The sequence below is a fragment of the Bidens hawaiensis genome, unplaced genomic scaffold, assembly GCF_021521415.1.
Source record: "Bidens hawaiensis isolate Kalapana, Puna unplaced genomic scaffold, B.hawaiensis_p1.1 tig00002759_1, whole genome shotgun sequence".
In the NCBI taxonomy this organism is placed as follows: domain Eukaryota; kingdom Viridiplantae; phylum Streptophyta; class Magnoliopsida; order Asterales; family Asteraceae; genus Bidens; species Bidens hawaiensis.
The window spans coordinates 2252797-2324885 of NW_027491149.1; the positions used below are offsets into that span (position 1 = coordinate 2252797).

Sequence of the window (72089 nt, forward strand, 5' to 3'; positions counted from 1 at the left end):
TAATTAATGTATAGTGTCTACTTGTGTACATATAATAAACACTATAAATAACACGTGCATATACGTTCATCAACCATTACTAATCTTTACACTAAAATCTTGATCACACAGAAAATAAACATGCGTCCAACACCCGAAAGTAACCTTTCAATCTCTTCAGACGGGCCAACTCCCGGGAGTAACCTTTCGAGCTCTTTAGACGTGATCACCTTTTACTGTCATCCACATCATGTTACAAAAACGCGGAATATTGAGAAACTTCCACTAAAGCTGAATGAGCAAAAAATGTTAGCTTTCTTCAAGAAACACGATGTGAATAAAGACGGGAAGCTTTCTTGGGACGAACTGAAACAAGTTTTTAAGGATCTTGGTGTGAGCTTGGTCGGATGGACTACAGATCGTACAATGCTTAAAGCAGATAGTAATGAAGACGGGTATATTAGTGAGACAGAGATGGGCAAACTTATTGAGTTTGTTCGCAAACGTAAACTTACAGAATCAGTTTAGCTTAGCTTAGGTTACTAAAAGGGGACGTTTTAGTTTACATCTGATGCTACTTCCTTCCTTTTGTACGTGATTTGTGAAGTGTAGGGACTCAGGTTCCTTATAAGTTATTCCTCTCATGTTTAAATAGGAGAGTTTATATTTTGTAATAACTTATGCTAGTGAAAGGTATTTTCCTTTTCCTGTAAGGATCGACAAGAGCTAGTATCTTTTATTAAAAGAATTATGAACTTACGGAACAAAAGATTTGTTAGTGTGACGTTTGGAAAACCGTTATCACAATTGTTGTAAAATACTTAGGGTAAGTTAAGTTCACGATTATATATATATATATATATGATTGATTTCTTTTGAGAACCGTTTTGAGTTTTAAGAACTCGAAAGAACTCAACGTAACAAATTTTTTTTTTCGAATTTTTTTACACATGTGTAATCAATGGCGGATCCAGGAATTTTTTTTGGGTGGTGCACTACTTTTATACGTTTCAATTTCACCGAGTCGGGTATATAAAATTCCGGGTCGGTTTGAGGTTCGGGTCGGTTTGATGGTTCGGGAAAAGTTCATTACATAATAAAAATACGATAAAATAATAAAAGAGACACCGTCATTAGAAATTAAAACCAATAATCTAACAAACTAAAACTAAATTTAACAAACAGCTTAACAATTAAGTAGTTAACACTTAACAATTATGAACAATTAACATTTAACAATGAATTATTACCTTCAAAGTGGGAGGATTCGAGACTCCGAGTAAGAGTAGGCAGTGGCAGGAGGACGGGGATCAAAGACGGGCTGAGTGGCTGATAGAGTGATAGACTGATAGGGACGGCGTTGCGGTTGGTCAGGAGTTGTAAGGGGCAGGCGGGCAGCGGGAGTGGCTGAGGGAGGCTGCTGGCGCCAGCGGACGGCGGTGGACGGTGGTCAGTGGCTGAACTCTGAAGTGTAAACTGGTCTGCTGACACTGCTGTTGCCTGTTTGCGAAGAGAGGCGCTGCTTTGCTTATGTTTGTTATAAAAAACCCTAACATCAGTTAGGGTAACTTAGTAAGAAAAAAAAAACTATAAAAACGGGAATAGAACCTGCGACCTCCGGGTTACAAAACCCACAAACTACCAGCCGGGCAAGCACTTTATATGTTTTTAAGATGGTTCCTGTATAATTTATAGGGTGGTTCCTTTATTATTTTCTATATATAAATACACTATAATTTCGAAACTCGGGTGGTTCCGCGGAACTCCCCGTTACTACCGTAGATCCGCCAACATCAGTTAGGTAACTTAGTAAGAAAAAAAAAACTATAAAAACGGGAATAGAACCTGCGACCTCCGGGTTACAAAACCCACAAACTACCAAGCACTTTATATGTTTTTAAGATGGTTCCTGTATAATTTATAGGGTGGTTCCTTTATTATTTTCTATATATAAATACACTATAATTTCGAAACTCGGGTGGTTCCGCGGAACTCCCCGTTACTACCGTAGATCCGCCCCTGTGTGTAATACGTAAATGTAAGTGATGTACAAAAATTACAGTATTTTTTTACACACTGAATCGACTTTTTACACATGTGTAACTAACGTTTAAACTTGTGTAATTAGGAGGGATATTTTGAGAACTTGATTAGTTTTAAGAACTTTGAGAACTCAATTTTGGACCACAAGTTTAATTAAATGATATGAAATATGTGACTGAGATTAAATCTAATTAAAAAATGAAGCAGGAGAGAGAATGAGTATTTTTTGATAATTACACAAGTTTAAACGTTAGTTACACATGTGTAAAAAGTCGATTCAGTGTGTAAAAAAATACTGTAATTTTTTGTACATCACTTACACTTACGTATTACACATGTGTAAAAAAAATTCGAAAAAAGAAATTGTTACGTTGAGTTCTTTCGAGTTCTTAAAACTCAAAGTGGTTCTCAAAAGAAATCAATCCTATATATATATATATATATATATATATATGAGATTGGAACGGACCGGAAAATTCATCATAAATTACCGTCAGGTATTTTCATACACTTTGTTTAACTATCTATCTTTATTCTTACAAAGTAAAATAATGTGGACACATGTTATTATATGGTTTACTCTTACTATTACAATCCTATCTAAACCATCGGAGTAAATTACCGCCTATATTTGGGTACTTCTAAACCTAGGGTTTAATTCCTTCCTCCATATCCCTTTTGGCAGCACCTAGGGAGTGTTTGGGTGAGCTTTTAAGACTTGCGTATTTGCTATTAATTTTTTTGTTGAAAAGCAAAAGGTGTGACATTCGTTAATAATTAGTGTTTTAAGTTTATTTTAATTTCGGGACGAAATTTCCAAGAAGTTGAGGATACTTGACATTCGTCAATTTTGGGTCCATTTTGTTTTCGTTAATTTATTGGTTTTCTTATAAACCAACCCGTTTTGTAAACCGAAACCCCCGACATAATCAAAATGATGGTTTTTATGTTACAATATTGTTTTACGCTAGTTGGGTCTTGAAAACATCCTTTTCGGGCCTTAAAACACGTTAAAAACACTTAAAACCAACTCCAGGGGCCAAACTGTCATTTTTGAAAGTTTAAAAATTATCCCAGCCTCCACCCCGTCACGCTGCGCGAAGGGGGAGCCTCCTACGGTCGCGTTGCGCGAGCAGCATCAGCTGCAGCTACGGGTTTTTGTTGTTTTGTGTTTGTCTTTGATCCTTTTTGCATGAAACTTCTTATGTTTAACACCCATATTTGACCACCAACATTACCCTATATATACACCCCCTTTCCCCTTAATTTTTCCCTGCTACAACTCCAAAAACTCTCTCAAATATCAAAGATCTAATGTTATTTTCTTAGTGTTCTTGAAGGTTTGACTTCCAAAAGTCAAACTGAGTTTAATATTTCATTATAATTAGCTTATGTAGTCTTATTAATACTTGTTTATGGTGGCACAACATATATATAATATAATACCCCTTGTTACCTTTGGTAGTTACTTCTCCGATTTCGGTTGGTGAGGTTTCGGACCTTGTAAGACAAGGCTTCATGGAGAACTTCGTGTTCTTTATATATATATATATATATATATATATATAGATATATAACTTGTTGATACATACAAACCATGCTTAAATTCTGCTCATTTTAGTTTATTTACAAGTTTCATGGTTATGTGTTTGAGGGTTTATGCTTCAGTTTAACCGTAAATAGCTCTAAACTGTAAGCAGAACTTTTTCTTACTAGTTTTGTTAAAGTAGTTGTACGATTAAACATGTTTAATGTTAGATTTGAGTTTCTAAAATCATTTTTACAAGTTCTTTGATATTGGCATGTGGAAACCATCTATGAACTTATTGGGAGATGGAAACAGAACCAAAATCGAACTCTTGTTTAAAGACTTTATTGTTAACTTTTTGGTTGTAAAACTTAAGTTTCTTCAATTATAAATTATTATACAAGTTCTTGGATATTTGGGCATGTGGAAACCATCAATGAACTATTTATGAGATGGAAACCGAACTAAACCGATTTTCACTTACTTAAGACACACAAGTGTGTTTTTAGCTATCAAGACTTGTATATTTATTTAAAAATGGTTTACAAACTGATATTAATTATTTTCTTAAGTACTTGGAAATATTGGATCCAACTTTCTCTCATAACAAAGTTTGGACCGACAAAACTGCACTCGCTTAACGTACGTTGATAGTTCTAAAACAATAGATCTACATACCTGGTTAAGCCTTATTAAGTTTTATTGAGTTATCTCATAACATTCATTATCTTGGAAAGTTGACTTTGGGTTTTGACCAATTATCAAGACCAGAACCAACAACCCGAAACACTCGTTAAAACCCGTTTTAGTGTCTTTATTCCAAAGGGACTTGCATTCTTGCATTTTTCCCACCTTATTACTCAACCAATCATCCAGGATCCTCACCACGACAGTTTGATTGTAACTTTGTTTATTGCTAACCATTGTGTGTGCAGGATCCTAGTCGATGGAGGAAGCTCGATCAACATCATCCAACCGGGTTTGGTGAGACCCATGACCCGCGAAAATTATTGTTTGATTATGAAAGAGTTTCACAAATAAATGAGATGTTATAACCCATTTAAAGACTATCTGGGTTTGGTAAGACCCATACCCGCGATTTAGGGTCAAATGGATGAGAAGTCTTCATTTAGAAATTAAGCAATCTGGTGGCACTTGAGAATGAGGGAGACAACCTGAGAGCGACACGTAAGATTTCATGGTAGGCAATTATATAGATAGTTAGATAAACTAAAACAATATAATATTAGTAAGTTTCGAACAACATTTCATTATCAAGTAATAATAATAATAATAATAATAATAATAATAATAATAATAATAATAATAATAATAATAATAATAATAATAATAATAATAAAGGTTATAACAAGAAATAGCCCATCCTCCTAAAGCTCATTAACCTTAATTCTACGTCTCTGGGAACTCCTATCCTCTACATGTCCTCAGAGAGGTGCAAGTCTGGCAAATCACGCCTAATCATCTCATCCCAAGTCAATTTGGGTCTACATCTACTCCTCCTCCCCTCTATAATAAGAGTTTCTATTGATCTAACGGGAGCCGTAGCCTGTCTTCTTTTTACATGTCCAAATCATCTCAATCTGAATTCCCTTATCTTATCTGCTATACTAGCCACCCTAGTCTTTCCTGAAAAATCTCATTTTTTATTCGGTCGAACCTTGCGTGCCCATACATCCACCTTAGCATCCTCATCTCTGCTACCTCCAACTTATGTATATGTGTTTTCTTGATGGCCGAACAATCTATTCTGTATAGCATCGCATGTCTAACCGCAACCCTATAAAACTTCCCCTTTATTTAGTTGGGAACCTCTTCTCACACAGTACCCCTGTGGAAGCTCTTCATTTACACCATCCTACTTGGACACGATGGGCTACATCACTATTGATGCCTCCGTCACTTTGTACAAACGATTCTAAGTATTTGAACTTGGTTGTCTGCGAAACCTCCTGGCTTTCAATGGTGATTTGATCCTCTTCATCATCGTTTACCCCACCAAAGTCACAGTAAAGATACTCCGTCTTTGACCGACTAATCTTTAAACCTTTACTCTCTAAAGCAGATCGCCACTCCTCTAACCTCATGTTCAGAGCTTGTTTACTCTCGGCGATTAACACGATATTGTCTGCGAAAAGCATGTACCAAGGAACAATATTTAACTTTGACAACTCATCAAGGACTACTGCAAAAAGGAAAGGGCTCAATGTTGATCCCTGATGAAGGCCTACCTCCACGTGAAAGAAGTCAGTATCCCCCACAGGTGCACGTACGCTTGTTTCAGACTTCGCATGCATATCCATAATTATCTTTATATATTTTCCACGAACACCTCTACTCTCAAGGAAATCTCAAAGGAGTTGACGTGGCACTTTGTCGTACGTTTTAGGTCAATAAACACAATATGCAGGTCACGCTTTTTATCTCTGTACTTTTCCATTAATCTTCTTAGGATGTGTATCACCTCTGTAGTTGACCGTCCCGGCATAAAACCAAATTGGTTCATTAAGTCTAGCCTCGGTAACTCTTTCCCATAGCTTCATTGTGTGGCTTAGTAGCTTGATTCCTCTGTAGTTACCGCAACATTTGACATCTCTTTTGCTCTTATAAATAGGGATATGATAGTGTTCCTGGGTAATATGATCCATATAGTCGGGTATGAACACTAACAGAAACAAGTTTCTAATTTTACCTGATTCACTCTTTGAAAATGGATAGATGGATAAATGTTGTTGGATTTATATACCGTAGAATCGTAGATGCAGGGTATAACAATGTTACAGTTGATATATATGATCCTAAAGGGTGGCACGCTAAACAAACTTATCAAACGTTTTATACGTCTTGAATGTCTTGACTGTAAAATTTGTCAAAACTATAGGTAGTATCAACATTTTCGAAATTAGAATGCGAATGATATAATTGTAGATTTATATTTTATTGCAAGTATCTTTCATGTTATTTTTTTTTACATTAAGCTAACTGCATAGTAACTAATTAAGCTTAAATAATTGTAAGATTTGATCTTATGGTCTAACTAATATTTAGTTAACTATAATAGCACTTCCAACATTGTGGAGCTCCAAGTCTGTGAGCTTAAATGGTTCGGGGAATATGAAGGTTTGGTGTTGTAGAAATGAGTGTTTTTTAATAAAGTTTGGAATATGATGTGACATTTGTAGAGGTTTGACGTTGAAGATATTCTTAAAAATAGTTGGTCAAACATAAGACTATACGGTCACAAATAGTTTTTTAATTATTACTCCAAGTAAGGCTACCCTTTCACAGGAGATATATAAGTTACATGCTTTCATAAGATAAATACCATGAGTCACTACACTATACATACCAGATGAAGAGGTATCAAGTGTAAACTGGCTTAATTGTAAGTTTAAGTTTGAGGGAAAAAACAGTAAGTTTGTCCATCTCTCTCTCTCTCACCAATATACCCATGTCTGTCATCGCATACGCAAGTGCATGATCTGTAGTCCACGTGACAAAACTCACAATGAGGTCACTAAAAGCATGTTTTTCAGCTCGTCCCAAGAAAGCTTTGTCTTTGTTCACGCCGTTGCTTCAAGAAATCCAACATTTCTTATTTGCTAAGTTCCCGTGGAAGTTCCTCAATATTACTTGTTTTTGTAACTGGTTGGTGACAACGAAGGTAATCGCCTCTTCAAAGTCTAGTGTTCCTTTTGGGCGTTAATTTGGCGCATATCTATTTTCTTGGAAACGTTAGAGATGGTTGATGAGCGTATCCATCTTAATATTTATAGTGTTTAATCTCTTATCAAGTGCACATTATGCATTATTCTTGCGCATCTTTTTAAAGAACTCATAATCTTGGAAAAAAATGATATTTGGAAGAAAATAACAAGTTACGTACGATATATATACAACTAGAAAACTAGTCCAGATTTGGAGTATGTATCATAGACGAAAGTTAGAATTCCTAATCCTCATATATCAATTTTCATAAATAAATTATGTTGAAGTATACATTTATGGCGCATCTAAAACATAGAGGTCGGTAATCAAGCATGATGTGAGTTGTTTTGACCCGATTAAGAACTTAATTACTTGATTGAAATTGTTAGTTTGCATAGTATGTTGTTCATCATACAAACTTAATAAATAATTGTGTGTAGAACAAAATTAATATTCATCCACTATTACTTTGTACTTATACCTTACTTATTTTGAACCACGTGCTTGGAAAGGGTATCGTTTACATGTGTTCGATAGTTAAAGATAGGTTTTCAAAGGAATGAAGGATACTTTATTGAATCATAAGATTAGAAGGCATCCGACTTTTAGTAGTTGTATCATAATCATTCAAGTTGATGCCCCTCAAAATATAAGTATGATGGTGTTGCCGAATGGGTGAGGTTACTAGTTACTGTACAATAATTGTTTAACGTACGATAAGTACGCGAGACGCTTAAATGCAAAAAACAAAAACGCTCAAAGGCAAAAAAAAATCTAAAACGCTCAGCCAAAACTAAAACGCTCAGCCAAAAACTAAAACGCTCAGCAAAAACCTAAAACAGTCAAAAACGGTTTTCGTGAAAATAGAAAGTAAAAAAATTGATCAATTAACGATTCAAAACTGTTTTTTCGTTGAACCAATGATTAATTGGATATGTATTGACGATTCCGAGATGTTGGGATGTGGTTTCAAGGATCGATTTCATGAATAAGGGTATTCGTGTACCTATTGTACGTTAAGGTGTTATTGTATTCTATCTTTTCTCGTTGCCGAATAATACAATCCAAGTATCGATTGTTTTATTCAAGTTGGTTAATCAAATTCATTAACCACCTTTAGCCTTGGCAAACAGAACTCTTAACAAATCCGTATTATGAACCGTTAAACTTAATCATACCATGTTCCCTTGAAAATCCATTTACATAATCTTAATTATATAATACAAATTCGTTTACACAAGTTCCTATACATAAACCCGTTATAAATCTTATCCAAAGCTACTGTAACCAAAATCACATGAATCCAACTCAACCCCTATTCTCTTCAAATATAAGCTACTATATTCATATATTTGCTTCGGTTAATGTCTTGGTCTTGTTATATTTTCTGCAAATAACAAAGTTGTTTGCATGAACATATACGGATTTCAAACCAATTTGAGATTTCATATAAAAATTGGTTTATATAAACAAACTTAGTAACAAATTTGAAGTCTATAGAGGTAGAGTACTAAAAAGACCCAAATACCCTTAAGTAACATCCGCGGGTCAACCAAAAGCATATGTTTTTCTCTAATATAAACATTGTTTCTTTCAATCAAAAAATGAGTGAAGAAAAAGAATGCATATTAACAACCAATGAGGGTCCATTCCAATAGATCCCATTTAGATGATCATGCATGTGTCAAACGTATGGCGATGCTTATCTTTCATATAATCTTCTATAAAGCAAAACCTACAAGGTCAAGGTTAACAAGCAACTTGCCCAATCACCAAAGCAACTTGCTAAAATATCATTGCACCTCGTAAACGCTCCAAGAATAAATAGTTGACTGAAATATGCAAAGAAGCTTTAAACTATGTTTAGAGTAACACAAAAACCGATTAACTAAAGAAGTGTTCCTACTCACATATACAAGCAAAATCCTAAAGCACTGATGTGAACACCAAGGATCATAATGAATAGATTCTGGTAACCAATTAAAATACAACCCACTGCAATTTTGGAACTCTACAAAAAGAGTAGAGCGGATTCTTGCTCAAATCTTCTCTACAACTGCCACCGAATAAAGTAGGTTTGCAGAAGCTTAAGACAGTCTACAAAATCAGCTTGTGGAAACATAGAGGTAGTCCACAAGAAGCTTGGAAGCAGCTGAAAGGAATAAAAATATATTTTGTCGTAACATCAAAATGCGTGTATTAAGAGATCCTCCACAACATCGAAGCACTCTGCTAAAGAATGATTTATAGTCTTCAAACATCAACGTTCGAGGTCCTAAAACTCCAGCATCTAGGAGGTAAGTGGCTTCAACATTTGAACTCTTACTCATTGACTCTCCTTAAATAAAATCCAACACTGATGAACCAAGGTATTGGACAAGTTATAACTCCGGCCCACCAAGTTTACAATAAACACCAAGAGCTTCATTGATCTTATGAAAGCTTCTCTTTATCACTTTCTTTACTAAATCAACCTTGAGTAAGATTAAGTTAAGATCACCACATACTATATTATAGTTGAAACGAGGATAAAGACAACCTCGTATAAGTGTCAAATCTTAATACCAAGCATCAATAAACAAACTCTCACACTTAACATTGTTTAGAAAAATTATGAAGTGTTTTCACCATCTACAAGGGTGGGTAACACATTTGTTAATCAAGCTTACTAAACTTGAATATGTTGAAGCTTCTACTCTTAATATAGAAGTTAAGCATCACTTGCAAGAAGGCAACTATAATAGAAGCTCATTGTTACCAATGAAAAAGCCGACCTTCTAACATATGAAGTTCGCCTTCTACCAAATAAAATGACATTCTATCATAAGAAGTTCATATTCTATTAAAGAAGCCGACCTTCTAACATAGGAAGCTGGCATTCCTATATGAAAACATCTACTCTTTAGAAAGTAAGCTTCCTATTTTCTCGTTTCATCTTGTCCATGCCAGACACGAAAAGGAGGAACTTTATACACAAAGCTTAAAACATAAGTAAATCCATGTTATACAATCAATGTAGTTTTTATTTTTGGTCATAATCAAATTAATGAATGGAAATGTCATTTTGAGTAAAAAAAAACCTGTTTATTATCCTATCTAAAGGTGATCCCCTCCAAACCAGGCTCCATGAGGTCTGACGTAGTACCTACTCATGTACATGGTTGAGCTCTTAGGCCATATCGCTCAAAATGTAACAAGACGCTATATTTTCATGTATACAGAGTGAGTCCCTAAAACAATACGACTTCATGGAGTACATAGAAATAAACTATCTCCATGTAACAAGATTGAGCATCTCTCACTAACTTGCTCCATAAGTACAAGAAGCTAGAAGCTTACAAAACTGATAAGCACGGAAAGCTAAGGACTTAAGAAAATATCATGGATTGACAGCGGATGGGATATGCCTTGCATCAGTTCTTAGTTACTAAGCTAAGGAAGGGTGTCTGCATCACCACTCCTTAGAAAAGTTTCAAAGACATCACAAAACAACAAACAAGCAAAAATATATAAAACAACTACAAACTTGATAAAGCATTGAAAGTATCCTAAGGGATTCTATTTCATTCAAACAAAACATAAATTTCTTATGCCTACAAACAATACTAAACAAACTAGGAGCCACAACAATGGATTCATCCCCACCAGAAGCTCCAACAACCTTCCCATGCAAATATTCATAGAGCATGTCGATATCATAATTAAGGTCTTGAGAAACACTCTCTGCATCTGTAGGAGCAGTAACATCAACTTCTCCAGAAAAGGAAGGAGTAACCTTAACCTCCTTTGTAAGGGAGGAGGTAACCCTGACTTATCCACCACTAACATTAGAAGGTTGTATAAACGGAGCAACCACAACTGGAGCACCACAAAAAGGCTCCCCGGTAATTTCAAATATTTTGAAATAGCCTCCAAGCCACCTTCTTCGTTCCCACCAGCTTCATCAAACATAGCTTCCCACACTTGCTACTGACAATATATGCTAACCCTTGTTGCAGGATCTTTTTCTTAAAGATCCACCAGCTCGATGCTCTAAAGAGTAGTCAAAGGTAGATCATAACATCAAGAGATAACATCAATATAAAGGAAGGACATTAACTCCATCTCCTTTACAACATTCACAAAAGTCTTCAACAACATTATGATTGTAGGATGAAAGCCTATGTAGAGTCTGGCCAGCTTCACTAAAGCATAGTGATCGCTATAAGCAATACCTTTGGTATAAATATCACCAAGGGTAGCGTTAAACTCACTACTGTGCAAGAGGTAAGTCACAAAGTTAGGGAACCCATGCTTAAACATCCAACACCATCAACAAGAAACTCATAAATACGATCTTGCGGATTAGAAACATCAACCTCAGAAGCCACCTTCTCATCCTCGAGCTTCTCCTTCTCAACTAATACTGCCCTATCTTGAGAAATTTTATGCCTCTATTCATGTATATACTTGGAAATAACTTTCGACTTATGCTTTTCAACGTCAATCACCACACGTGCAAAGGCAAGATGTTAGGTCAATCTCTTTACATGAGTAGATAACATAACATTCTTTTTGTCTGCTTCATCCAAAGTAGCTTCAAGCTTCTCATTATCAGCCCGCAAGCTCTTAAATTCCCTCTATGAACAAGAACATTAGGGCGGACAAAACTAAACAATATCTTCCTCATCACCTCATCATCATTCGAATCTTCACAAACCTCCTTCTCGATCGGAGGCATACAATGCAACAAAAAATCTCGACAAATGGATGCTTCCTTGAATGTGTCATCATTTTAAATATTTCACTTGGGTACACAAGTAACACTACTTACACTTGAGGTATCACCAATAATGTCACTTTCACTAATAACTTCCTTCAAGTTTCCTTTATTCATTGGCTTCTTAGAAGTAACAAACTTCACATATTCGACTTCTTAACCTTCTCAGAATTATCTCTATCAACCTCAATAAGAACATGCACCGTACCATCAGGTTTCCCAACAGTTTTTTCAGCCCCGAGCATGACCTTTTATGGCAAACTTGATGCACCCCTTGAAAGTTTCTTTTCATGATTAGAAGCGAGACCAATAATGGATACAATAAGGGTAGCATCTTTATCACTATTTACAAGGCTGAAACAACTAAGGTACGAAGTTGAGAGAAAAATTCAAGAAGGCATTTAAGAAGAACAAAATGAAGCTCCTCGGTGTCAGGATACACAGTGGCGAAGCTTGGACGAGTTCATCAAGGGGCGGACTCAAAATGTATTTTAAAAAACCATAAACAAGGGGTCAGGCTCAAATTTGGGTCATAAACGGGTAAATTACACTACGTATACAAATTTTTGGGAACCAAACAATATCTTCCTCATCACCTCGTCATCATTCAGATCTTCACAAACCTCCTTCTCGGTCGGAGGCATACAATGCAACAAAAAAATCCAAACAAATGGATGCTTTCTTGAATGTGTCATCATTTTGAATATTCCACTTGGGTACACAAGTAACACTACTTACACTTGAGGTAACACTAATAACGTCACTTTCACTAATGACTTCCTTCGACGTTCCCTTATTCATGGCTTCTTAGAAGTAATAAACTTCACATATTCGACTTTTTAACCTTCTCAGAATTACCTCTATCAACCTCAGTAAGAACATGCACCGTACCATCAGGTTTCCCAACAATTTTTTAGCCCAAGAATGACTTTTATGGCGAACTAGATGCACCCCTTGAAAGTTTCTCTTCAAAATTAGAAGCGAAACCAATAATGGATACAACAAGGGCAGCATCTTCATCAATGATTACAAGGCTGAAACAACTAAGGTACGAAGTTGAGTGAAAAATTCAAGAAGCCGTTTAAGAAGAACAAAATGAAGCTCCTCAGCGTCAGGATACACAGTGGTGAAGCTTGGACGAGTTCCTCGGGGGGGGGGGGACTCAAAATGTAATTAAAAAACCATAAACGAGGGGGCCAGGCTCAAAATTTGGGTCATAAACAGGTAAATTTACACTACGTATACAAATTTTCGGGTTAAAAATGGTTAATTTATAATGTTGCGCAAACAAAACAAGGCCTGGGCCCTAAAGAAGCTTTTCCCATGAGGATGCACCTCTTTGAATGCAGCTTCATGCTTCTTGCAAACAAGGGCAAAAGGAAGAATGAATCGGAAATAAAAAGAACATGTGTTTTCCAAGTAAAAGTGAAACTAATGATACTAGAAGTCAGACCATTCTCAATGAGTTTTCTCAATAGTGAACCAATCGCTATGTTTCCGTTAACTGAAAAAACCATCGTTACATAATGAAGGTTCATATCCAAGTGGCTGAAACAAGATTTCGAAATACATAATCCTAGCGACACCAAAAAGGTACCAATTGACCTAGGCTAACGCGATGATGTATGTGAGCATTCAAGAAAGAATTTTAAAATAGATAACAAAGATTTGATGATCAAAGAAACGAATGTAAAAGGAGATCTATTTGAACCCTTTTGTAAAACAAAAGAAACAAAAGGGAAGCTCTTACCTTATACAAGGGAAGGTCTTACCTTATAAAAGGGAAGATATCGCCGGAAAACAAACAAATAATCAATGGGCTTTGTAGAAAAAAGGGTTGAAGGTTCATATCCAAGTGACCGAAACACGATTTCGAAATACATAATCCTAGCGAAACCAAAAGGTACCAACTATATAGTCCATTAGTTAAGGATATTTAACGAATGAACAGTAATTCGTTATGTATGTTTCCCATTCGTCGTGGAATGTTGACGAATGGGGGTATAACGAATCACTGATTCGTTATGCTTTCCTTTAAGTTATGTAATATTAACGAGTGGAGCCAATTCGCTACAGGATGTGTAACGAATTGGATTCCTCCGTTTATATAAGGCTTTCATGCCTTGAGTAATTTAAGGATTGTTTATCTATTACCTTGAACCTCTGCTCAAATATCCCCTCGTTCAATACTTCGTTAACTTTATTATTACTATTATCAATTACTATCTAATATATAACTAAGAACATATCAATTAACTAGATTTGTAGTTTAATCAATCGTAAACGTATATGGATTGATTAGATCTGAATAGGTAATTATAGCCAACAATGTCCATTCCCTACTTGTAGAAGGGCCAAGCGGAAATAATGGGTACCAAGTTGTGCTTCGGGTTTGTTTTGACGAGAGCATGGAGCTGACAAGCTTCACCTTTGTGTATGGGCTCTGCGGAGTTTGATATGGTCTAAAATATACATAATAAATATAAATGTTCCCTACACTTTTAATAGTTTTGAGGTAGTTTTGGTTTAAATGATTCTTGTTTTTGGTTCATAATTATATTTTTAAGGTCTCAAAAGGCAACGAGTTAAAATGTAGTATTTATACTAAGCTTGAGACAAATGAGTAACTATCCAACGAGATTTTAAATATCATTATATTTTATAACTCGAACTGTAGAATCTGATATTAGTGTTCGATTAATTAATCTTATTTTAAACACACGAATACTAATTAATAATTGTGTGTTGGTTTGGGCAGATTTAAATGAAACAAGTTCAATAATTGATGACAGTGAATATCTACATTCACGTGAGATAGAAGAAAATGCACTAGAAAAGAAGAAGAAATATATAAATACTTGGTGGAGCTTGGTTGTATCCGTATAATATTGGCTCGTAGAGAGAAAAAAAAGTGTCAACAGCCCATGAAAGAGTTGATATGCTCTAAGAAGCTATTGGTTTAGTTGGGCTTTTATTATGATATGGAAATTTACTTGGGGAGTCGGCTAACAATATCATATAAGTTTTGTTTTTAACCTAAGGAGAGGGAATTAATGAGAAAGAAAAAAAAGATAGCCGCAAGGTCAAAGGTGTTAGCTACTGTGGGAAGTTGTTGTCTAGCTGCCACAAGAGTGGAAGGAACATTTTGAAAAAAAAAATAATAAAGCAGGCAATCTAGGAGGTGCTACTTAGTTTTGGTGGAGACCACTAGTTCGAAATTATTATTATTAGTTTTATGTATCTTTCTTTATAATTATTGTCAAGAATACAATTGAATTGTTTTCGTTTATTATTGATATGAGTAGCTAAATACTTTATACTGGCTAGGTTTTGGTTGAATACTATGTTAAGTTAATGGTTTGACGAACTATTATTGATGTTTGGTTGATTTAATGTTATGTTAAAGTTTTTAATTGGTTCGTTCATTATATATATGAGTAATTAAATCTGATTTATTGTTTTAATTATTGTTCCACTTGTGTTTGATAGTCATTGGTGATTGTTAGATGCGTGATTAAGTTGTCTACTTTGTGTTTTTAACTTGTTTGCGGTTTATGGTCGAAATAATCGTAGGAATAATTATTGAAAGCTTGTTAGATTTTATTGTTCTATCACTAGAGAGGCCGGGAGGCAATTTAGTGTTGTGTCATCTTTGTCTTTTGCGGGTTTGGGTAATAATTGCACGGGAGTGAGTTATTCTAGGTCCCTTAGATTATTGTGATACAATTGTGTTTAAGTTAATTAATAATACCATCTTTAAATTAATATATATTGCATTCAAAGAAACCTAGAGATGATTTGGATTTTGGGGTACCATAGTATTATTAGGTAAGGTGAGACCGAGGGTGATCCAAACCTTTAACAATTGAGCTTCACAAGTCATTAGAGTTCTAGGGTGTCGTTGGTGAGGCCGGGAGGCGATCTAGCGTACTTTAGTGGTCTTTAGTGTCATATTTTTAAGATATTGTTTTTCAACCAAGTCAAGTTCGTTAAGTATTAATTTAACTAGTAGAATTCTATTACCTAGGTAAGCGTTTTCTCTCATTTAAGTAAAACCCAATTTTTATAAAGTTTTGTTTTAGTTTAATTTATAATTAATTAAGTATTATTAGTTTAATTATTATATATAAAAAGTCTAATAATCAAAAGTAAAGTCTAGGTTAGTAATCATTTAGGTTTAATAATTAGAGTTTATCTATAGTGTCATAGGTTCGATATCCGTTCTTACTTGCTAGCTATATTGTGACCGGTACACTTGCCGATTTTGTGTGGTTTTCTAAGTGAATCGGTAAAACTTGATAATTAATATTATATACACTTTTCACACATCAAGTTTTTGGCACCGTTGCCGGGGACACTGCCAAATTCTTTGTTTAAACCGAGTTGAATGCTGTTCTGTTTATCTGTTTATTTGCTTTCTAGTTTACATTTTTTCTTTTAGGTGCCTTTACTTGCTATTTGTGCCTTTAGGTTTAGTTTTCCTTAAAAAAAATAAAAAAAAATTCTAAATAATTTTTTGTTTTAGTTTATGCATAATATCCGTTGTCAAGGCTCACCTTTATTCACTGCATCAAAAGAGCCTGAGAGAGAGTTTCACGAGCGACTTAAAGAGCCTATAGATAGCGAGAGGGATTCACCTGACATCCAGGTACACGTCTCTATTCCTAGAATAGATATGGACGCCGCTGTTCCACCACCGAGACAAACCGTTCATGCTAGAGCCAACGATGGCATCGTGGGAGCCCGATATGCAATTGTCCGACCTACTGCAACTAATAACTAAAACTTGCAAATTCCCTCTCACGTTATGAATTTTGTCACCAATTCTGCTCAGTATCACGGCTTGGATGACGAAGATGCTCCGAGACACCTTTCTCGATTCGTGCGGCTTTGCGAAACATTTAATATTAATAATATCTCGTCCAAAGTCATTCATGTTGGGTCATAAATTGGTTAGACTGACGCATATCAAAAGGCCACGACATGATCAAGACTAAAGTAAAATAAACAAAGACGATTTGAAGAATTGCATTATGGTTGTGATGGTGGAATACTGAAATCCCTATGAATTTCGATTTGTCTAGTAACACCGAATCCCTGAGGATTTTGGTTAGGCTAGTTTGGGCTTAGTTGGTCTTGGCCTTTGATCCTTTGTATTGTAACCCTATATATAGTTAATGTTTAATCACTAGTTAGGGTAGGGTGTTGTGGAGCACTTTGATAGCCACCATAATTCTAGAGAGCAAAGTAGATCTGTAGAGAACTTATGTACCCGGCGTTTGGTGATCATAAACTTGTGCATTGAAGTTCATCTTGTTCTTATTATTCATTCATATTGTTCTTGAATCACCACGGTGTTTGGATTCCGCACAAACATCGTGTTTACTTGATATCATATTGTGTAGATCCGGATTTTTGACTTACAATTGGTATTAGAGCCATTGAAGTTTTTCAAGGCTGGGTTTCGATATCAACGATTCAAGAATATTTTTTTTGGTTGGTTCGTTTTGATTACTATTTTTTTACGAAGAACAGTTGAAGATTGTCGAGAAAAATGGGGTTTGATTCGGTTTGCCATTATGTTGGGTGTTTCCATGTTTTGTGGAGTTTATTTGGAAAGAGATTAAGTTAATTTTGGTTAAAATCCAAATCCCACAAATTTTGGGATTTAGTTTGTTGCTAAAACTACTCATTCAAAGCTGGAAAAAGGGTTCTCGATTGATTCTTGATCGTTCTCAGGCACAACAAGGTGTTTTCGGGTTATTTTGACTGTTCTCGGCTAAGATATATTGTTCTCAATTATTTTTATTTATCAAGGGTTGTCTGGTTGAGTTCTCGTCCATTGCTTTCTGTCAAGAGTTCTCGGCTATTTTTCTCAATCAAGGGTTCTCGGCTATGTTCTCGGTCAATCATCATGGGGTCTCGGTTAGACAACAGAGTTCTCGGTTGTGTTCTCGGTCAAATTTAAGTGTTATCGGTTGACTACAGGGTTCTCGGTCAAAGTTTAGTGTTCTCGGTGGGCGTTTTGGACTGGTTCCCGGTCTTTGGTTGAATTTGGGCCTGGTCTTTAGTGGGCCTTAGTTATCGGGTTCTCGGTGTTAACTTAGTGTTGAAAGCTTATTCTCAATTTTACATGGGCAACCTACTACATCAGAATTCATGGCTTTTTCCATTCAAACTTCTTCCATGCCAACTAAGGTAACAAATAATATATGTTCTTAATCTTGTGTTAATAAGGTAGATTTATATAAATCTCACAATAGTAATCTGATTAGAGACATGAAAATTTCACTCTTAAGAAATTAGAGAAAGCTTTAAAAGAAAAACTTGAGGCACAGAAAAAGGTTTTCTCTAAACTTCAATATGATTTTAGCATAAGGTGTTGTCACCACTTAGATGCCAAACAGAAAATTACTAATTTAACAACTGAATTAGAAGCATCTAAGTTGGAGATTGCTAAGCTAACTAATGAATTTGAAAATGATGCATTCAATTTTAAAAAAATCGATGTCTCTAGTGTTGTTGTTGAGTCCATGATTGAAAAACAATTAAAATGGAAAGAAACAAGGGTGAGGGCATTGGGTACAGTATGGCTCCACCTCCATATAATGACAACTACACTGGACTTCCTCTTACCAAAGAAGAGGAAGAAATGGAAAAGTTTATGCAATATGGTAAATAGGTTCAATATGAATTTGTTGGATCGGATCCCTAGAGGTAATTAACCCTGTTTTAATATGTGTGAAAAAATTTTGATGCTTCTACTTCATGTGCAGATATAGTAAATGTTGTTGCTTCTGATAGTAATGGGGTTCAGGCTAGTGAAAAGGAAATTTATTCTAACTTGTCATCAAACTCATACGATACCACAACACAAAATTGTACTAATAATAATACATAGAGTTAATGCACATAAGAAATCAATACAATAAGGACAGTCTCGTCCTCATAGGTCCTCTAGATCTTCATGTGTTGATAAATCATTGGGTGCTATTTATATTAAGAGGCAAACATGTTACCACTGTGGCACACCGGGACATATAGCCAAAAATTATGTTCATCGTCTATATGTTCCCTATTACAAGCAAAATCAGGAGACTACACCAAGGGGCAAGAAGAATGGAAAAACCTTTTCTAAGAAGAAACTCGAATCACTTCACGTATTTCACAACATGAGGCAAGTGCTTTCGTTGACGTTAGAAGAAGGATGAAGGCGTGTTCGTTAGCGGGAACAACGAGCATTTGGCAAAGGAGTGTATCTACCATCCTGTTAATAGACAAGTTTCACATGTGAAAGGTAATAAGTTTCAGCCGAATCCAGTGGTTAAACAAAATGCCTATTTTACCAAACCATGAGTATCTGTACAACAGTTCACAGATCTTCAAGGATTCAAATTTAACATGACAAGTTTACACTCAAATGATTTTGAAACTGTTAAAAGAAAAATAAATTTTCAGAAATCAAAGAGTGTTGAAAGTTCTAAGAATTCGAATTCGAATTGTTCCACTCCAAAGTCTGTTCTTTCTAATTTCACTAAACCAAAACAGACTTGGAAACTTAAAACTCAACAAACAGAACCTGTAATAAGAAATGATTTTGTTAAAGATGGGAAAGATAGAGTTGGTAAGAGTTCACATATGTTGATGCTCAAGGGAACCCCTAGACATTTATGACTTGGGTTCCTATGTCCAACTGATCATGCTATGTGTGTAGGAACAACCACAAATTCATTGTTTATTAAATGGGTTGTTCCAGGCACATGGCAGGGCAAATATCCATTATATTAAATCTTTAAACCATTAAATGGATTATTTGTTTCCTGGACGGGATTTTAGGGTGATAGAAAGTTTTTAATATGCTCTCTAAGTGTGTAGGAACAAATCAGAGAATTCATTGCATATTAAAAAGTTTGTTCCAGATATTCAACTCGTAAGGATGCAGAATCTCAAAAAACCAAGCTTATTCTTAGGGGGGGGGGGGGGGGGGATTCACACAAGTGAGAAAATCTTTTCTCGAAGATAAAAGGTAACCGTATCACTTTGGTATGAAAGATTGATCAGTTAAAAAGATTTTAAGTTTATAAACTTTAGGATGAGATATTAAAATTTTAATAATCATAAATTTTAAAAAATACAAAAATATGTTCACCTATAGTTTTTCAAGTATAGTTTGTTTTGTTTTCAAAATGTGAAAATGACTTAAACGTACATGAGAAATGATAGTACATCAGTTGGTTGACTATCACAATTCTTCATATATTATTATTAAATGCTTGTTTCGACGAATGAGTGTTTTTGAGGTTAAATTTGTACATAAAAGGTTTTTTTCTTTCTTGTAAAATGTTTGCACAAATTTAGGGGGAGAAAATTAAAAATTCAAAAAGAGTGTGCGTGTGTTCTTATAAAATCTTATTAAAAATTCAAAAATATTTTTTACATTCTTTCGCTTAAAATCTGTTGGTTATTTAAGTTTGAGGGACATATATTGTATATGTTTGGTTCTGTTATCTACTTGTAGACATACAGGATATTTATTTACCTAAAGACTGAAAGTGACTAGGGCGTCTGAATTTAAAATTTGTTTTCTTGATAACCACAGGGGAAGTGATATGATTATTCAGTTAAAAGCTTTATAGAAGCTCAAAATATTTTCAAATGATAATTTGACCAACCTTTGGAAAATTATAGTTAAAATGTTTATGTGTGCCTAACGTGTGAAGTTACTAGGCTAAAAAGGCTTTTGAACAGTCATTAATTTGTATGGTAGCTTTCCATGATACGTAAAAGTTGAAGTGATATAAACTAAATTTGCTAAACTTATTTTGGAGAGTCATTTTGAAGATGTGTGCATGTCTCTAGATACATCTCTCCGAATAATAGGCAGAAAAACAATTACCCTGTCATACACGAGCCCGTTAGTGTCTTGATCACCAAAACATTATGTTTCTAAGTTAAAAAAAAACCTTGTATATATAATATTTTGTTATTAAAATTCGCTTTTTAAAGGCTTAGAGGGTCAAACTAGAACTATAAGGGTGTGGCATTCAAATAAGTCCTAAACACTCTGAATGTAAGGCATGTAAGTCCGGATGGCTTCTAAGTCCAACGTTCAACCTTAAAGCTTAAGTTTTTGTTTGCATAGAGAAAATCTTTTGATCAAGCTCTAGGGGTTGGAGTCAAATTGGGATGATCTGCGGAAAGCCAAATACGCTTTGAGAAGAGATAAGAGTCATCACGGGTCCATAAGTGATGTCCATCTAAGCTTTATGCCTAATTGAACCTTATTCGTATCACTGATGCAATGAAAATCAGGCTAAGTGTCTTAATACCTATAATCAACTTGTCTCTATGTGTCTTAATAATGCTGAAAATGAATCATTGTGAAACCATCTGAATCAATATGATTCCATGTTCAGATCTTTTCATAAAAGTTTGCTCGCTTATCGAAACTGAAATTTGATACCAAAATATGTAAAAATTTCAAGAAGGACGGGTGGTTAAATTATTTTGTTTTGATTTATTTTTCTCTTTATTTTATTATTTTTTATGTTTATTATATTTTATTTATTCGTTTTAATTTTACATCATGATTACTCTTGTCGAAACAAATGCGTTAAGAAATCGTTTTAAACTTGGATCAGGCTTTTGTTCTCAGTCCATGAAATCTGATATCGGTTATGTGTGTTATAGTTGGTTTAGCTGGTATGATCTCATTTCAAGTCTCTTCAAGAATATGTCTGTCTTATTTTGTGTTATTTAATTGTTTTCCAAATATTTTATTTGATCTTTCTATAGAAGTTTATTGTTCTTTTAAGACTGATTTCATGCAACGAAAGCATATGAAGTATCTGAGATTCAAATTGGATAATGATGTCAATTAGGGGAAGATGGTAGAGTATTGGATGCAGATGCTGAAGTTGCTGATCATGTTCAAGTAAAGATTCTGAAGGTTTTGAAAGCATCAGTCTAAGGGGGAGATTTTTGGGTCATAAATTGGTTAGACTGACGCATTTCAAAAGGCCACGACATTATCAAGACTAAAGTAAAATAAACAAAGACGATTTGAAGAATTGCATTATGGATGTGATGGTGTAATACCGAAATCCCTATGGATTTTGGTTTGTCTAGTAACACCAAAATCCCTACGGATTTTGGTTACGCTAGTTTGGGCTTAGTTGGGCTTGGTCTTTGGCCCCTTTGTATGGTAACGCTATATATAGTTAATGTTTAATCATTAGTTAGGGTAGGGTGTTGTGGAGCACTTTGATAGCCACCATAATTCCAGAGAGCAAAGTAGATCTACAGAGAACTTATGTACCCGATGTTTGGTGATTATAAACGTGTGCATTGAAGGTCATCTTGTTCTTATTATTCATTCATATTGTTCTTGAATCACCACGGTGTTTGGATTCCGCACAAACATCGTGTTTACTTGATATCATATTGTGTAGATCCGGATTTGGGACTTACAATTCATCTTAAGCTATTTCCATTCTCACTTTCTGGTCGTGCAGCTGCATGGTTTGACTCTCTTCCAAATGCCTCAATGGCCACATGGGCCGACTTGCAATCCAAGTTCCTTAGGAAGTATTTTCCTCCATCGAAGGCCGGGCGTCTACGCGAGCAAATCCGTTCTTTTCATAAGGACCCTGATGAGTCCTATTATTCCGCGTGGGAGAGTTTCCAAACTCTTATAAACCGTTGTCCTAAGCATGACCTAAACGATTGGGTTGTGGTTGAAAAATTCTGTAACGGTCTTAAAACCCGAAACCCAACAACGATTTAATACCGCCGCTGGAGGAAACATGCTCGATAAACTCACCATAGAGGAGGTTGAAAGGATGTTTGAAAGCATTCACATTAGGGTATCAACATACACCGAGTAGAAGGTCCGTCTCGGCTACCAAGGACGTAGCCATCTCAGCATCACATGGAGTGCATCATGTTGATCAGAATATAAGTGTGTCGGCATATGTGGAGGCATTGAAGAGGGTGTTCATAGAGCTTAAGTTGCAAGTTCATAGGTGTGAGATATGTCATGGAAATCACGAGACAGCCGATTGTCCCGTTGATTCTCAGAAGGAGGTAAATTTTCTTGGTAATCAAAACCGTTACTTCAATTCAGGGTGGCGAAACAATAATTCTAACTCTAACTGGCGGGCAGGTAACTTCGGTTATCAGCAACGCCAGAATATGTTCCAAGAACCCGCCCCCGAACCTGCTTCCGTACCAAATATTACTTCCAAGATCGAGGAGATGTTGGATAACCAATCTCAATTGTTAAATCAGCTCTTACAATATGATGCCAACACCAAATCCACTCTTTTACAGCATGAGACGTTTATGAAGGGATAACAGGTCGCATTTCAGAATCTTGATGCCAAGTTTGGCGAGTTATCTACAAAGATTGATCAACGATCCCCGGGGTGTCTTTCAAGTAACACTGTACCTAATCACGGTCCTACCTATTCTAAACCATTTCAAAATTCTCATGTCAAGGCAGTGACGGCCCGAAGTGAGAGAGGTATCGTTAGAGGTACACAAAGTGAGGAGGAGGAAGTCGAAGAGGAGCTGGAGTTAGAGACACCGACTGACAAGGTGAACCAGAGGCAACGCCCATCAAGTACCTCACAGTCAGGCGGTGCGTTAGTTGAGAAGGAGAAGCAGGTTGAGCAGGAACCGGTGCGCGTCTATAAGCTAAAACCGCCATATCTCGGTCGTCTGGTGAAGAAGAATGATTCGAAGCAGTACTCTAGATTTCTCGACATGCTTAAGAAGCTCCATGTGAACATTCTGTTTGTCGAAGCTCTTGCGAACATGCTAAAGCACGCCAAGTTTCTTAAAAATTTGTTCACTAATAAAAAGAAACTTGAGGAGCTTCCGACTGTTACTCTTAGTGAGGAGTATTCTGCTGTCGAACAAAAACAAGCTTCTTAAGAAGGACAGATCCGGACAGCTTTACCATTCCTCGCTTGATTGGTAATCTCCATGTTAGCAATGCTTTGGCCGACCTCGGTGCAAGCATTAACCTCCTGCCCTATTTTGTGTTTGCCGAACTTAACGTGGGAGAGCTGCTTCCCACTCGAATGAGTATCCAGCTAGTAGACCGATCTGTGAAGTTTCCAAGGGGTATTATGGATAACATGTTGGTGCAAGTGGACAATTTCATCTTTCCAGTCGACTTTGTCATTCTCGATATGGATGAGGACTCGAACGTTCCGCTCATCCTCGTCCGTCCTTTCTTAGCCACCACACGGGCTCTCATCGATGTTGTCAATGGCAAATTGAATCTTCGAGTTCATGATGACACGGTCACATTCGACGTGCAGAAATCCATGAGGCATAATCAGCAGCAGGATGATACTCTCTACTTCATCGACACTTTCATGATGCATGTAGGTGACTATCTTATGAAGTTCTGCGAGAGAGACATGTCCGACACCCAGATCATCGATGTGTAAAATCAGTCATTTGAGATGACAGAATTTGATTTAGACCTGGAGCAGCAGGAGGAGCAACGGTTACCTGAGGAAGGAGAACACGAGCCGATCATGAGTTCCCATATATTTTCTAATGTCCTTGCAGTTGAAGAGCGAGAGTTTCCGATCAAAAAACCATCTGTTGAGAACCCCCATCTTTAGAGCCGAAAGATTTACCATCTCGCCTCGAGTATGCGTTTTTAGGGGAGGGATCTCAACTTCCCGTCATCATATCTTCGAGTTTGGAGACGGTGGAGAAGGACAAGTTGATGGTTGTTATGAAATCTCATAAGCATGCCATCGCATGGAAGCTTATGAATATCAAAGGCATAAACCCGTCGTTTTGCATATATAAAATCTTTACGGAGGACGAGTTTAAACCTGTGGTGAAGCCGCAGAGGAGGCTAAACCCGAACATGCAGGAGTTTGTCAAGAAGGAGGTTATTAAGTTGTTCGATACTGGTTTGATTTTTCCGATCTCCGACTCCGCGTGGGTTAGCCCAGTCCAGGTGGTCCCTAAAAAGGGCGGTATGACAGTTATCACGAATGAAAAGAATGAGCTCATACCCACACGGTTTGTGAAAGGGTGGCGAGTTTTCATCTACTATCGCAGATTTAACGAGGCCACATGAAAGGACCACTTCCCGCTTCCATTCATCGATTAGATGCTTGAGCGTTTGTCAGGACATCAGTTCTACTATTTCCTTAACGGCTTTTTTGGTTATTTCCAGATCCCCATTGCCCCGGGTGATCAGGAGAAGACCACAATTACATGTCCTTTTGGCACATTCGCGTACCGACACATGCCATTTGGATTGTGTAACGCTCCAGCCACATTTCAGCGGTGCATGGTGGTCATCTTCCACGAGTTAATCGAGGATTCCATGGAAGTCTTAATGGATGATTTTTCTGTCTTTAGGAATTCCTTTGATGATTGTCTGCGTAACTTATATCGAGTGCTCGCTAGATATGAAGAGACGAACCTTATGCTTAATTAAAAGAAATGTCATTTTTAGGTTCGTGACGGTATTGTTTTAGGTCATAATATTTCTTGTGAGGGGATTGAGGTAGATTGAGCTAAGATAGACACCATTTCCAAACTTCCACCTCCCGCTTCCGTGAAGTCTATTCATAGTTTCTTAGGTCATGCGGGATTCTACCGCCGATTTATTAAAGAATTCTCAAAAATCTCCCGCCCGGTGACCCAGCTTCTAGAGAAAGATAGGCCGTTCGATTGTAGTGAGGAGTGTTTGAGGGCCTTTGAGTTGATTATGGAGAGGTTAGTGAGTGCTCCTATTCTAGTTGCTCCCACTTGGAATCTCTCGTTTGAGATCATGTGCGATGCGAGCGATTTTGCTGTTGCAGCCATATTAGGGCAGCATCGAGAGACACATTTTCATCCCATCTATTACGCTAGCAAAACCCTTAACGATGCTCATGAGAATTACACCACGACAGAGAAGGAACTTCTTGTGGTTGTTTTCACATGCGATAAATTCTGTTCCTATCTCGTTCTTTCTAAGACTGTCATTTTATCTGATCATGCGGCTCTACGGTAACTGTTTGCTAAGAAAGATGTGAAGACTTGGCTTATTCGTTGGATCCTTTTGCTTCAGGAGTTCGATATAAAATTAAAGATAAAAGAGGAGCTGAAAATGTCACCGCCGACCACTTGTCACGGCTAGAAAATTATGACATGGACAAGACCCGGGAACAGGGAATTGGTGATGATTTCCCGGGTGAGACTCTACTATATTTAAAGGTGAGTAATGAGGGGTTCCCATGGTTTGCTAATCTTACTAATTATCTATCCTCTGGTGAGTTAGTACCCGGACTGACATATCAGCAAAAGAATAAGAATAAGTTCTTTGCAGATATCAAGTTTTACATTTGGGAGGATCCATACCTATTCTGTGTTGGCGCAAATCAAGTGATTCGGCGATGTGTATTTGGTGATCAAACTCGTAGTATTCTTCGCCATTGTCATGAGGGCCCGACAGGTGGCCATTTTGGTGCGAATTATACCGCCAAACAAGTGTTTGATGCGGGATTCTATTGGCCGACTATCTTTCGTGATGCGCATGAGTTTGTCCGTCCGTGTGATGCGTGTCAGAGAGCCGGTAACATCTTATCCCGAAATGAGATGCCCCAAACCCCATCCAGGTGGTTGAGATCTTCGATATATGGGGCATTGTTTTTATGGGTCTGTTTCTTATGTCTAGAAGATACAGATACATCCTCGTTGCTGTCGATTACGTGTCTAAATGGGTGGAGGCTCAGGCCGTACCTAGAAATGACGCGCGGGTTGTAGTGGCATTCCTTCGGAAACTCTTTGCTCGATTCGTTACTCCTAAGGCCCTGATCAGTGGTCGGGGTACCCACTTTTGTAATGCTCGGATGGATAAGTATCGGAAATGTTATGGGGTCATCCATCGACTTCCTACGGCCTACCATCCTCAGATTAGCGATCAAGTGGAAAACACCAATCGTGGCATTAAGAGGATCTTAGAGAAAACGATTAGAAATAGTCGCGCGGACTGGGCTGAAAAGCTAGATGATGCACTCTGGGCCTTCCGTACTGCTTTCAAAACACCTATCGGCTCTCTGGGCCTCCCTTTCGGCTAGTTTATGGAAAGGAGTGTCATCTTCCTGTTGAGTTAGAACATCATGCGTATTAGGCTTTAAGGGCCGTAAATCTTGATTTATCTACGGAGGGAAGGAGTCGTTTTCTTCATATTCATGAGGTTGAGGAGCTATGAAACAAGGCATATGAAAGAAGATGGGGGTATAAGGAGCGGACAAAGGAACGTCATGATAAACATAATAATGGGTCCAAAGATTTTAAGTGTGGGGATAAGGTTCTTCTATATAATTCCTGTTTGAAGTTGAATCCGGGTAAATTGAAATACCGATGGGCTAGTTCGTTCGTTGTGAAGGAGGCATTTCCTTATGGAGCGGTTGAAATAGAGGCTGACGATGGACATTCTTGGAAAGTGAATGTGCACAGACTGAAGCATTATTTTGGAGGTTCACGTTGTGATCGCGAGGAGGATGCGATCTACCTTGATCCGCCTGGAGAGTAGAGGAGGAGAGCACACTCGGTACTTTGCCCGAGTTGTGGAGTTTGTATAAAACTTAGTTGCATTACTTTCTTTTATTGTTATTCTTCTTTATTTTATTTTCTTTGAGTCTGTTTAGTCCTTAGAGTCTGTTTGATGTCTGCTTTGGATTGTTTTGAGTTTTACTTTAAAGGATTGGATTTTCTTGTTCGTACCCAATCTCCATTCGAACGAGGATTTTCTAAGCCTATCATATTGTAGAGGACACCCAGAAATTGTGGCCGCGAATGAAATGTTATACGGTCGCGTAGGAACAAGACTTGTGAAGATAACTATATTATTACCAAGGGAGTTTGTTCTACTTTATTGTTTTATTTGCTTTAAAAAAAATTATTCTACTTTATTTCTGTCTTTTCAATTCCTACATTGGGGACAATGTAGATTTTAAGAGTGAGGATGGGAACTGACGTTTTCTTTTGGTTAAAAAAGCAAAAAAAAAGTTTCGAAAATTTCAAAAAAAAAAACAAAAAGTAAAAAAAAGGTTAAGAAAAAGAAAATGTCCCTTGTAAATTTTTTTCTACATTAAACAGGAGATGATATTATTACCGATGAATTTTGATAATACTCTTGAAAACTTTTAAAAAAATTATAAGAAAAAGAGTTTTTTTAATCATCACATATAATTGGATGTGACTGAATGGTAGACTCCGTATTTGATGTGTCAGTAGGCTCAACCCATTATGAATGAAAGGATAGTATGATTGTAGACTTAATTGAACTTATATTGCTTGATTTTAGTGGGATATATGTTAAGACTTTAATAAAAAAATTGGGAAGAAAGGAAAGACCATAATCAAGCCTTATGTTTAGTTTGATCATAAAAATTAAAATTTAATAAAAATTTGAATAGACTAATCAAACGATGCTTGGGTAGGTTTAACGTTAGGGTATGCCTATGTAGCTTGTGATATAAACATAAATTTCATACTTCTAGTTTAACTGGTTAGCACTTCATAGCCGTATGGTTTTATAACCTTAAATCATGTATTGATGGGATGCTTCAGGGTTCAGAGACCATGGGTCTTTAGGCGGTATATCATCTAGGTATTCATATCTTCTAAGTGGATTTATGAATATTAAAAGAGCACAAAGAGCAAACCTGCAGTTTTTCTGCCAAACATAAGTCATTAAACATGATCATCTTGTACTTCAAAGTACAAAATACACTACTGACTTGATCATCCACGCTGTTAGTCATATGGGGTCCCCTTGCTTGCGTCCTATTACCATTAAGAAACGGACCACAAGGGACACGTCATATGTAAGCCTACAGTTGAATTCGTGCATATTCACCTATGGAGATGGACTTTAGGGTGTTGCTTGATAACGGGGGTATGTCATGTAGTGGGGAACACGTACTAGTTAGTTACTTAATACATGCCTTAGTCGTATCTAATGGCTGCTAGGTAGACCTTGATGCTTAAGCTTAGGTGGGTAAACAATATCCTTGATCATCTTTAGTTATTCTTATGTTAGCACAACATGTTTTGATCAACTAGATATAAGGTTTAAGTCAAGTTGGGGTGGCTCGTTTCCGGTAAAACCATATATAATTGTTTCTGTTGTGGGTCCCACTAGATCATATAAACTATTAAACTTGTCACATCTTACTTTGTCTCGGTAAATTAATGTGCATGGGTTTAGGTGGACAACAATACTGGCAATCAACCAGATTTATCTTTTTAGGCGAATTCCTATAAGGGGACAACTATTTAGTTTTTAGGATTTAAAGTGGATAATATATCGGGAATCGTGATTAATGTACTTGATAGTTTTTGAATATTGAAAATAAAAGAAAATTTAAGAGTTGTGGGTTTATATTTTATATCTCGATTATGATCCTGTGCAGATTACTTTATCAGGGACGGAAAGGTTTAAGTGTGGGGATATTTGATATGGTCTAAAATATATATAATTTATATAAATGTTCCTAACTTTTAATTGTTTTGAGTTAGTTTTGGTTTAAATGATTCATGTTTTTGGTTCATAATTTTATTTTTAAGGTCTCAAAAGGCAACGAGTTAAAATGTAGCATTTATACTAAGCTTAAGACGAATGAGTAACTATCCAACGAGATTTTAAATATCATTATATTTTATAACTCGAACTGTAGAATCTGATATTAGTGTTCGATTAATGAATCTTGTTTTAAATATATGAATACTAATTAATAATTGTGTATTGGTTTGGGCAGATTCAAATGAAACAAGTTCAATAATTTATGACAATGAATATCTACATTCACGTGAGATATAAGAAAATGCACTAGAAAGGAAGAAGAAAATATTTAAATGCTTGGTGGAGCTTGGTTGTATCCATATAATATTGGCTCGTAGAGAGAAAAAAAAGTGTCAACAACCCATGAAAGAGTTGATATGGTCCAAGAAGCTAGTGGTTTAGTTGGGCTTTTATTTTGATATGGAAATTTACTTGGGGAGTCGGCTAACAATATTATATAAGTTTTGTTTTTAACCTAATGAGGGGGGGGGGGGGGGGATTAAAAAGAAAGAAAAAAAACAGATAGCCGCAAGGTCAAAGGTGTCAGCTACTGTGGGAAGTTGTTGTCTAGATGCCGCAAGAGTGGAAGGAACATTTCGAAAAAAAAATAAAGCAGGCAATCTAGGAGGTGCTACTTAGTTTTGGTGGAGACCACTGGTTCGAAATTATTATTATTATTATTATTATTATTATTATTATTATTAGTTACATATTTCTTTCTTTATAATTATTGTCATGAAAACAATTGAATTTTTTTCATTTATTATTGCTATGAGTAGCTAAATACTTTATACTAGCCTAGGTTTTGGTTGAATACTATGTTAGATTAATGGTTTGACGAACTATTATTGAAGTTTGATTGATTTAATATTATGGTAAAGTTTTTAATTAGTTCGTTCATGATATATATATGAGTAATTTAATCTGATTTATTGTTTTAATTATTATTCCACTTGTGTTTGATAGTTGTTGGTGATTGTTAGATGCATGATTAGGTTGCTACTTTGTGTTTTCAACTTGTTTGCGGTTTATGGTCGAAATAATCGTAGGAATAATTATTGAAAGCTTATTGGATTTTATTGTTCTATCACTAGAGAGGCCGGGAGGCAATTTAGTGTTGTTTCATCTTTGTCTTTTGTTGGTTTGGGTAATAATTGAATGGGAGTGAGTTATCCTTGGTCACTTAGATTATTTTGATACAAGTTGTTTTCAAGTTAATTAATAATACCCTCTTTATATTAATATATAATGTATTCAAAGAAACTAGGAGGTGATTTGGATTTTGGGGTACCTTAGTATTATTAGGTAAGGTGAGACTGGGAGGTGATCCGAACCTTTAACAATTGAGCTTCACATGTCATTGGAGTTCTAGGGTGCCGTTGGTGAGGCCGGGAGGCGATCTAGCGTACTTTAGTGGTCTTTAGTGTCATATTTTTAAGATATTGTTTTTCAACCAAGTCAAGTTCGTTAACTATCAATTTAACTACTACGATTCCATTACCTAGGTAGTCGTTTTCTCTCATTTAAGGAAAACCCAATTTTTATAAAGTTTTGTTTTAGTTTAATTTATAATTAGTTAAGTATTATTAGTTTAATTATTATATATAAAAAATATTAAAATCAAAAGAAAAGTCTAGGTTAGTAACATTTAGGTTTAATAATTAGAGTTTACCTGTACTGTCCTAGGTTCGATATCCGTTCTTACTTGTTAGCTACATTGTGACCGGTTCACTTGCCGATTGTGTGTGGTTTTTTAGGTGAATTCTGTAAAACTTGATTATTAATGTTATATACACTTTTCACACATCAGAGTCCATGTGCATTGTTGGCCAGTAGTACCCTAGTTACTACCGACCTCGGACCGAAGTGTTTCCCGCAAATACCTTCGTGGATTTCCCCACAAGATAATTTCCCTGATATGGCCCCACACATCGCAACAAAGGGCTCTAATATCTCTTATTGTATAAGACATTATCTTCTATCACATATTGTTTAACCTTAAGCTTCAGCATTAGGTCTTCTCCTTCATTGGTGGGGAGCTTCCCTTTTTTGAAAACTCTATAATATGGGTCATCCATGTGGTCCCCTCTTCTTCGATGATGTCTTGCACTTCTAGTTCCTTATTCAATGGGCACTTCAAGACCTCCGCCAGTGTCTTCTTGGTTAGGTGAATGAAGGATAGGGAAGCCAGCTTACTGAGGGCATCAGCTTACTTGTTCCGAGTTCTGGACACCTTCAAGAGATTTTTGACCTTCTGCTTATACTTCAACATTGAAGCTTCCCTTGTATGAAATCGTTATTTACTTGGTTAGCTACCAATATTGAATCGTCAAAGGCGCCTATTTCCTGGATCCTCATCACTCTCACTAGGCGGAGCCCTGCAATCAAATCCACGTATTCAACTTCATTGTTAGTAATTATTAGACCAACTCTAATCGGAGCGCATAAGTATATTCGGTTCCTTGGGGGGTCTGTAATTATTAGACCAACTTCGGAACCTTCTATACTTGAAGCTCCATCAGTGTAGAGTGTCCACATCCCCTCAAGGATAGCAGGTTCACCTTCTTCCAGCTCGTTCACCTATATAGGTTCTTCTGGTGTTTCGACTATAAATTCGGCCAAGATATGAACCTTGATTGCCTTTCCAAATTCGTACACTATGTCGTGTTCACTTAAATCGATAGCCCATTTCTCTTTCCTTCCTACTATTTATGGGTTTTCCAAGATGGTCCTTATATGCTTTTCGCTGACCACTTTCATCTAATGAGCTTGGAAGTATCTTCTTAGCCTTTTGGTTGTGTGAATAAGTGCTAGGATTAGATTCTCGATGGGCATGTACTGAGCTCAGCTTTTCATAGCACCCTGCTGATGAAGTTTAATGGGACTTGGACTTTGTTATGTTCCACAATAAGCATTGAGCTAATAGATTTCCTCCCTGCAGAGAGATAAATTGTTATTACTTCTCTTGTTTGAGAAGCTGCCAGAGCAGGCAAGGAAGCTAGATGTTGCTTCAGGGCTAGGAAGGCAGCTTCTGGCTCATTAGTCCATTGAAAATCCTTCTTGTCACTACAATTCATCAAAGTGTTAAAGAAGGGTAGAGATTTTACTGTTGATTTTGAAAGAAATCGTTTAAGCATAGCAATCTTACCATTGATGCTTTGAACCTCCTTCTTTGTTTTTGGAGAATTCAAATTAAGAACAACGTGTACCTTACTTGGGTTAGCTTTTATGCTATGTTTATCATTTAAGTGACCCTAAGAATTTACCTTCTTCGAATCCAAATGAGCATTTGACTGGATTGAGCTTCATTTTGATGCTTCTAAGATTTCGGAATGTCTCTTCGATGTCATTGAGCATTTCTTTCTCACTTTTGCTCTTTATGACCAAGTCATCAACATAAGCCTCCATGTTCTTTACGATTTGATTTGGGAAGATGTTGTCGATCAAACGCTGGTATGTGGCCCCGACATTCTTCAAGCCAAAGGGCATCTTCTTGTAATAGAGGATTCTCTTATCAGTGTGGAATGTGGTCTTCTATGCATCTTCAGCCTTCGTTAAGATCTAGTGGTAGCCCTTGTAAGCATCCAGGAAGCACTTTTATTGGAAGCATGTATGGGAATTTACCTTCCATTCGATCTCTAATAAAGGGTAGCTATCCTTGGGACAAGCTTTGTTAAAATCCATGAAATCCGCACACATTCGCCAAGATCCATCAGATTTTTTTACCAAAACTGGGTTAGCAATCCAACAATGGTATCTTACCTCTCATATTATGTTGTCTTTGAAAAGCTTGTCCACTTCGTTACCGGAAACTAAGCTTCATTCAGCAGCCAGACTTCTCTTATTTTGGGCAAACAGTTTATGTGTGGGTGAGATGTTCAAGGAATGTTCAGTATATTCCCTTGGAACCCCTTTCATATCGTTTGAACACCATGGAAAAGTATCGATCTTTATTTTATTGTAATAAAGTTACGAGCTTATTTATAGTCTGAGAGGGAAGCTTACTATTGACTTTGATGGTGTATTCAGGGTAAGCTGGATTTATGCTTATCTCCTGCACATGGTAATCTTCCATGTCTTCATTAAGCCCGCATGACTCTTGTGCGGCAGCTACAAGTAAAGCTTTTTTGTGTTGGTACCATCGTAGCTATTCCTCTTGTGGTGGGGAATTTTATCATTCCATGAGCTATGGACACTACTGCATCAAAAGTTGCAATTCCAGTTCTTCCTATGAGTATATTATAGTTAGATGGGTACCTGACCACAGTGAAGGTAAGCTTCTCAACTCGAGAGAGGTCTTAGTCTCTCAACTGAACATCCGAAGTGAGCTTCCCAAGGGGAACTACCTTCTCTCCAGTGAAACTTTTAAAAGAGTTGTTGTTTTGTTGGAGTTGATTCATGATTTCTTGAGGGAGCTTTAGGAAACATCTTTCATACTTAACCTTCGTTGCTGCCCCACAGTCCATGTAGGCTCCATCTACGGGGAAGCCATTAATCTCAGCTTCTACAATGACTGGAGTTGTGACTTGTTGTGGGGGTTGGCGAGGGACGCATATGTTATGTTGGTTCCAGGCGAGTGTTCGCTGCCTCTTTGTTGCATATCTAAACAATGTTTACTCCGAGCACCTTCTTTTCGCCCCCTTTACCTTTTCTTTTTTATCCTTAAGTAGGTGAGCTAACGGACACTTTGAACGGCATCTTCAATACGCTTCTTCAATTGGAAAAAAATCATTGGTATGGTGCCCAATATCCTTGTGAAAGGCACAAAACTTGCCCTCGTCCCACTTGCTTGTAGGTTTGGACAATGGATAAGGAGGGTGAAAGTTGTGCTTGACCTCCTTGGAGGCTAGGATCTTTTGTGGAGTTTTAGTTAACACGGAGAAAATCATCTTGTCTTTTTCTTGTAGTTTTTGATGTCGAGAGGAGATGCTTATATCCTTTGAGCTTCTATGCTCGTGGTGCTTCTAGAAAAAGGACTAGAATCGAGGTTTCTTTCCTTCTAAGGAGTGGCTTCTCCAGTTTCAATGGTTATGTTTCCTTGTTTCTTGATTATCAAGAAGCTTTGATATAAGTCATCAAAGTAAGTTATGTTTCTTGACGGAATGGAGTTAAACCAAAGTCTGGCAGGTTATATCAAGGTTTGCATGAACATGTGATAACACTCTGCGTTGTTCCATATTTCTACGGTAGCTGTTCCCATGAAAGATCTGAAGGTGATCTTCGGGATCTTCTGTTCCATCATATGCCTTAATGTTAGCTGGCATCTTGATCTTTGTTTGGAATACAAAGTTTGCTATCTGTTAGGAGAAATATCACAAGGTTGATGGCTTGTAAGGTTGGTAAGGTTCCAAGTGTGTCAAGTCGCCTGTGTTAGTAGTGATGATACTTGGGGCTTGGGTTACCATGGGATGGCTCATGGCTGGCAAGCCTTGAAAAGCTTGCCATTGTAAGCTTCCTGGCGAAGTTTGGCCATATTGAGACATCATCAAGGCAGCCATCTGAGGGTATGTCATACAAGGCAGCATGAGACCTGGTTGTAGGTAAGCTTGAGGCATGGAGCATGTAGATTCTACCATAGGTGCAGTTATCATGCTTCTGGCTAGAGGTAATGGCATCAAAGCTTCTGCCAGGGAGGTACCACAGTGGGTGATCTTTAGAAAAGATGCACCATGGTGAATTCTCCCGTTCCAATAGAGGTTATGAGTGAAGCTATGAGGCTTACCATTTCCCGAGAAGAGCTTGTGTTCTCATATTCTCCTATCTGCGAGCTGTTGTGTCACACCCAGACCAAAGGTGGCGAAACATGCTGGGGTGCACAGAGGTGGATCCAGAAATTTTCGTTACGGTGGGCACAAAACGGATAGGGTAAAAAATGGGTCGGTCACAGGGCCGGCAAACCTTTTTGGAGGCCCAGAGCGGAATGAAGTTTTAGGGCACATGAGAGCGTAAATGAGTTATTATATACACCACCATTTAAAGTTAAAATGTTAAATCATATATTAACACAAAGCTATCTTGTGACTTTCCGATTAAAAGGTTTTGGTTCCACTACTAATTGTCGGACTTGTCGTTCGTAATAATGATGAAACAAGAAAACAGGCAACTGTTCTTGTAGTGCCATTTCCACTGACTTCGGCTCTATCTGAGAGATGAAACAAGAAAACAGGAAACTGTTGATGTGTCTGGTCTGGCTTCTGGTGGATACGCCTGATTCAAGAGGACCTATGACATTGTCAATTGGATGATCTCGTTGAGTTCTTGATGGAATTGAATAACCCGGAAACATAACTCGTGGAAGGTAAGTTTGATAGATCTTCAAGAATTTCAGTGAGAGGGTTCTTCCATCCAGATGTCGTCGTACTGTGTGAGTACGAGGTACAAACAATGTATTCATTAGGAATGACATCTGGAAATAAGATACTTCCGAAAATTTGACAAATCAGACTCTCCCCCTCAACTGATGGAGTGTTGACAGCATGTGTTGGTGAAGACCCAGTTTCGGTAACCTTCTCTTGTTTAACTTCGGACAACGGCTGAGTGGTATCTAGTGACTCTGAAGGATCAATACACAGCACTGGAGACATGTGAGTGTCAGCAGAAACATCTTCTTTCTCATCAACAGAATTTGAGACTCCAGCACCCGAAATTTCTGTATCAACAACTGGAAATACGTTGAAAGGTCTAAACAATTCATTATAATCGAATAACCAATCAGGACCGACACGAGCATCAGTCTCATTTTCTTCCAGCCAGCGCACATCATACGATTCCACAATCTGCTTCGGTGACTTGTTGTAGACTCTGTAGGCTGTACGACCAGCATATCCAAGAAAGTAACAGTCATCAGCTTTGGCCCCAAACTTTGGAGTCGATTCCAGATTCAGCAGAGTACATGGACTCGATAGACAATCTCATATGGAGTCTTCATTTGAGACTTGTTGATCAGCACTCGATTTTGAACGTGCTAACAGCCTTAGCCCAGAAAAATAATGGCTGCTTTGAATCAAACAACATGGTTCTTGCCGCCTCAATAAGAGTTATGTTCCTACGTTCAGCAACACCATTTTGTTGAGGTTTCTAAGCTGAACTACACTGTCGAAGCACCCCCTTTTCGGCACAAAAATAGTTTAGTGTAGAATTCTTGAAATCCTTGCCATTGTCACATCGAATATCCTTCAGCTTTAAGTTGAGATGATTCTCCATAAGCACTACGAAGCATTTAATCAATTATGCATTTTCACTCTTATTTGACAAGAAAAACACCCAAGAAAACGTGAGTAATCATTAGTAATAACAAGACAATAAGAGCTGCGAGAAAGACTCAAAACATGAACGGAACCAAACAGGTCCATATGCAGCAACTGAAAGACTGATGAAATGGTGTTTACCAGTTTTGGCTTATGAGATTTACGATTGTGTTTACCCAAAGTACAAGCCACGCATTTTTCAATAGTAACAAAATCTTTGACGGGTAAACCACACACCAAGTCGTTTTTAGCAAAACGATTTAGATTTTTAATATTTGCATGACCAAGACGACGATGCCAAAGAATGCCATTATGTTCTGACACTTTTAAAAACAAGCATGTTATTTCATCAGGAAAATTTTTGTTCATGTCGATCACATAAGCATTATCTTTTCTTTATGATCTCACTATAACCCAATTTTCTGGTATGATGATACCATGTTTCAAAATCAAACACTCTTTGTTGGTAAAATGGGTTGATAACCTTTATCACATATTTGAGAGATGCTCAGCAGATTGTGTTTTAACTCAGGAACAAAATTAACATTTTCAGACTTTAGAACACCATTACTTACAGTACCCTTCTACGTAATCTTCCCTTTCTCTCCTCCCACAAAAGAAGCATACCCACCGTTAAAGATTTGAATATCCTGTAGATGAGAAATGTCTCCTATTATGTGCCTGGAACAGCCACTATCAACATACCAAGGTCTGATTGATATTCCTCCATAGTTGTTCCTGCACGATGTGCAAGATTAGTTAGTTTTTGGTACCCGGTCCATTGTAACACTGGGTGAACCTGATTCATCTAAAGTTGTCACGGGTTGCCATGACATGTCTTTCTGATCATCTATTATGGAACTTGATGACTTGATCACCAGATATTTAGGCAGCCATTCACATTTATTTTTAAAATATTTGTTTTTGTTTATTTGAATGGATGGCTTAGTCTCTGGTTTACGAGTGGGAGACACAAGTGACTTTGTCTACCTAAATCGTTTCGATCCAGAAACGGAGTTGGTTCTTGCGACCTAAGCATCGTTTCTATCACCTTTCCGAAACGTGTTCGGCTTGGTCTGATGAGGACTAAACCTACCAACTTTGTTTCTCCTCCGGTCATCGTCAGAGGGATTTGCCTTATAATACCCTGATTTTCTTTTATAAGTATTTCGAGGCATATTCCTCTGATAGTATCCATAATATGGAGCATATGGACTGTGTGGGCAATTTCTAGAAATATGACCAGGAGTACCACAACTAAAACATGTTTGACGTTTTATGTGAAATTCATTTTGGTCAACTCCTTGTCTGGACCTATTGTGTGAGCTAGTTTGCTTTATTTTGCGTTTAGCACCTGACTCATTGTTAGGTTTATCACAACTTTGATCACTCGAACTTCCTTCTTTAACAAAATTAGATGATATATGTTTATGAGGTTTCTTATTTTTATCAATTTGATTCAAAAACACATCACCAGATTTCAAAATTTTAGAGGAATCAGCCACACAATTGTCTTTGCTCTTAAACACAGAGCTCACACAAACATCCGAAGTCACAGAATTCAAAATAGGTAAATTTAAAGAAATCTGAGAATCAAAGTCTTTATTATTCAAAACAGGCAAATCATCATCAACATCAATCCAATCCTAGATAATTACTTCATCTGCAAGTGAAGTAAACGCATTAGTATCATTCACCCCTAAGGTTGACTCAGTAGTTTTTACTGAATCAGGAGCATCTTTGCCATTCTCATTGTTCTTACCATATTTCATGGTTTTTATCCTTTCTTCCTGCTCTTTGGTAAGAGGAAGACTGGTGTAATTCTCTTTGTTTGGAGGGGGTACAAGACTGTATCCGATCCCCTCGCCAGCATTTTCTTTCCACCATAATTGATTTTCAATCATGGAGTTAACAACAGTACTGGATCCTTTGAATTTTTTAAAGTCCAGTTCAGCCCTTTTAAATTTATCAGTTAAATTAATAACTTCTAATTTAGAGGCTTCTAGTTCAGCAGTTAACTCAACAATTTTCTGTTTAGCATCCAGATGATGACAATATTTTATACTAAAATCTGATTGAAGTTTAGAAAAATCCTTTTTCTGTGCCTCAATTTTATCTCTGAAAGTTTTTTCATTTTTCTTAGGAGTAAAATTTTCAGATTTTATTGATTCCATTTCTCTAAGCAAGTTACTATTATGAGATTTGTAAATATCTACTTTATTAATGCAAGCTTGAGAACATAATTGAGAACTTACCTCAGATGAGTTGGAGGGAGTGAAATCCATGAAAGCAAATTGAAGCTCTTTAACTTGTTCCTCAGCAGCATTCTCTTCCTCAGCAATTTCAACATGAGAAAAATTTGCAATCTGATTATCTAAGCTAAGGTCTGCCATCTGATCATTCTAGGAAAACTGTTGAGCTAGCATACCTCTCTCACCTTCAGCCGTACATGCCCCATTTTCTCCCCTAGCATTTCCCACTGGAACCAACTCCCTTTCTATGTTCCCTTCCTTTGCTGGGTTAGTGCATTCACGAGCAAAGTGATCCGGCTCGTGACAATTGTAACACCTTAGAGTGTCCTTGTTAAAACCCACCTTTTGATTTGTTGGCCTGCTCTAGTTGTTTCTGCATGTTCTTTTTGTAAACTTCTTTGCACGAAACACTGCCACGGCAATTTGCCAAGAAATATCCGTTTCTTCCACATCATCAGGATGAATTTGATCTAGCTCATCTACTACAACTGGTTGAACCGGATCTCCAGCAAGAAAGGGGTTGTAACAATTCATGAACCCCGCCATTAAAGAAATGTTTTCCTGAGTTTCCTTTGAAATGCATGGAATCTGACTGGAACCCTGACTGGAAGAAGCAACAAATGTCTGAGGTTTAACAGTAGCATCAGATGGTTGAGCAGGTTTAGGAAAGAAAACTAGAGCTGGTTACGGTGGAGCTTGAGATAATTGACCCTGAGCGGATTAAAACATGGAGATGTTGATCTGGGGTTAATACTGCAGATTATGTTACCCTTGAGTAGCTTTAAACATTGAGAAGCTATTTTGTGAAATGAGTGCATTGTTGGAAGCAACACTGTAGTCAGCAGCATTGTAAGAGTTTGCATGGTTTATGGCACGATGCTTGTCACCCATGTCACAAGCCTTGATGATTGCCATAACTTCTGACATAGTTATCCTGTTGAGATATTTTGTCTTCTTAATCACCGCGACATTCATACCCCAACTTTGAGGCAGGGAATTTACCAGCTTATTATTAGTTTCAGCGGTTGTCAGATTGAATTTGCAGATCTCATCTCAGTCACAAGGGTTATGAACCTATGCAACTGAGTTTCCAACGATTCTCCCATAACGTGATTAAATATGTTGAACTTCTGTCGCAAAAGATCTTGGAGACTTCTCCTCGTGTCCTCATACACTTCAATCAGGGCTTCCCATAGTGTCTTAGCTGACTGTAGTTCTCTAAATCCCAAGGCAATCTCAGGTGAGAGTACCATGGTTAAAGTAGAAAGCGCCTTGTCATTCTCTTCAACCTTTTCAAAATTAGCATCATCATATAGTTCAACAGGTTTCACAGCAACTTCCTCAGAGTTTTCACGTTGGTACGTGATAACTTGAGGACCTCTAACAATACTTCTCCAAACCTTGGCATCTTTCATTTTAACGTATTTTTCAAACATGAACTTCCACTCGCTAAACCCCTCATGAGACAACAAACGAGGTATACGAGTAGTAGTTCCCATTATGGAGTCCAACTATTGATGTAGTGTGGCATTAGATGATCCGTTAGTTATTTGGTCCATTTTAATAATAAGAATGATATTGGTCCAGTAAACAAAGTACAAGTGATGTATTAATTAAACTAAGGCCCAAAACTGATAAGGCCCAAGTAAATGATCCAGCCGAAAACTAGGATGATTAGCAGAGAACACTAGTTGACTGAGAACAAGCGTTGACCGAGTACAAATGTTGACCGAAAACACCCAAAGTCAACAGAGAATCGTGAGATTTAACCGAGAACCCTGAAAACCAACCGAGAATGAACGCATTGCACCGAGAACTCTTGAATGTAACCGAAAACACACAAAATCGGCCGAAAACGATGATAGTTTTCTTAGGAACCCAGAGTGTGAGGCCGAAATCTCTTAAATGACCCCGAAAACAATAAAAAATTCCCGAGAATGTTGTTGATTAGTTAAATTTGGCAACCAACTAAATCCCTTAATTGGTGGGATTTGAATATTTACCAAATATATCTCAATCTTTAACCCCAATAATCTCTTCGCTTCTCCGACGTACTGTTCACCGGAAAGTCTCTTTAGCACTTTCAAAGAGGTGATTAATGGAGAAAGGTGTTTATGGGAAACTCCGCTACAGCCGAAGTCAAAGGTGAGGGGAATGTGGCTTTGAAGATGACTTCGAGAAAGGAACTCACTTTGTTAAATGTGTTGTATGTTCTCGAAATTCGTAAGAATCTTGTGTCGGGGTGGCAGTTGAACAAGTTTGGGTTCAAAATGGTGATTGAGTCTGATAAGGTCGTGTTGACCAAAAATGGTGTGTATGTTGGTAAGGGCTATGCCCTTAATGGTATGTTCAAGTTGAATGTAACCGTGTTTAATAAAATGAATGAGAATGCTACTAGTTCTGCTTATATGCTTGAGTCTTCTAATGTTTGGCATGGTAAACTAGGTCATGTTAATTTTAATTCCATTTGACGTTTGATTAAACTTAATTGCATACCAACATTAGATATCGACTCAAATAATAAATGTGAAACTTGCGTCGAAGCACAAAAAACGAGATCGTCATTCAAAAGGATTGAACGATTTACCGACCCCCTCGAGATGATTCACACCGATGTGTGTAATATAAAAGCAATTCCTACTCGTGGTGGGAACAAGTACTTCATCACGTTCATTGATGATAGTACAAGGTATTGCTATGTTTACTTACTTAAGAGTAAGGACGGGGCTATTGATAAGTTTATCTTATTTAAAGCCGAAGTTGAGAATCAACTAAATCAAAAAATCAAAAGAGTGAGGAGTGACCGAGGAGGTGAATATGTTTCACCTTTTATTGACTTGTGTGAAAAAGAAGGAATCATACATGAAGTCACGCCTCCTTACTTCCCTCAATCAAATGGCATAGCGGAACGTAAGAACAGAATCTTGAAAGAAATTACAAATGCCATGATGACAAGTTCTGGGGTAAGCCCGGACATGTGGGGGGAAGCAATCTTATCGGCTAATTATGTCTTAAACATGATACCGAATAAGAAGAAAGATCTAACTCCATATGAGTTATGGACGAGAACTAAACCACCATATACTTGCGAGTGTGGGGGTGCCTAGCCAAGGTAGTGGTGACTCCACCAAAATGCCTACTAATAGGACCCAAAACCGTGGATTGTGTATTTATAGGATATACCTATCCCGATGGTGCATTTTGATTTCTTTTGTATGATTCCAAGAACCCTGGAATAAACAATGGCACCATAAAAGAATCGAAGGATGCATCATGGTTTGAACATATGTTCCCATGTTTGGAGAAAGGAAAACCGAGCTATTCTAGACCGGTTGAGGAAAGTATTCAAAACGAGGGTACTGGAGATGAACCTTGGGAACAATCTGAGGTAGAAAAGGTTGAAATCAGAAAGAGTAAACGGAAAAGGACTGAAAAATCCTTCGGCCCTGATTTCCTTACCTACATGGTAGAAGAGGAACCTCAAACGTAACAACAAGCGGTGAATTCCGCTGAAGGACCTCAGTGGAGGGAGGCCATCAAATGTGAGATAGATTCTATCTTATAAAATCATATGTGGGAACTAGTGGATCTTCCTCAAGGGTGTAAACCACTAGGATATCGATGGATCTTCAAGAAGAAGATGAAACCTGATGGCACCATCGATAAGTATAAGGCAAGGTTGGTGATAAAAGGATATAAACAACGAGAATGTTTAGATTACTTTGATACGTATTCGTCAGTTACGCGAATAACCACTATCAGGTTGGTGCTTGCCATTGCCGCCATTAGAAACTTGGAAGTTCACCAAATGGATGTAAAAACAGCTTTCTTGAATGGAAATCTAAATGAAGAGATTTACATGGAACAACCTGAAGGCTTCATAGCCGTTGGGCAAGAAAAGAAAGTGTGTAAACTTGTGAAATCCTTGTATGGATTGAAACAAGCTCCTAAACAATGGCACCAAAAGTTTGATCATGTCATGCTTGATGTTGGGTTCAAAACCAATGAATGTGACAAATGTGTATACGTGAAGGACATATCCGATGGATATGTCATTTTGTGTCCATATGTAGATGATATGCTCATTGCTGGAAGTAATGACAAAATCATAACGTCCACAAAGAACAAGCTAAAAGCAAGATTTGACATGAAGGACATGGGTTTTGCAGATGTGATTTTGGGAGTTAAATTCACACGAACCCAAAATGGACTTGTTTTAAGTCAAACCCATTACGTGAGAAAAATCATTGAGAAGTTCAATGCGAATGACTCTAATGTAGCTAGAACTCCCATTGACACAAGTCAACATCTTGCTAAGAATAGAGGTGAACCCGTTAACCAGTTGGAATACTCAAGAATTATTGGCAGCTTGATGTATCTTATGAGTTGCACTAGACCCGACTTAGCATATGTTGTGAGCAAGCTAAGTAGATACACAAGCAACCCAAGTTCAAGTCACTGGAACTGTGTGATTCGGTTGCTTCGGTACCTAAGATATACTAGGGAATACGGGTTACATTATAACAGATATCCAACAGTTGTCGAAGGACATTGTGATGCAAATTGGATATCTGACACGAATGATTCCAGAGCAACAAGTGGGTATGTATTCACACTTGGAGGTGCTGCTGTATCGTGGAAATCGTCAAAACAAACGGTTATAGCTAGATCCACGATGGGGAATCAGAATTTATCGCCCTAGATAAAGCGGGCGAAGAGGCAAAATGGTTACGTCAGTTTGTTGAGGATATACCAAGATGGCCTAATCCGGCACCGGCCATCTGTATACATTGTGATAGCCAATCGGCAATTGGCAGAGTTCATAGCACAATTTATAATGGTAAGAATAGACATATTAGACGTAGACATAATACGGTACGACAACTAATATCTACTGGAATTATTACTGTTGAATACGTGAAGTCAAAGGATAATATTGCGGATCCGCTAACAAAAGGCCTAAGTAGAGAGTTAGTTCAGAAGTCGTCCATGGGAATGGGACTGAAGCCCTTGAAAAATTAAAGTTCATGTGAAGGAAACCTAACTCAACAGACTGGAGATCACAAGAATTGAGTTCAATAGGAAAACCTAAGTGTATGAATTAGTGCGGTCACTATGGGGGGGATAACCCAACAATTTTAAGAGGGAGATTACCACGTAGCAAGGTAACATTCCTAGTCCATTCCTAAAGTGACTAGTGTGAGGCTAAGCATATGGATTTTAATGATTCGACCAAGGTAGTCATACATTGTGAATCACCTATGTGAGAGAGAAGTGGGGTCGCTTCGAAGGGTGTTGTTGGGCACAATACTTAATAGCTCTTGCAGAACCAGGCGCATGTTCATGACCATAACGAACATAACTATGAGGACTTGACTTTGTCAGAGAGAGTCTTGTGTTAAGTGTATTATCTTCTACACAAACGGCAGACGAGTTCAAAGACATCACCGTCTACTCAGAGCCAGTGGGCTAAGTATGCTTCATAAGCAAATGTTCAAAGGATAACACCTACCTATTGTATGCAAGATTAAACTGCTGAAATCTAATCGGAATAATGTTGTTTCGACCTCCATTCATGTGGGGGATGGTTGGAAGTTTTAAGTGTGTGAATGAAGGAAGTGGTAAATGTTTGTCCCACATTGGACTGGGAACAAAATAATGAATGGTTATAAGGTAGAGCCCTTACACCCATTTGAATTCTTTGTGACATGTTTTACCACAAGTTCTACGCGCGCAGGGGGGGTGCAAATTTGGGTTTCTGGACTAGAAATCCATCGAAATCGTGTGTGCCCGCACGTCCCGCAGACACGAATGAAACTCCGAAAACCCGAGCCCGCGTGACAGTTCTTTGAATTCGTTTTTGAAATTCAAATTGGTTGTCTGGTCAATACCATTAATGATCATAATAATAATAATAATAATAATAATAATAATTATTATTATTATTATTATTATTATTCTTCAGTTTCAATTCTGCACTAATGGTCATTAGATGATATTATTATTCTTTAATATTCTTTAATGGTCATAACTCTGAATTGATTATATGGTTATGACTCTTGGTTATAAATACTATGACCATTCTCTAGTTAAGACACACCAACCAAAAACACACTTCATCTTCTTCCTTTCTACTGCAGCAATATTATTTCGTTTTCGTTTTCAGGCAAGTGATCGACTCCGGCAGAGCACCGATTCTGTTTCGAACCGGAGTACCCTGGGAACAGACCATGAGTCTGTTTAAGGAAATTGTGTTAAACACAAGCCCGATTTACTGTGTCAATTGTTTATTTATTTCTGCTTATTATTAATACAAGATTTCCAACATATTATTCACATTCTAAATAGGACACAAAAATAATACTACAGTTATTTAGTGTGTTATCATTTTAGGGTCATGTATCAATGGCAACATTGTCAAATGTGGCGCTTTGAACATATAAATCCAACACAATCTGTTCATCAATCAGAGTGCTCCAATCATTTTTAAAGAAAGAGACTAGTAAGAAAATGTTTCCACCAATGTTTGGATACCCGGCTATTTGGATCCGATTACCCGGCAACAGCATCATATTTGTTTTGAGGGTGTCAACTTGAATGATTCTCACTTATCTTTTTATTCAATAAAGCATCTTTTGAAAACATGCATTCAACTACTGAATATATGCAAACAATATCTTATTCAAATATGTGGTTCGAAAAAAAGGTATACGAACAAAGCGATAATGGATGACCGGTAATTTGTTGTACACACAACTACTTATTTAATTTGTTTGATGAACTATTATGCAAACTAATAACTTAAGCAATTTGCAAAGGTTATTTTGTGGGCTGTATAATTAATAAGCCAAAAAAGTTTTCGTTTGAAACATGTAAAAACAAGTAAACTCATGTTATTGACCGACCAATATATGTTTAAAGGTCAAACAATTACAATAGCATTATTTATTTAAGAAATTTGATAGGAATTCGTTCTTTTGTGTGTAATGCTTACTGACTAGTTGAGTTATCTATAATACTCCTAACCTATCATTTTCTTCCAAAATTATAGCGAAAATAATGCATATTGTATTATTATGCACTTGTACATAGAATAAATCATATTAATAAGTAACACACCTGACCAATATGGTCATCACTAATCTTTACACCAAATCCTTAACTACGAAGAAAATATTCATGCGCCAATCATTTTAGACAACCTTGGATACTCACTTAGCAACAAATGTTGGCTTTCTACCAGAAACACGACACGAATGAAGACATGAATCTTTTTTGGGACAAGCTTAAGGGAGGACTACATATTGTGCACTTACAAATGCAGACCTTAAGACCATACGCTATGGGCGCGGAAGGGGGCGGCCATGGGGGCGCCGAAGACCCTGGACAACATCGAGGGGCGCGGAAGATGGGGCGCCGGGGAGGGAGGAGGGGCTTTACAACGACCGGCGCCTTTGTGGGATTTTTGTGGGCCCTTCTCTCTCTCCCTCACATATACATATATATGTATATATATATATATATATATATATATATATATTGGGGGCGGTAAAAGGGTTTTAAACCACAGTAAGGCGTTATGGAAAAGAGCTTCGAAGCCCCCATTTCTTACGTGGCGATGATGTGGAGGGCTTTAAAACCCCTCCATAGTAACCAACCTAATGACCCTATATCTGGAAAAAAAATCATAACAAAATGTTTTTGAAAAAAAAAGAGCAAAAACAGATGTGACTAGGGTGTAAGTGAGCCGAGTCCGCGAGTCGTTGGTGAGCTACTTGATATCCTTGCTAAAAGATTTAAACAAGACGAACCTAAAAAGAGCCAAAACCTAAATTATAGCTTATATAACAAACGAGCCCAACCATCACACATCAAGTTTGACTCAATAGCCTACACAAACTTATCTATAATATATATAAACAAAGACATAAAAATCTTACGTGTCGCGATGTGGTCGCTCCCTCTTTTTTTGGAGTCACTAGATTTGCTTGATTTTTAAAGGGAGGCTTCTCATGCATTTGACCCGAATTCATGGGTATGGGTCTTATCAAACCCAGATATTCCTTAAACGGGTTATAACATCTCATTAAATTAAAAAATATTCACACCAAATTTTTTATGTAAAAATCCTATAAAATAGGATATAATAAAAAAATAATATCTTATTTATTTTAAAATATATATATATATTATTTAAATTAAAAAACCAATCTGATAGTAAAAAAAATAAACGGGTCTTGGTCTAATCACACCATAAGTATATTATTAACTTTCATAAATATTATTTATAATTAAAAAACCAATTTCATAGTAAAAAAATAAACAAGACTTGGGTCTCATTAAAACCATATAGCTTTTAAAACAGGTTATAACATCTCATTTATTTGTGAAACAATTTATCATTAAACTATAAGTATATTATTAACTTTCATACAATAAAAAAAAATATAAATTAACAAAATAAATAAATATTAGAACAAACAATATAAAACATCCCCGTAATACGGGGGATAAAAACTAGTAATATTTATATACAAATATATCAATTTATATGATCAATATATAACTGCATAATGAATATTATAATATAAAAGATTTTGTTAAACCAAGTAAATAATAATAATAATATGAAATCTATAAAGATACAGAAAAATAACTACATATATAAATAAAACAATTAACTTTTTAAAAAAATAAACGTGTTGAGCATAAGTTTTAGACAGAGTTTTCCAATGGAGCCAAACTCAAGCTTGGGCCTGGGTCGTTTACACTTTACACCCTCATATACAATACCATGAAAACTGAATATTGCACAATGACAAGAATGTAACTTTTAGTAGGAATATATAATATTGCTACAGACTTATAAATGATTCCAAAGATATAAAAGACTAGAAATTTTTGTTAAAATGTAACAGTCAATGCTAGATCTATGCAATGCTATTCAGGATCATTCAGAATAAATTATAGCTACAGATTACAATACTAATCTGATGTTTTAAGGGGAATAAAGAGAAAGATCTTGATGAACCAACAATCTTGGCACAAGCTTAAAAGACTTTAAAAAAAAAATCAAAAGTCAAAAGTCAATGCCTTTGAGACAGATAACGAACATATCTTGACAGTCTTTATGGCCTTCAAATATATTATGCTATTTTGCTAATAAACACCTGTAAGTATTTGCTGGGTACCAATGTGACATTAATCACTTTCGCTACTGTATCGCGCATCTGACAACAATATATCATGCAGAGATGATTAGATGATAGATTGATTGATTGATTGATTGATTGATAGATGGTTAGATGATAAATACATTAAAGAACACTGCATGTGATACTTTCTACTAGGGATGTGTACGGCTCGGTTTTGGGCTCAAACCAAACCAAAAAACAAAAATTCGGTTTGAGTTTTTTACCATTCAAAACTAAGGGTTTAGCTATCTGGACTTCAATTTTTGGGCCGAAACAAACTTAGTACACAATAATGAATTTGGTTAAATCTTTTTTTTTTTCGGTACAAAACTGTCATGTTTTTGTTTGGGTAAAAGTGCTTAAGAAAAACCAGATTATTATTGTAATAAACAGTTACCAGATTTTAAGCATTAATTACTTAAAAAAAGTATAACAAAATGGGCAAAAGCGCGTTTGCAAGCCAACCGAAACTGTTTATAGTGGCACTGAAAGTTACCACTTTGAGAACCTACCCAACCGACCCGCCCATTTTGTGATCTCTTAAGAACAAAGAAAACAGAAAATAAATATTACTTGTGGATGGCATTTTCCCTTCCATGGCGTCTCGCTTATGTTGGCAGCTAACACAAAGAAAAGGACCATCCCAGGGCCTTAACTTTCCCCGTGTATCACCCGAACCATGGTGTATAGAAATCCCTTCCCCGGGTTTCATTTCAATTTGACACACCGCACAAATGAACAGCCTGAAAATATTACTGAGCGGGTATTTGGTATCTAACCTGTAAACCACAGAAAATAAAACGAGTCAAACCCGTGTGCTAATAAAAAATTATAAAGAATATTAAACAATATGAGATATATTTGCATATTATAACTAGGGGTGGATATGAGCCAAACCGAGCCTGGGCTTGCCTACACTCGAGCTCAGCTTGTTTAATTTACAAGAGCTCAAGCTCTATGTCTAAAGTTCAAGCTTAGCATGGGCTCGACTTGTTTATTATTTATTAAGTATTTAATTACTTAATTTATAGCCTTTCAGAAAAAAAATATTACTTTATTTATATATGTAAATATTTATATATGTGTGTGACTATAAATTTATAAATATATAGGGTTTGGATCTCTTCAGAACTCCAAAATTTAAGAACTCCATCAACCAATCACTTTATTTATTTATTTATTTATTTATTTATTATATGTAAGTTTGGGTTCACATATATGCAATCAAAAGTTTACTTATGTGTACTAACCAAATTACATACATCTGCATAACCAATTTACATATGCATAATCATAAAATTAGATATAATAACTGACAAAACTACCCTCAAATAATAGTAAACTTATAAAATAAATAAATAAAATGATACACACACATATAAAACCCATAATATTTAGCTATGATTATCATAATTTTAATATTATGTAAAATAAATTTATATATATATATATATATATATATATATAGCAGGATCGTTTAGGTTAGCGAGCCTAGTCAAGCTCGATATAACAGCATCGAACTTGTTTAACCTCGGCTAGTTTTAAAGCTTAGCGAGCCAATCTCAAGCAGCTCACGAGCAGCTCGGCTCATTTACACCCCTAAATGTATACCTACCGTTCTGAAAGCATAGCGGATCCTTCCTCAAATAACTCCTCCACCAAATCCGGGTCAAAGTACCCTTCTTCTTCACCATCAAGCTTGGGTGGCAACTCTGTACTCCTTTTCCTGAACATGGCCTTGAATACACGCTTACCTGTCTTCTTTGGTGGTTGCAAGGGCGGATTTGTCTTTTCAGGAGGTAATACATCAATCACAATGCACGTTGTATCATCACGCAATCCTTTCAATTGTACAGCTTCCTGTACATTGTATTTATTAGGGGTTTACTTGTATATAGTCTTTTCTTGAGTTTCTCATCTGTATATATTGAGGTGTGCGTGAAAAAAAAAGATCTGTAACCAATATAATCGAAACCAACCAAACCAAACCCAAACATAAAACAACAGTTGGTTTTATGTTTTCGTAAAAACCTAATATCTGGTTCGGTTACGTTTTGCTTAAAATTAAAACGAAATAACCAAGCCCAAACAGAAACCCATGGTTGGTTTTCTGTTAACATGATATTAGGCTCAGTTTCGGTTTTGCATAAAATTGAATCGAAAGACCCAAACAAAAACAAATACCCACGGGTGGTTTTATGTTTTCGTGAAAACCAAATATTAGGTTCCGTTTAGGTTTTGCATGAAATTACAAAAATGAAATAACCGAAGCCAAAAAAAAATCAACTACTGGTTTCATGTTTTCATAAAAACTGAATATTGGATTTAGTTTCGGCTTTGCATTAAATTACAACCGAAATAACCAAACCCAAACAAGAACGATGGTTGGCTCTATGTTTTCGTAAAAACCGAATGTCCGGTTCGGTTTTGCATGAAATTAAAACCAAAATAACCGAATCTAAAAAAACCGACGCTTGGTTTTATGTGTTCGTTAAAACTGAATACTCAGTTCAGTTTCAGTTGCATGAAACTAAAAGCAGACAGGGTGTCTGGTTTTCCTTTTAAATTGGATTTTTAGGCAATTTATAAGAATTAAATGAATTAATCATTAATTAGTAAAAAGATTCCAGTCTAAATACATTATTTAGGTCAAATATTACTTTCACGTCAAAAATTTCAAGCCCAAATGGTAAAAGCAAAACAAACCAAAAACGGAAACCGAACCGTTTCCAAAAACGGCAATAATAATCATTCAGATAATTCCAATAATTCAATTTGCATACTTTAACGATTTGTGCTGCGGCTGCTTCGGGTGCCAAACCACGACTGCACTCGAGAGCCTCTTCTGCAGAAAGAGAGTCCCACACGCCATCACTTGAGATAATAAGCCTCCCACCAGCAGAAGATAGCTGCAGATAACAAAACGTTTCGGGTCGGATTGGGTAATGGGTTAAAGCAGTTTACATCATTTAATATAGAATATTGTGATCTTAAAGCAGCAAGATGAGAAACTAACCTTCACTTGCTTAACGTAAGGAACGGGAACGATAAACTCCCCAACATCCCGATCTCCAATGGAACGAGAAAGGCATAAGCCCCCCGGCCAACATCTCAAAGGCCCAATCTGGAAACAAAAAAGTAACGTTTTCATAAATAAAACTTTACGTACTTTCTTTGTTTTGTAATTGATATTTCAATCTGAACATGTTGAAAAAGTTTAAATAGCCTACCAAAAAAACACCAAGAAGAAGACATATATGTAATAGTTTTATTTTATATTTTACATATTAATGCACTGAAATTACAAATTTACAACAAAAAAAAATGTTTATAACATAACATTTTAATTATAAAACTTGATGCTTATTGTTCCTTTTATCTTTTAAATTTTAGCATTATATGCCCAATCAGTTTAAGTTATGACATAAAACATATTTCTTTTAAATAATGAAAACAAATGAGTTAACGAATCAACCTCAAATCTGACAGGTCGACCGGAACAGGACACGTTTAACTACACGGGTTCAAGAATTCGAACTCGAAACTGACCTGAACCCATTTAGACTAAAAACCCAATATCACAACAAGTATTGGAAAAAACATAAGATACCTCGGTACCACCACCAGTATTAAGCCGACCAACCTCACCGCCACTTGCAGTTACACGTTCCCTCCTGCCAAACAAACAAAATAGATAAATAAATATATAAATAATGAATGAAGATATAATAAAATATATCCGATCCAAAAAACACAATGACTTACTCTTCCTCATTGGAGTCAAGTCTGTGATCTGCTGAAAGATAATATATTGCCCCATCAGCAGATTCAAGAATGCAGCGGGAATCCCCAACTGATGCTACCGTCACAATTGATCCATCGATTATTACAAAGGTGACAGTTGTCCCTGACCTTTGACCTGTAAAGACAACATGTATAAATTTTAGTACACATGTATGCACACATATTTTACTAGCATAAAGATACTAAAGAGGGAAATGAAAATTCGGGCCATATGCTACAGTTATTATTACATTTATTAACATATATAGTATGTTATACTGCAATGATACAAGAATTCATCAAGCACCAACAACAACCCTGTGTTATTTATGGAAGGTTTTCGATGCACTGAGTTACGTCTTTTATGTCTTCTTTTTTCAATTCGGGAAAATGATCATAATCATACAGAGTTGAGTAATACCCAATCTCCACACGACCAGTAACAGTTGAAAAGAATAGTACTTTCACCGTTCGGGGTAGTATAGAATCTCAAGAGTTCTATAGAATAATACTTTGCCTTCAAAGGATGATTTCTATGATACCCCCTCTTTTAATTACTTTTCCTCAAATGATCTGTTTTTGTAATCCACAAGCAAGCAAAAAGGTTTCGTATAGAAAATAACCTTCAATGAACATGAACTTTACAACTTTTTTTTCATATTTATGCTTGAAACATAATCCTATTTTGGAAAAGGTGATCTATCAACGTGTATGCCACGTTAAGAAGGCTTACAAAAAATTTGGAAACTATTTTTCTCCAAATAAGTTATGAAAAGTAAATAGAAGTGTGTTTCGTGAAGAAACCGTGACCTAATTAGTAAATATCAAAAAATGTTTCTTTAACACTAAAGATTAAAAGCTTCAAACATTGGCTGTTGAAGTGTAAAGAAGGTTGTTTCCATGATAGAACTTGAAATGCCTGGGTGTCAATAAGGCAAGCTTACAGCTCCATTCACCGTGACTCAATTCTAACTTAAAGTGCAATAAATCAATACAAGTAGTTACATGCTTTAACATGATCTTGGTCTTTCTTACCAAGTTTACGCCTCTGCGCGCAGACATATATATACACACGCACTTGTGCACACATAATATAATGTCCATACTAGACAATAACAATGAAGACCTATGACGGGCCTGCTATATTATTACCACACTGATGTATTCAGAGCCATCCAACACACCCTATTTCTTAAAAAAAAATAGTTAAGAAAGTCGCAAATACCTTTCTCCTGAAAATCTTTATCAGTTTTCACAAATCCTGCCACCAAAGCCCGCGGCAAGGCCGCCACCCATTCATCAGGGTTAAGATCAGGGGGAATCGCACACAAGACATTGTTCAACAGATTGTCCTTGGTATAAATAGCGGCGGCAGATCCATTATGTCCATCAAATATCTAGACAGCACAACACAACAAGAAAACCCTAATTTAGTCATCTTAATGAAATTAAGCAAACAATCAAGACGCAGGTTAACATGAAATACCAAGGGCATACATACCGCGAAGACGGAAAAAGAAGTAACAACAGCATCTCCCACGCATTCGGTTTTAACCAAAGCGAAATCCTCCCCCTTTTTAGACTGATTGGCCTCGCCACTAACAATCTCTGGCCTATCGGCCTTCTGGTTGACCAACTCACGCTTCAACAGGACCGATAACGGCACGTGCTCACTCCTATTATTGCACAACATATCCAGATTGATTTATAAATTCAACATCAGAAACCTGAAATTTAAAACATATCGATCGAAGTTGATTGAAAATGTGGATGATTATAATATAAGGAATGAAGAAGTTAGTTACATACATACATACCGAAGAAAGGGGGTGGTGGTATGAATATGACGTATGTAAATTATACTTAATAGATAGATAGATAGATAGGTGTGTGATATTTGGGTTGTCTTGGTGATGTGCTGACATGTCCATACATACAAAGCGCGTGTCTCCTGTCTGAGGTGTCTTTAACTGTTTTCCTCTACGTTTTCCTTTTTTTCGTCTTCTAGGGTTTTGGACTTTAGGAAGAACCTTGCCTTTTGCCGTGACTTATGTATCTTATCACTTTTAAATAAATATATATTGTTTTCTTACAACAAAATTAAAGATAATATGGCTTGTGTGATCCTCCGTTAGTGGCACTTTGGTTGGATATTTGCAGTGAATGATTTTAGTTAGATCGTGCAAGATTATCAGTTCGAATCTTGAGTTCACCCGGGTTATTGTCTCACCGCCAGAGACTTTTATTCTCGTGGTGGCACAACGATTGTCAAGTTGCAATCGGCGGCATAGTTTCTCGAAAGAACGGTCAAGCCAAACTTTGAAGCCAACGTGAGCCCGGTTATGACAACAATATTTGGCCAGAGTGAGGCAACAAGACTCTCAAATTGAAGAGTGTGGTGGCTTAAAAAATAAGAAAGTCGTCATTCTAAAAAAATTAACCCAATGATACCCGGTCTAAGTGGTTTAGGGTTCAAGTTTCACATGTAATTAAAAATAAAGGATTTCAGTTTTGTCCAATGAGTTTTCTCACGTGTGTTTTGTTTTCTTCTCATGATGGAATGAAGACAATCAGATGGGTTACTGCCCACTAACAATCTAAATAATCGTTCAAAGAAATAATAAAAAAAACTTTTTAAAGTAATCGGGATTAAATGATTTGATGTGTATTTAGTTTATATATCCAAAATTACAAAATCAATATTGTGTTTGCGAAGTTGGTAAATACTCTTATTCACATGAAAAGTATTGAATTTAAATCATGACAACTTACAGTTTATCATAAATAATTGTTGTCAATTTTAAGATTTAAACTCGTGATTTTGTGTTTTATGATTCACGATGTACTTATTTATATTATTCATAATTCCGTCTTATTATAAGTGTCATAGTTTAACTTTTCAAGTCTTTCTTGTTTAACTTTGATCGACAATATTTTTGTTTTGTTATATAATACTTGATGTAAAATATATTGAATGGATTGGGTTTTAAATGTATTTTACATTGATATAATTTTCATCAAGTATTATATGACACGAATAAAAATATTTACGGTCAATGTTGCAAAAAAAAGACATAAAAAGTCAAACTAAAACACTTATAATGGGACGGAGAGAGTATTATATATTTAGAAAAGAATTATAAAAGCTACAACACAAGCAAATGATTAGAAAAAAATATACACGGTAAAATAAACCAACCCGTTTTAACGGTTTAGTGTGCCATTTTGTATAGCCACAATTAGTAGTTTGATTCATAATTTTCCTAACCCCTTCTTTTTTCTAAACTGTTTAAGCTAATATTGTTTTTAAAATACTTTTAAGAATTAATTTATGGAGTATTATACTTTTTGTTGTTTTATTAAATAAAGTATAAAGTACTATAAATACGAATTTGACCCACTTAAGAAAAGTTTCTGATTATTAAATAATGATTTAAAACTTACCTTAGGCATCACAAAATCAACAACTACCACGTGCCCATCACTTCACCCTCACTCTCTCTCTCCTCTGGATTCATTTAGTTTTTCTTTTCCTATTTTCTTTATCAACGTATCGTTTGGTTTTGACTTCTTTTATAATAAAAAAGAAAAAAAAATATATAAAAGTATTAAATATAGGGGTATTTTAATATCTTCTAAGAGGTGTCAAAGAAATTAAAAAAAAAAATTATAATGATTTTGCATTTATTGTTAAAGTTAAGGGGTATTCCGGGCACTCCAACAAACCCCCCCCCCCCCCCAAAAAAATTATCTGGCACTGGACAATCGAATTGATTAGGCCATTACTAAATTGGTTTTATTAGGTAACTTGTTATGGTGTTTTATAGCGCTTCTAGACTAATTTTTAGGATATTCTAAAAGCAGTTTTGATAACATTGGTATGTTTGTAGCCATCATCGGGGCCATAGCACCTGGTTTTTCAACACCATGCCACAAGATCGGCCAAGATACCTAGGAAAAGTCAATGTTAAAATAGAAAACTTGAATATAAAAACATTGGACAATTCGGTTCGTTAGTACCATGAAACCTACACTGTATTCTTGAGTTTTTTTTTCGATCGGATAATAAAGGAAATGATAAGATTTTAGTTTGAATTTTCATTCTTGAGTTTTTTTTATAAAAGAAATGATAGGAAATGATAGGAAAACTTGGGTGTTTTAAGTCCCAAAGTTTTCTTGCCAATTTGGCATGATTTGGAAAGAAAAGAAAGGATAAATATTTAAAATTACCACTTTACCCTTCAATCTACATCTAATAATTGTTTTAAAAAGGCTATATTTGTAAAACTGCACATTTTTTTCTTTTCATTTCCTTTCATTTAAACTAAAGAATGTAATTAACCATTTCTTTTCTTCCACTTTCTTTCATTTTTCATTAAACTTGAGAATGCATTATATGCATCTACTTTCTTTTCTTCTCCCATCTTATCCAATCTTATACTTTCCTTTCTTTTAATTAAAAACTCGAGAACGCAGTGCTAGTTTGTTAATACCAAGACACACTTGTAATAGGGGGGAAACAAAAGGCGGACCTAATGTGCCTATGCATGTACAAACTTGTGGCGCTTTAAATGCATAACAACACTCCCCTAAATGAGATAAAATACTTTAGAGAAACAATAATTGTTAACTTTGGAACGAAAGTCATTATATAACGCTTTGTATGACTATCTCATTCCTCTCTAAGAAAAATCACTATATAGACGTTTTTAATTACCTGAAGGCACGTGTGCTCATTTACTACCCTCGTTTACTCTCGCATTAAATACTTTCAGCCGAACTATACATATTCTTAGGCCGCAGAAACAAATCCTCGTTGTGAGGCTAACGTCTTGTTTTGCAATTATTATAATACAAAATTGTATTATGGTACCTCCATGGTAATATTTTGATTCACAATATCAAATAAACCAATATGCTTGCATTGTGTTCGTACCTATGTCTTGAGAGAAACAAACATGAACACCACATATATGTTCTCTCCATCATATGTCAAAAAGGAGATTAGAATACTCTAAAAGTTATCATCATTAAACACCAAATCAACACTCTAATTATATATAAAGATTAATATAGGGTTTGCATCAATTCAACAAGAAATTCAAATCGGGTCGGGCTACGGTCTAGCACCCTACATCCGTCAGCCCTTTGGACTTCAAATAATAAATCGGGCCTAAAAAAGGCCTACGAACCCAAAAATCGCCCACTCGGAGGCCTTAAGTACTCTCGTCTATACTCCTCATCGTACTTCTGTAATCTAAACATTAAACTTCTTCTAATTGCTATCACCTTCTCATTAATTAACCTGAAAGGTCGTTGAAGCTCCCCGGAGCTCCAACACATCAGTCACGGCTAAAACTTGTAACATCCTAAAATTTTAATGTTGAATAAAGAAAGTTATGTTTAGTGATTTCGCGTTACTAATTATTTAATATCGAGTAAGGAGCGAATCATGAACTTAGATTAATTGAGATGGGTTAAATGAGAATGGGCCTTAGGTCCATGAGCTTTAAGGGATATAAATATCCCCTAAACCCTAAACTATCATTCATTCCATCTTATTCTCTAACACTCCAAACACACACACACCACACACACCGCCGGCGGCCGAGGAGAGGAACAAACAAGATCCGAGAGAGGGTGAGCGATTAGTTGTGATTAAACAAGTTAAACGAGATCCAAACAAGCTCAAAAAGGTATGATTCTTGATCTTTGAAGTTTAAAGATCCAAGCTTTATAGTGTATAAACGACCGAAAACGGTTGGGGAATGTAGTGGGTGATGTTGAACCATAACAAGGGTGTTAAAATCGCCAAAATGCTTGATAGAAACCAAACAGCGGCTGGACTGGGCAACTTCGCCGCGAACTGGGCAACTTCGCCTTCAAAGCGATAACTTCGCCTTCAAAGCGATAACTTCGCCTGAGGCCAAGTTCGCCTAATTGATAACTTCGCTTACGACCAAGTTCGCCTAACTGGTAACTTCGCCTGAGGCCAAGTTCGCCTAATTGATAACTTCGCTTACGGCCAAGTTCGCCTAACTGGTAACTTCGCCTGAGGCCAAGTTCGCCTAATTGATAACTTCGCTTACGGCCAAGTTCGCCTAACTGGTAACTTCGCCTGAGGCCAAGTTCGCCTAATTGATAACTTCGCTTACGGCCAAGTTTGCCTAACTGATAACTTCGCCTAAAGTCAAGTTCAATTAGAAAATAAATTAAAAACCTAATGAAAAATGCGTTAAGACAGTTAATGGAAATAAAATTTTTTCAAGCTGACCTGGCAGCTCGACCCCAGCCAGGGGCTCTGCCCCTTGGACCCTGCTAGGGGCTGCCGCCCCTAGACCCCGCTGCCAGGGGCGCTGCCCCCGGACCCCTGTTCGTTGTGGGTCATATAAAGATAGAAATACAATATGAGTAGTGATAGTTAATTGATACGTATACTTGTTATACAGTCAGCCATGCACAACTGAAGAAAGGGATTACGATTAACGGTGAACGTAACCGTGTTCAGGTGAGTTTCTAGCCCCATTCCTTGTTATGTTTTCGGGGCTGTGTGCATACTCGATGTGTTGTTAATACATTTATCCTAAGTGATAAGTGTATGCCATATGTGAGATATGGGATATGTATGAATGATTGCTTGATGGTACGTGAACAATCTTCGGATATTGCACGTACTGTCAGGTTGTAACGCTATGTATAAGGTAAGTATGATATGTATGCTTATGTGTATGAACGTAATTGTTGGTTCAGCCGGGACCGAGACGATCCGAGCGCGTTCGAGACGGAAGGTTTGATAACCAGAGACGGATAGAAACAAACAAGAAACAAACGATTTCATTGATAAAAACGAAAGATTACATGCTTGTTAAACACTGAAATCACGATCTATGGCAGGGGGAGGTCGAGCATGGCCTCCCCCCTCATCCGGACAGCACCTGGGCCCCGGGCACGCAAATCCTCAAAAACTTACCTGTTCACGCCTGAAAGCTGGTATTTATACCCGCTGCCATTCGGTCAGGACTCATTCGATCGAATGAGTCCTATTCGATCGAATGGCAGACTCATTCGATCGAATCAGAAACTCATTCGATCGAATGAGTATCCATTTGAAAATGCTCTTTCAAATGGATCACTTTCAGCGTGAACCACTACCTAGGTGTACAGCATACAACATAAACATTCTAAACTATTCGCCAAGCGACGACCACAAAACATGCACCAACATATTCCCCCTTGGACGTTGCTTGCGAATTGCTGTAGACACCTCTTGCAATCTTCAGTCAAATCTTCTGATATATCTTGATAATCACGTTGAAGAATACCATCATTGCAGCAAGATTCCCCCTTAGACTGAACTCTCGGTTAATGATGCAAAGTGTTCTCCATTGCTGACATCTTCAGACAAAACAATCTGTTTAAAAGCAACCAACTATAGAAATTCCCCCTCAGACGTTGGCGTGTATCCCAATATATAGACGTGTAAGCTCATATCGTCTTCCGCTGACTTAATAATGTATTGGGCAATCTTTGATGAGGCTTCCGATCCACAGCTACTCCCCCTAAACAGATTAGTTTGTATGCAGATTCATCATCGGAGACAAAGACACATCATTAACTTCGTGATTGCGAATCACCATTCTTCAACAGGATGCAGAAGTTGCTTTTGACAGTACTTCGTTGACTTCTTCAACAGTAGCAGCTTCTGCAGGAATTGTTGAACTTGGAAATGATTGAGGAACATTTGACTCTTTTGCTTGATCCTCCTTAATCTCCACTGATGACATCTTCAGAATGCGGAAAATAAATTAAACTTGGTTGGCCCATAAATAATCAGATGCTCCTGACTACCCCACAATAACTCAAACTCAGATTCTCTCCACAAAGCAGAATCTTCAGAATGCGGAAAATAAATTATTTGACGCTGATTGGCCCATAAATAGTCAGATGCTCCTGACTACCCCACAATAACTCATCAGTAATCACTTTTCTCTGTTCTTCTGTGTTCTTATAACAATCACCACTGTAGAAGCTCAATGAACAAGGGGTTATCCATTAAACTTGTAAACGATAATTCCTTCAGGTGATTGTGCTTTGTTCATTGCCCCAATTTGCCGCTTTAACCATTAAACATTTAAACGCTCTGACTTTGCCGGCAAATATCAGTGAAAATTTCACTGTCACCAAACTTTTTCTGGAATGTAATCAACTTGTAAAGGATGTCCAGAAAAATCTTCATCACTGACCCGAAAATTTCCCGGAAATTTTGTCGAAAAAATTTTATTTTTGCCAAACTTTTTCAGAAGACTTCCCGACTGATAAAAATGGCTTGGGCAAATTTTCGTGTAAGCGGGCGTTCCAGACTTTTTTTTTTTTTTTTTTTTTTTTTTTTTGGTCTGGAACATGTTCGATCGAATGAAGCACAGATTCGATCGGATGAAGAACAGATTCGATCGAATGAAGAACTGGTTCGATCAGCTATTTGAATTTGACACTTTGAGCGGGAAAACCAGTTCGATCGAATACAATCTGATTCGATCGAATGAAGTCAATCGAAATGGGCGGGAAAACTGGCGTTTGAATTTGACACTTTTGAGCGGGAAGACTGATTCGATCGAATCAGTCAATCGAATAGGCCTATTCGATCGAATGGGGAACTCGTTCGATCGAATGGCAGATTCGACTCCTTCATCGCCAGCCCAGAAAACGCGAAGAACACGAAGAACACGCCAACAGTTTAACGTCCAGAACGCATAAAATCAAGAGCTCGGCTTGCTAGAACGGTTGTTAGACCCTTCTAGCGGTAACCGTGGCTCTGATACCAATTGTTGGTTCAGCCGGGACCGAGACGATCCGAGCGCGTTCGAGACGGAAGGTTTGATAACCAGAGACGGATAGAAACAAACAAGAAACAAACGATTTCATTGATAAAAACGAAAGATTACATGCTTGTTAAACACTGAAATCACGATCTATGGCAGGGGGAGGTCGAGCATGGCCTCCCCCCTCATCCGGACAGCACCTGGGCCCCGGGCACGCAAATCCTCAAAAACTTACCTGTTCACGCCTGAAAGCTGGTATTTATACCCGCTGCCATTCGGTCAGGACTCATTCGATCGAATGAGTCCTATTCGATCGAATGGCAGACTCATTCGATCGAATCAGAAACTCATTCGATCGAATGAGTATCCATTTGAAAATGCTCTTTCAAATGGATCACTTTCAGCGTGAACCACTACCTAGGTGTACAGCATACAACATAAACATTCTAAACTATTCGCCAAGCGACGGCCACAAAACATGCACCAACAGTAATAAAGTTAATAAAAGAAGGAAAAGATGGTTGTATGGTTGTATGGTTACGAAAAGGGTATCGAGCCCTAATAATACTCGAGGTATGATGTATGGTTGTATGGTAACGAAGAGGGAATCGAACCCTACGAATATTCGAGAACTAGGGACCAGACCCTTATAATATCTGTGATGTTAGGGACCAGACCCTTATAATATCTGTGATGTTAGGGACCAGACCCTTATAATATCTGTGATGTTAGGGACCAGACCCTTATAATATCTGTGATGTTAGGGACCAGACCCTTATAATATCTGTGATGTTAGGGACCAGACCCTTATAATATCAGTGATGTTAGGGACCAGACCCTTATAATATCTGTGATGTTAGGGACCAGACCCTTATAATATCTGTGAGGATATAGGGCGAAAGGCTCTTTAAAACGTATGATTATGTATGTAAAGAAAGTATGAAGGTAAGAATGAAAGTATATGCAATTATGTGTGTATGAAAGAAAGTTAAGAGGTTAAGTATGAAATGTAAGAAGGTATTGTATGATTATGTGATTAACTAGAACTCACTCAGCGTAGCTGACTTTTAGTATGCACGCAGGTGAGTAGGATGAGGCAGCTCGCTTGAGGAGACACGTGGCACCGAATAAGAGGCTGGCATCGGAAGACTCAAGACGTTTAAGTTTAATGTTTCATTAATTTTGAAAGACAAAATGATGTTTTAAGACAAGACGTGTTTTGTTATGAAATGTTTTATGAAAGCTTTTATATTCCGCGAATGTTTTAATTAACTCTGATATTTAGAACTGCGTTTATGAGTAAATCCAACACGAAAGTAGGGCTACCGGTAACGGGGCCTTACAAAACTGCCCCTGACCCGTTCTTTGTCCCTACCGGCTCCCACTGTAATGAACTACCGGATCCTGAGATATACCGAGAACAAACACTTTCCATATTCAGCAAGTAATCCACTAGAGAGACTTTTACAGCTGGAATACTGGTTTTCTTAATCCACAGTCGACCTGGAACTGTAACTAAAACATGACCTGTGCTCCCACTGTCATGATGTCCTCTGATTGATTTAACCTTCCAAGCTCGTTCATCCTAAATCTTCACTTTGTCTATGGGTTTGTTACTTGCAAAATGAACCTTCTTCTGCCCACGAGATTCTGTGAACTGGACTTTGTCTTTCACCAAAACCGGATCCACTCCTTTCAGTGACATATCTACCATATACAACGAACCCATTTTCTTGACACAAGCAACCACGAGATTCCCTTTGACTACCTTCCACTGCCCATTCCCAAACTTAACATCGTGCCCTTGGCCATCCAACTGCCCAACTGAAATCAAACATTTCTTCAAACTTGGAATAACCCTCACATCTTTCAAAGTCCAAGAAGTATCAACTGAAGTTATCAAATCAACATCTCCCATACCCATAACCTCTAGAATATCATCATTTGCTAGTCGAACCTTTCCAAAATCTCCAAACTTTAGAATCTTCATCGTTTCACTACAGTGAGTAGCATGAAAAAATGCACCAGAATCCGTCACCCAATCAATAACGTTACTCTCATCACTACAAACCAAAGCCTCATCACTAGTGACCCCGTCATCTGTGTCGTCTTCTGTAACGCCACTTCTTTCTTACCATTCGGACACTGCACCTGAAGTGTCCCTTCTCTTTACAACCCCAACGTTCAATATCTTTACGAGTCCTAGACTGACTTCTCTTCCTGCTCCCACTGCCTCTGTGTTTTCCCCTACCTCTACCTTCTGTGACTATTATATTACTTGATGATCCACCTGAACTTCTACGTCTTGACTCTACTCCTAGAATCAAATCTTGAATCCCATCGAAAGTAATTTTTGTAGACGAACTACAAACCACAGTCACTGTTTGCGACCAATTGTCAGGTAAAGAGTGTTAGTGCACGGTTTGTGACTGGTGATTTGCAGTTAAAGTATTCAAGGATAAAGTATTCGATAGCTACGGAAAATGGGGAGTCTGTTAGTGCACGGTTTCGGTGTCCGTAGCGATCAAATAAGTTATAGGTTGTTTAGTAAGTGTATTTAATGTATATTGTAAAATAGCCTATAAATAGGGAGCTCATGTTCATAATTTAGTAGAGAACTAGTACATAGATCTAAATTATCCTCTCCGTAACTTATTATTCTCTCTAACGTATTCATCACATATTTATCAATAAAGTATATATATAAAGTATATATTTCGTGTTGATGTATCGTATTAGCGGCTAGATCTTGGTCTCTATGACGTTCTCTCAACTGGTATCAGAGCAGGAGCTGCTCTCGATGCATCAATAATAACGTATTGAATCTGAGTTTTTCGTGTTATCCGTGTTCTTCGGGTTTTGGTCAGATCTGGTGTAATTTAGTGTGTTATTGGTGGATTTGTTTGTGAATTTGTGTTTATTGATGGAAGATGAAGCTTCCTGTGTAATTTGGTGTTAAGTTATGGTGAATTGAAGATTTCGCCATTGAAGAGCATGTTATGGGTTGATTTATTTGGTGATGAATAAGTAATCGTTAAGTTAATTGGTTGTTAGATTCGATTTTAGAGTGAAAAACCGAGTGTTCGGTGTGATTTTGGTGGATAATTATGGTGGTTTGATGAATCTGCCATGGATGATGCTTGGTTTTTGTAGAATCCGGCCAGATCTGCGATTTTCCGGCGAGATAACAGATTTTTCCGGCGAAAATCATTTTTCCGGCGAACTGTTCAGATCCAACAACCTAGTTCGTTAGGTTACTGTAGATAATTCGTTAAGGAAGTTTAACGAATCTACTGTAGCAATTTGTTATGGAATTTTTAACGAATTAGGGTAATTCGCTATGTTAATTCGTTAAGTTAAAGTAACGAATTAAGGTACTTCGTTAGTGTAATTCGTTAAGTTAAATAAAACGAATTAAGGCAATCCGTTAAGTTAATTCGTTAAGGTAAATGTCACGAATTAAGGCAATTCATTAAGCTAATTCGTTAAGGTAAATTAAACGAATTAAGGTGATTCGTGAAGTGAATTCGTTAAGGTATGGGTAACAAATTAAGTCTAATTCGTCATGTATGACGAAGTGTGGACATCTTAACGAATGGGAAGCCATTCGTGTAAATGTTATAACGAATTATAGTTGGTAATTTATAACGAATTGAATAGATTCGTTAAGTGTGTGACGAATGGTGGATATCTATAACGAATTAGAGTTTAATTTATAACGAATTGGAGAGCACGAACTAAGTGAACGAATGGGGTGGATATTTATAACGAATTATAGAGGTGATTCGTTAAACAAAAAAAAGAGTAAAATGGCGGGAAAAATTTTCTTGCGCGAATTTTTTCCTGAATACTTCTCGTGATTGAGATTTCGTTCTCGAAAATTTTGGCGAAAATATTTATTTTTCGAAAATTTTTGGTGAATTTTTGGCGGGAAAATCGAGAAAAATTTTCTTAATTGAAATTTTTCTGGGATGTTCTTAATGTATTGGAGACTCTTCGTGCAAATTTTGGTAATATATTTTTCGGCCGACTTTTGATGCTTTTCGACTGGCCGAGGGGGAGACCGCGAGTAATTTAAAGAGGAGTTTGTTTGTGAACCTTGAATATTATTTAAGACCTTGCCGAATTTGTCAAGAAAAGGGGGAGATAAAACATTCATTTGAGATTATTTGGCTTCCTACGTGTGTCGGGTTTCTTGAAAAATTACTGCATTTCGGGTGGTAATTCATGCTTGCAAAGCTACGTTTGACTGAGTTCAAGACTGCAACTGTTCTTCGATGTGATTGATTTGTTCAAAGATTGAAACCTGACTATGTGGGATACGAGTGTCTGTTCGTTTACTTCTTTCTGAGGGACTTGATCCTGACTATGTTGGCTACGAGTATACGGCATATTACTTCTGTTGAGGGGGGACGATTCTCGAACGAGTTGATCTTATTGAAGAATATACGAGTCTTGTCATTGGATTGAAGAATTTGATCATATTTGGGGTTTATTAATGGAGGTTGGAACTTTGAATCTGATGCCCAAACATTAGTGCATCTTTGTGAATGGGATGTGGAAGAGCTTCAAAGGGTATATTTGGGATACACGTTATCAAGAGAGGGAAAACCGAAGTGAAAGATGTTGAATGATCGAGTAGTTCACGAAGATGTGTGACGAGGTTAAACGTAAAGATATGTTTTCTTTACCGCTGCTGACAGATAGCTGATGACATGCTACTGATTGTTGAAAGATGTGTGTGTGTGTGTGTGGTGTGTGTGTAGATATATAACAAAACTAATAATGGAATTATTTGTCAAGAAACGTAAACTTAATGGTGTCGGTTTTGATAAAATAATGTGTAGGTCCCCCCGGGGCGTTGCCGATCGATACGAGATCCGCACGATGTCTAGGAGTGCGGAATCTTCCTAGACTCGTTTATTGGTGTAGAAGATGAAGAACACGATTACACACAAACACATACACGAACAAACACACGAACGGGATAAACACATCTGCAGATCTTTTATATAATAATCATAACTCGATACATACCAAACACGAAAACAAATGACGGCCGACCCGAGGTGAGCTCTACCTCGGGCCGTCCCACACGACTCTCCCTCTCGGTTTCTCTCTAGACAATTGAACTTAACACTCAAAACTCTCTAACTTTTCTGGATACACAAACCTAAACAAGACACACATATATATATATAAACTTCACGGGCTTGGGCCTGTAGGCGAAGTTGTTATAACTTCGTACTTCGTTTCGGCAGAACAGAATTGCATAGCGACGGTCACAAAACATGCACCAACAGACTCCCTCTTAACTGATGATCTTCTGTTTGCTCTTCAACCAGCCGTGTCTGAAACTGTCTTGTAGCTTCACAAATCTACCAATCACCCAGCGTCTTCCATATCAGATCTCCCCTTCAGTGTAAGCTTCTCCGACTAAATAGATTGAGGTCTTTGAAATGCATGCATCCCCGTGCCTAATTGATCATCTCAACCAATCACGTGAGTCCTTCTGACTTCACCAACACGTGAAGTTGATCTAACTTCACTAACACGTGAAGTTGGGCTCTCTCCACAACTTCATCAACACGTCGGCATACGATAAGGTTTAATCTTCAACTACTCAACATCAAGTGATCAATTTCATCACAAAACCACCTTGACAGAATCTAACACACATGACCATTAATTAATCCGAAGCATCTTCAATCACCAGGGTTAACAATCAAGAACATAAACATGTTAATTCCCGATTAAATCCAACTTGTTCCAGAATTTTCACTTTAATAAATAAGCATCACGTTTCAGGATCCAATTCTCGAACGCCTTGAAAATAACATAAATAATATGCTCTGACCGCAATCCAGTAATGACAAAAACCTTCAGTTCAATTTGACTTTCTTCAGTTGGTCAACCTCGAACAACAACAATTTCATTGCCCACAAACACCCAAATATGTGTCAATATCCAGTTTCAATCAATATCCCATTCACAACCTCAACTCCAAATCCAGAGTTGACACGTATTTGTTCACACGTAAGACCAAGAGATAACAAGTTTCACTCGTTGACGGAACAACGTCTTCGGTCTCACAATAATCGTGTACACCTGGCCATACAGACGAAAACTCCAAAACACTCATTTTTTTTCTTTCTTTTTTTTTTCTCGTTAACTTCGCCTAAAGTCAACTTCGCCTGTCCATAACATCGCCTGACTGATAAGCGAACTTGTGAGGTAGGCGAAGTTGTGGATAACTTCGCTTAACCTTATATCTTCGCCGAAACCCTACAAACAGTAGCGGCAACTTCGCCTGAACCCCATAACTTCGCCTGTAGCAGCTGTTCGGCCAGAAACGCATCAGAAACGTGCCAGAAACACCAAAACGCAGATCTCGAACCATAGCATAAGAGCCTAAGGCTCTGATACCACTTGTAGGTCCCCCCGGGGCGTTGCCGATCGATACGAGATCCGCATGATGTCTAGGAGTGCGGAATCCTCCTAGACTCGTTTATTGGTGTAGAAGACGAAGAACACGATTACACACAAACACATACACGAACAAACACACGAACAGGATAAACACATCTGCAGATCTTTTATATAATAATCATAACTCGATACATACCAAACACGAAAACAAATGACGGCCGACCCGAGGTGAGCTCTACCTCGGGCCGTCCCACACGGCTCTCCCTCTCGGTTTCACTCTAGACAATTGAACTTAACACTCAAAACTCTCTAATTTTTCTGGATACACAAACCTAAACAAGACATACATATATATATATAAACTTCACGGGCTTGGGCCTGTAGGCGAAGTTGTTATAACTTCGCCTATGGCGAAGTTGTTCTAACTTCGTACTTCGTTTCGGCAGAACAGAATTGCATAGCGATGGTCACAAAACATGCACCAACATAATGTTTATTTGATATTAATATTAATTATAAATTCATTTAATTCACAAAAAGATAATTAATAAAATACAAAAGCCGTGTCCAAGGAGGCTCGAACCCACGCCCCTGGTCGGCTCAATCAGTTAACACACACACCCCAACCAGCTGAGCTGGGGTGTCAGTTGGTTACCAAATGAAAACAATAATTTAAATGTAGTAATTGAAAAACCCAAATTCGATTATGAACCCTAGAATCTGAAATTGATTAAATGGTTTGTTGTTTGTTTAATTAACCTTAGGGTTAACGTTGTGGGATTCTAAAAACGAACTTGAAACGTATAACAATTACTATAAACAATATATATTGACAGTGTATTTGGCAAAACTGTTTCCGGCAAGAATACGGCTTCAAACTGGCAGAATCAAGCCGTTATAACATAATTAAATGTGGGGGTTTTGCAGGCGATGATGATATCATAGTGCACACGAAATCAATTTGGTTATAATGATCTCTAGGTGTGAAAACCAAATTTTTTTAATGACGGTTTTATAAAATTGCTAATTTGTATCAATTTAGATCTTGTTTTCCATATTAACAGTGTCGGTGTAGGTCCCCGGGGTCGATTTAACAATTTTCTAAAATAAATTCCAAGCTTATCACGTAAATTATGGTTCAAGAAATCAAACGGGTCTACGGTTTGACTTTATGAGTCAACGGATCTGGGTCAAGGGTTTGGGTTTGGAATTAATAATATAATAAAAGGGTTTGGTAAGATTTGCAAAATAGCCCTTGGACTTCTTGGATGGAATCAATATGGGGTTAAACTATACTTTAGGGTTGAAAGTGAAAATATTTGAAAGTTATTTATATATTAAATAAATACTATAAACAATAATAATAAATTATCATTAACCTGATAAATGTGATTTTTTGTTGGTTAAAAAATTACCCGAAAATGAAAATGGGTCGGGTGTTGATAATTAACCCGAGTTGTTACAACAATGACTAAAACGAAAAAACTGGATAAAAACATATACAGGCACAACAATGGCATAAGCCTGAACTTAACAATTGTTCTACTGAACTCTATTAAAAAATCAACCTATTTAAACACAACGGAATAACGAACCGAAAAATATAAACAAAAACTTTAAAATGAAACGATAAAACCTGACAAACGCGATTGGAACTGGTTCTCCGTTTCTTTTTTCTTCTGATTTACGACAATTCTTCAACGAAAATAGGAACTTTATTTAACTATTCTTGGCTCGTACTTTGCAAAAATTAGGAATTTGACCATAATTAATTTCTCAGAGCTACCCAATGGAATATTAATTCACCCTAAATTAACTCAACCTACTGTCTTTGTTCTACGGACCACACAAAAAATAAATTTACTTTTCACGGCCCAATTAAAAAAACAAAGAAAGCTCCTGTTGCAATTCAAGGTCACGAAATACTATTGGTCAAAATCAAGAACTGGATTAGAAGAACCTCTTGACTTCAACTTTTTGCAAATCTCGCTCGTCGGCTTAACTGCCCTACACAACGAATTCTTGTGACAGTAAACGATGGTCGATTACTTTCAGACTGAACCCAAACACTTCAATCGTCAACAACGAGTGGCAGGAACAATAAACTGTTTTGGCGACGAGAATCTATCGACGGTGACGGAACCCTAGCTACTGCTAGCGGTGGCGACGCGATGTAAGAAATTTGGTTCTTAGTAATCTCATGTGATCCCGAACCTAAGCTCTTAATACCACTTGTTAGGATTAAATGCACACACGAAACTGAACACACACACGTAAGCAATAAACGAACACGAGGATTTAACGTGATTCGGTCTAAAATAATGTTGGGTCTACATTTAGTGGTTTGTACTTAGTTAATATTAACGTAATTCGTGTTTGGGTGTATGAATGTAAACCAAGATCACTTTATGATCCCGGTGGGCTTCGGGCTTAATGTTGGGCTAGGTTGTGGGTTTCCCCTATAAATAGATATCGTGTATAGGGTTCTAGGTTTGGCCGTTAATTTTGTATTGTGGTGAACGAGTATCCTGTGTAACCTAGTGCTTAAGCACCCAACGTTAATCTAACATGTGTTTTGAAGCTTTATCTCGTGTTCTTACATATCATACTTTTCTATCTTGAATCACTTGACGTTATATTCCGCAATAACGTTAGGTTTGTTGATATCATATTGAGAGATCCACTCTCGGGACTTACAATTGGTATCGGATCCTTTTAAACCATTCAAGGCTCGGTTTGATATCAACGGATTCGAGATCTAAGTGTGTTTGGTGGTTTTGGCTTTGTTTTCCTGTGATCTGCGTATCGGAGAAAAAAGACTGTTAATTTTGGTTATAGATTTGGTTTGGTTGGAAACAATTTAAATCCTTTAATTCATGGGATTTAGTTGATCTCTTATCTAAATTAACCAACCTTGTTCCCGGGCAATTCTGTTTGATTTTTGGGTAAATTCAGGGATTTCGGCCAAGTTTTTAATTTGTTGAACAAGTAATCATCATTCTCGGTCTGAATCAAGGGTTTTCGGCCATATTTGATTGTTCTCGGCCAGAACCAAGGGTTTTTGGCCAAATTTGATCGTTCTCGGTCAGAAACAAGGGTTTTTGGTCAAATCACTTAGTTCTCGGTCAACGTGGGTTCTCGGTCAAACTAACTGTGATCCAATCTTGGGCCTGATTAATTCTCTCTGGGCTTTGATTTTTGGATTTTAGGATATTTGAAATGTGAAATAAGATGGACCTAATAACTAATGGTAATGGATCATCCAATGCCACACTTCATCGAGAACTGGACTCTATAATAGGAACCACTACTCGTATACCCCGTCTGCTGTCTCATGAGGGGCTTAGCGAGTGGAAATTCAGATTCGAGAAATATGTTAAAATGAAATATGCTAAAGTTTTGAGAAGCATAGTTAGAGGTCCTCAAGTCATTACTTACCAACGTGAGAATTCTCAAGAAATTGCTGTGTAGCCGGTTGAGTTGTATGATGATGATGATTTTGCTAAAATAGAGGAAGATGAAAGGGCACTTTCAACCTTGACTATGGCGCTCTCACTTGAGATTGCCTTGGGTTTTAGAGAACTGTAACATGCTAAGGCACTATGGGAAGCATTGATTGAAGTGTATGAAGGAAATGAAGACATGAGGAGGAGTCGGCAAGATCTCTTGCGACAAAAATTTAACATGTTCAATCATATTCTGGGAGAGTTGTTGAAAATTTAACATGTTCAATCATTTAACATGTTCAATCATATCCTGGTCCAGATAAGGAGTTGACCAAATTAAATTCTATATAAAACGTCAAACTTGTTTTAACTGTGGCACTCCCGGTCATATTGCTAGAAATTTCCCACATCGTCCATGCGTCCTAACTATGGATTCTATCAGAGGAATATGCCTCATAATACCTATAAGCGAAATTTCATGTATAACCAGGCTAATCCCTCTGACGATGATTGGAACAGAAACAAATCCGGTAGGTTTTGTCCTCATCAGACCAAGCCTAACATGTTTCATAGAGGTGGTAGAAACAGTGCTTCGGTTTCAAAAATGAAGACGGCTTCTAAACCAAAACAAGTGGAAAAGAAAAAATCATTTGTGTCTCCCACTCAAACACCAGAGACCAAGTCTTCCATTTGTACAAATAATGCCAAATCTTACAATGGTAGACATGAATGGTTGCCTAAATCTCCGGTGAAAAAGGCATCAAATTCAATATTAGATGATCGAAAAGATATTTCATGGCAACCTGTGATAACTTTAGATGAGCCAGGGTCACCCAGTGTAACTATGGACTGGGTACCAATTTCTAACTAATCCCGCACATCGTGCAGGAACAGCTGTGGAGGAATATCATCAGACCTTGGTACGTTGATAGTGGCTGTTCCAGGCACATGACAGGAGGAATTTCCGAGCTACATGACATTCAAATCTTTAACGGTGGGTATGCGTCCTTTGCGGGAGGAGAAAGAGGGAAGATTACGTAGAAGGGTACTGTAAGTAACGGTGTTTTAAAATTTGAAAATGTTAATTTTGTTCCAGAGTTGAAGCACAGTCTGTTAAGCGTGTCACAAATATGTGATAAAGGTTTCTCAACTCATTTAACTAATAAAGAGTGTTTGATTTTAAAACCTGGTATAATCATGCCAGAAGAATGGATTCTTGTTCGATCACAAAGAAAAGATAACACTTATGTGATCGACATGAACAAAAATGTTCCTGATGAAATAACCT

At 37.1% G+C, this 72089-nt stretch overlaps 2 protein-coding genes across 2 annotated transcripts; both read right to left on the reverse strand.

Annotated features, from left to right (window-relative positions):
• Positions 1-5412: 5412 nt before the first annotated feature.
• LOC143620988 (uncharacterized) lies at positions 5413-5871 on the reverse strand. Its single transcript, XM_077092533.1, has one exon. It carries the CDS (start codon positions 5869-5871, stop codon positions 5413-5415), a length of 459 nt encoding a protein of 152 aa, XP_076948648.1.
• Positions 5872-48025: 42154 nt separating this feature from the next.
• LOC143621011 (putative protein phosphatase 2C 12) lies at positions 48026-53800 on the reverse strand. Its single transcript, XM_077092549.1, has 9 exons — positions 53609-53800; positions 53333-53504; positions 52090-52243; positions 51935-51998; positions 51341-51448; positions 51108-51233; positions 49940-50184; positions 48898-49103; positions 48026-48360 (listed from the first exon to the last, which is right to left on the reverse strand). The coding sequence occupies exons 1-9, from the start codon at positions 53798-53800 to the stop codon at positions 48332-48334; spliced, it is 1296 nt and encodes a 431-aa protein (XP_076948664.1). The 3' UTR covers positions 48026-48331.
• Between the last annotated feature and the right edge of the window lie 18289 nt (positions 53801-72089).

Bases quoted from the DNA above. Each gene is read 5' to 3' on its own strand.
- LOC143621011 (XM_077092549.1), bottom strand. From the start codon at position 53,800: ATGTTGTGCAATAATAGGAGTGAGCACGTGCCGTTATCGGTCCTGTTG. The intron at 52,244-53,332 runs GTATTTGCGACT...TTGTCTTTACAG, and splicing joins TAAAGATTTTCAGGAGAAAG to GTCAAAGGTCAGGGACAACT. The intron at 51,999-52,089 runs GTAAGTCATTGT...TTTGTTTGGCAG, and splicing joins CTTGACTCCAATGAGGAAGA to GAGGGAACGTGTAACTGCAA.
- LOC143620988 (XM_077092533.1), bottom strand. From the start codon at position 5,871: ATGGATATGCATGCGAAGTCTGAAACAAGCGTACGTGCACCTGTGGGG.